Source organism: Capra hircus, chromosome 5, assembly GCF_001704415.2.
Source record: "Capra hircus breed San Clemente chromosome 5, ASM170441v1, whole genome shotgun sequence".
NCBI classification, from domain to species: domain Eukaryota; kingdom Metazoa; phylum Chordata; class Mammalia; order Artiodactyla; family Bovidae; genus Capra; species Capra hircus.
The window spans coordinates 104,678,408-104,749,346 of NC_030812.1; the positions used below are offsets into that span (position 1 = coordinate 104,678,408).

At 50.9% G+C, this 70,939-nt stretch overlaps 1 protein-coding gene and 1 long non-coding RNA gene across 2 annotated transcripts; one reads left to right on the plus strand and one right to left on the minus strand.

The window, feature by feature from the left end:
- Positions 2,434 to 30,701, minus strand: CCND2 (cyclin D2). The gene is made up of 5 exons (XM_005680985.3): positions 30,183 to 30,701; positions 28,243 to 28,458; positions 25,471 to 25,630; positions 17,181 to 17,329; positions 2,434 to 7,789 (listed from the first exon to the last, which is right to left on the minus strand). The coding sequence occupies exons 1-5, from the start codon at positions 30,375 to 30,377 to the stop codon at positions 7,640 to 7,642; spliced, it is 870 nt and encodes a 289-aa protein (XP_005681042.1). The 5' UTR covers positions 30,378 to 30,701; the 3' UTR covers positions 2,434 to 7,639.
- On the plus strand, positions 28,971 to 56,753 carry LOC108636066. Its single transcript, XR_001918114.1, has 3 exons — positions 28,971 to 29,418; positions 55,469 to 55,649; positions 56,440 to 56,753. It is a non-coding gene; the product is annotated as an uncharacterized LOC108636066 (long non-coding RNA).

The following is a 70,939-nucleotide window of genomic DNA, read 5'->3' on the forward strand; positions in this document are numbered from 1 at the left end:
CAGGCAAGAATACTGGAGTGGGTAGATATTTCCTTCTCCAGGTGCTCTTCTTGACCCAGGGATTAAACCCAGGTCTCCTGCATTGCAGGCAGACTCTTTACTGTCTGAGCCACCCGGGAAGACCAAAACATCTGGGTCTTACAGGGGGCACCCGGATTGAACCTGGGCCCCCTTCTTGGGAGTGCAGAGTCTTAGCCACTAGACCACCAGGGAAGTCCCTAGAGCAGAAACAAAAGACCTGGGATTTTGACATCTCTGCTCTACTTGCAGAAAGAACACTTGCGTCCTTTTCATGAGGGTAACACCGGTGTTCACGATGTCTGAAGTCTGAGATTTTCCAAGTGTAAGATGAAGTGGGTCTGAAAATGTGTGTGAAGGGGCCAGTGGATGGATCCCAAGCCAGCTGTGCAGAGTGAGGCTTCAGCTTCCTTCCCACCTTCAGTACCCAGAGCCCCAGAAGGGAGAAGCCGGCCCCAGCTGGACGGTATTTGGGAGGAGAGGTGCTGGAGTGTTATTAACAGACAGGGCACAAGCACTGCGGGGCACAGACTGGGGAGGGAAGGGGAGGGAGGGCTGCACTGTCGGTCGTGCAGAAGAGGATTCCAAGGATGGTTAAGAGCAGCAACCAACGAAAGAGGCCTTGGAAACTCCCGAGAGGCCCAGCGGACACCACTAGGCAGAAACCCAAGAAAAAAGTTACGTCTGCTTTCCTCCAAGAACACTGGAAGTCCACAGCAGACGGAGACAAAGGGGAACTTCTAGAGTCCTTCTAAGATGAAGCATCCTATGGAGTGGAGTTACTAGGAAATAACAGTGAAATGTCTTCATCCGGACTGTCCCTCCGTGACCACCGTTACCCTTCCTGCTTGCAACTGAGGTCAGAATTAAACTGGAAAATAGCCTAAAGTGACTTTTTTCCCCCCTTAGAGACTAGGTTATTATTTTCTGTCTCTACAGCTCTATTATTTCCTTTCATATTTTATTAACTCTCATAGAAATTCATTTTTAAATTTTCACATTACAAACTTCTATGCTGGAGTGTAACTGATTTACAAGGTTGTGTTAGTTTCAGGTATATAGCACAGTGATTTAGTTATACATTTATCTTTTTCAGATTCTCTTCCCATATAGGTTATTACAGAGTATTGAAGAGAGTTCCCTGTGCCATACAATAGGTCCTTGTTCATTGTTTGATAACATACAGACATGTATCTGTACGTTAATTCCAACCTCCTGCTTTATCCCTACCTACCACCTTTCCCCTCTGGTAACCATAGCTTTGTTTTCTAAAGCTGAGTCTGTTTCTGTTCTGTGAACGAGTTCATTTCCTTTTTAAGAATCCACGTGGAAGAGATATCACATGGTATTTGTCCTTCTCTGTCTGGTTTACTTCACTTAGTATCGTCATCTCTAGGTCCAACCATGTTGCTGCAGATGGCATTTCCTTCCTTTTCATAGGTGAGTGACATTCCATTGTATATATGCACCACGTCTTCTTTATCGATTCAGCGACTTCGAAAGAGACAAGAAACTACAGAGCAAATGAATTTTCGTAGCAACAGCAACGGGCATGACCCATCACTCTTGGGAAAGAGGCTAGTCTGAGTTTCTGAGGTCATGGAGCCACTGGCAATTTGTTTAAGTGTGGCCATTCCCACCCCTTTCCCAGGCTCTGCCTCACCACCCTTTCCTCCAAGACAGTGGTGGTGCAGTCCTCAAGGAAGGGATACAGAGAGAGAGAATCGGGAGTCAGGTAAGGGCCATGAAGAGCGGGAAGCACCCGGAAAAGATCCAGTGGTCTGGTTCTCCATGGACACGCCCCACCCAATCTAGAGATGGCTTCCCTGGTGGCTCAGTGGGTAAAGAATCCGCCTGCAATGCAGGAGACCTAGGTTCCATCCCTAGGTTGGGACGATGCCCTGGAGACAGGAATGGCTACTCACTCCAGTATTCTTGCCTGGAGAATCACATGGATGGAGGAGCCTGGCGGGCCACAGTCCATGGGGTCGCAAAGAGTCGGACACGCCTGAGCACACACACACACACACACACACACAATCTTGAGATGGCACCTCAGAAGCCAGAAGATGCTTGCTCAGACCCAGGAGTAAAGAGCTGGTAATAGTCAGGGGATAGCGTCTGAGGTCAGTCATGATAGCAGTGACTGACGCAACTCTTGAAGGTGGTCTGAGGCTCCGGTTTTTCACAAGAGGGTTGCCTGGGTGATCCTTAAGGTTTTTTTTTGTTTTTGTTTTTGTTTTTTAAAAAGGCCATCAATAGCTTGTACCCAACTGACACACCTAAATGACCCTTCAGGTTAGGATCCACATTTTACCCCAACACCAACTATGGCCAACAGAGTTCTGACCCGAGAAGGCTGTGCTCCACATTGAGGACTGCTAGTCTAAAAAATAAGTCAAAGAGCCAGAGACCTTAGGTCAAGGTGAGTTTATTGTCCAAATAGCATAATCTAATTGCATCCAGAACCATTTTCAAATCCATCTTTAAGCTAGTCAGAAAAACAGGTTATTATTTTTAAAAATCACTTAACACTGAAAAGATAGGACCTCAGAAAAGGCAGCTTGACTATACCATGCCACCATCATAGCCAATACAACATTTTTTTTCCCATTACTTCCTAAAAACCTTCCGTGTATACTGATCATGCTACTTTAGCACTTGCTCGCACGCCGACCAAATAAACACCCACACCTCTTATAGAGTACATGGTGAGAGATTAACATTAACTCGATATGGCATCACACTCGTTTAAAGCAAAAAAAAAAAAAATTATAATAATAATAAAAGAAAGTCCAAGACGAGAAACTGTAACTGAGAGAGAGAGATCTGAGGTACATGGTACAAGGGTAATGAACATAATGGAAAAAATCCAATGGCCCCGTGACACGCTGGGGATTTCAGAGGTGGTGAGCAGTAAGAAACAGAACCAACTAAGAAAGAAAAAAAGAAACATGAGGACTGTTTAAAAAAAGGATAGGCATCTGTGAAAATACACTGGCTACTGTACTGGCTACAGTCAGTAAGGCACTTTTTTCCCCCCAAAGAAGGCTGCAGGCAAAGGGATAAATGTGGCGGCAAGAGCGTGCGTGTATACGTCTGCCGGAGGCTTCCGGAAACTTAAGCCAAGAAGCGGGTCTGAGGGTCCACGCAAGTCTAGAAGCAGAGACACCGGGGTGCAGAGCAGTGGTTCTGGAGGAAAGAGATTGTTCTGGGTTGTTTAGAATCCAGAACCAGGAAAAGCCGGGTGGGATGAAGAAGCCATAAACATCCTAATGAATTTCCCGCCTCGTTTCACACCAACGGGTGACGGGAACCACGCCGAGCCCACAGCTGAGGAGCCTGCGTTCGTTCTAAAGCTACAGGGCGCGTGCTGGGTAAGGGACTTCACCGTCTCAGCACTGATTTCCCTTTTAAAGCTATTCTTGGGGTTGGACTGTCTCAAAGATAAACACGGAGGAACCCTTTTGGCTTAGAAGCCAGCTGGCTTACTCAAGATTTCCTGCCCATTCTTATCTCCCGTTCCCACTCTACCAATAATTCTCTCTTCTTGAACTAGAAAAATCAGTATATTTACATGACATAAGGTGCACATCTATTTCTTCTCCCAGCCCTGTCCCCCTGTGGCCCGTGGGGAGAACAGTCTGCTGCCCTCTTTGAGAAAAAGTCATCCAGTCCTGCCGCCATCCTCAGCGGGCAGTCCCAGGGCTCCTGGGGCCTTTGTGGGTGGATGGCAGGCTCCTCGGAAGGGAAGACCCCGATGCCTGCAGCCAAGGGCCGCCCCACCTGAGTCACACGTGCCCGACTCAGGTGAGGACAGGAGGCAGAATGGGGCCTCAGAACAGCCCACAGACCAAGGGGGACCTGGCTGGGGAACACTGGCTGCTCAGTGGGGTGGGGACAGCTCCAGAGGACAGCCTCCGTGGACAGAAGCCCCTTCTCTCGGCCTGGAAGGGGGGGTGCAGTCTGCTGAGGCACCCATCCCCTGCCCCCACCTGCAGGCTTCTCAGCTGCGATGAACAACCCACATGGAACTGACTTATGCTCAGCATATATTTTTGGCATACGAGGATTTTCACCCCCTAGGATTTGGCCAGAATACGGGAAGGAACAAAATTTGGCCGGTGAGGGGAACAATCAGTCCCCACTGATGGAGAAAAACACACAACCAAAAAAAAAGAACAAAAAAACATAAAAGAGAATAAAGTAAAGGAGAAATACAACGACTACAAGGTAGGGAAAAAAACAGAATAGGTTTGGAACCTCCTTCACGGGAGGGAAAAAAAAAACAATGCACCTGAACTCCTCTGGGACAGAAACTTCTACGGAGGAAACCAAGATCCAAGATCCGAGAAGAGGGCACAAGACAGTTCAACAATGCCTGGGGCCCGTCTTTTGTTTAAGGAAGGAGCAGGCAGGAAAGCAGAAACTACCTAGCACCCTTCCCACCTGCAACCCTGCACCTCCCATCACACTAGGCACGAAGAGGAAAAGGAGAAAAACCTAGAAGGTCCCAGGGACCCTCAGGGCTCCGGGGAAAGTAGAGGAGAGACTGCGGGGGGAGTCTGTTGGCCTGTCTCCTTCCTCGTTTCTCTCACTCGCTGCTTCTGTTTGAGCTGAGCAGCTGGTCACTGTTAGAGGGATCTGTACTTCCCTTTCTCCTTAGGTTCCAAAATTCTCAAGAACTCTAGGGCCCATGCTTTTCTCCACCACTCAGACTCCCCCCAACCCCGGGGCCCAGAAGAGTGGCCTACGCAGAATGGCCTCTTGATAAAACAGGCTGCTCAGCCTTTCTCCCCCAAACCTCAGAATTCACCACCCACTGGCCCACCAGGAATCCTGAGCATCTCAGGATCACATAACTCACCGAGTCCTGAACCCTTCTAACCCACGTCAGCGGAGCCTGACTCACCTGGGATTCCATCTCTGGACAGAAGCAGCCTGCCCACCTGCCTTCAACCATCGATCCGATACTCACCCCGACCCGTTTTCCCGATCATGCCAATTCAGCGCACGATTTAAAACCTGAAAACCATTCAGTGCCACTCAGCGAGGACCATGCCCTTGCCCCAGCATTTTGCCTGTCACAGGCCAGACAGGTGGGAGCAGTTCCCATGGCAACCTAGGAAACCCTCTGAGATGGTCCTGAAGGGGGGGCCCAAGGGGCTGCCAGGGTTCCGGAGAGAGAAACTTGCCAGAGAGAGAAACACGCCGAAAGAAGGGAAGCTTCCCAGGTGAAAGGAGAACCGGAAGCAGGTGTGCTTTAGAAAGGCCCACCAGACGAGGCTCTCTGAGCAAACGGCCTGCTGGAAATGGCTGGCACCCACGTGCAGATGCTGCGTGCCCAGCACACGGCATCACTCAGCGCTGTGTGTCAGCCTTGCAGGGGGAGGGGAAATCCCTTGGTCCAATTGCATTTTTTCCATCATGATGAGGATACCGGAGTCAGAATGGAAGCCTGATGACCTTCACCACTGAAGAGGTCCCTGGGCATGAGACCCTGGGGTTAAGCCCCTCACCTTCCATTGGGGAGAGGCTGTGGGCCCCTCCCCCCTCCGCCTTCCCTAACTGATGGGCTCCCAAGCAGAAACTGTACGGTTGTGAGGTATTAATGAGAACAAAAATGTGAACTATTTTCTTTCGTAGCTATTGATTTTGTCCAGTAAACCTGAGGTAAAGAATACTCTGTCGTTGAAGGATGTGATCAGAGAGGGAAAAAAAAAAAAAACAACCATGAATATGCAACCAGAAGAAAACACACTATGTATGGAAGAGGGCTTTTCCAGTACGAAGAACTCCTATCTCAACCAACTACTTCAGGACTTGGAAATTTAAGCAGTAAAATAATATATTATAAAAATGTTTATATAATAGCAGCACACTCGGTGAAACATTACAGCTAGGTACTGTTAATGTGGATAACGATGAATGATCTTAGCTTCTTAGCAGCGCAAAAAAAAAATAATAAAAAACTGAACATAATAAAATGAAAAATAAAGAGACCCTTCAATTTTTCTCCATCTTAAACCCTCAATACTATGAAACAAGGCAGAATCTGCGTATAAAATAATTCTTCAGAGTAGCCCTGTTCTGATCTTTTTTTTTTTACTTAAAAAGGCAAATATTTTAATAGCTTCATTACCTGTCAATTATAATTGTGCAAAAAAAAAAAAAAAGTTGGTGCTTCAACTTCTCTGCTAACTGAATGCCTCTAAGACGTGGAGAGGAAAAAAGAAGTTCAAGTACGCTGAATGCAACTTTGCAATGAAATCAACAACAAAAGAAACAAAACGGAAACGGGAACAAAATGCCACACGGATGACCCGCTGTCTGTCTTTGCACCAGCAATCATGTTTCTTTCCATGTCCAAAGGGGAAGTATAGAGGTGGGAATTAAGATCCTTGTGTGCCATCAAAATGGTTACAGATCTCTGCTTTTAGGAATGTTGTCATAGGGATTTCTGCGGAAGGGGATGTGTCTTTGAGTCCCCGGAGGGGAACCCAGAGAGTATCGGATACAGGACAGCAACCTGATTGGGGGGCAGGAGGGGAGGGGGCACAGGAGAAGGAAGGAGGCCTCTACTCTGTATGATTTGCATAAACCAATCCATCTACCCCCTCGGGAACAATTTTTCAAAGTGCTTTTCGAATGGAATGGTTTATACCAACGCTCACCTGTGGACCAGACATGCCAATCAGCACCAAAAAAAAAATCACGTTTTGTTTTTTTTTTCCTAATGAGGGATGCCAAGGTCACATTACTCTCTTGAACACCTCAGGAGAAAAAAAAAAAAAAAGTTCCAGATCCCACCCTGGGGCTCCGTCTGCCTCCATTTCCCAGAGTTTGGGGGATGGCCCATAGCTAGATTGCCCCTTTAAGATAAAAATGGGGTGGTGTCTGCAACGAACCCAGTTTAGAAGAAGAAGCAAGGTATAGAAAAACATGAAACCCAGGATCCAATCACCTGTGTCCAACGGGCAAAACAGAACATCTCTTTTAGGTAGCAGCTACGGCAGGCAGCAAGACTTGTCACTAGAGACCCAGCATCGCTTAGCAACAAACAGGTGGTTGGGAGTCAGGCGCTTCTCCACCCAAAATGGTTCGATTGCGCTGAGATCACTTGTCACTCCCTCCCCATCCTGTCCCTCCCTGATTTCTAATTCCTTCTCAAGTTCATTGCTTCACAATCCAATCCTGCCATACGTGGCATCCGCAGTTCTTCCAAATTATCCAACAGGGGTATATACGTGCTAGTTCATAACATGAAAAAGAGAGTCTCTAATTTGTTCCCATAGTGCAGGCGTACATTTTTCTCTAGCTACTCTGCAGGTTTTCCTGTAAGCATATTACTATGACTTTTAACATCATCAAACAGTAACTTGGCATATATAAGGGATTCCCTTCTGTTGTACTTCAAATAGGCACCAAATGCTTGTAATGATTTTGTTTTTATAGGACCTTTATCTCTCACTTCTAAAAGATCTTTCAATAGGATCTAGGTGGGGGCAGAATTTTTTTTTTTTTTTAAGTTTCATCCTAAAATGTAAGAGAACCAAATACAACCAGAGAGAAGGAGAGAGCGGATTGGACGCACCCCTCCCATTTGGCCCACCCCACATCCTCACAGGTCGATATCCCGAACATCCGTAGGGGTGCTGGCTTGATCCAGCTCATCCTCCGACTTGGATCCGTCGCCCTGGTCCTGACGGTACTGCTGCAGGCTGTTCAGCAGCACCACCTCAATCTGCTCCTGGCAGGCTTTGAGGCAATCCTACAAGGGAGAAGCATCGAGACCAGAGCCGTTAGCAAGGGCACCAGGACACAGCAATCAACAAAGAGAACACGCATGATTCCAGCCCGCCCGACTCCACACTCCAGCAGGTGGTGGTGGTGTAGTCACTAGGTCATTTCCGCCTCTCGCGACCCCCTGGACTCCAGCCCGCCAGGCCCCTCTGTCCATGGGATCTCCCAGGCAAGAATCCTGGAGTGGGCTGCCATGTCCTTCTCTGCTTCCAGTAGAAAGAAAGTCAACATGTAAGGAGGTGCGTCTTCCTGGTGGCCGGGGAACCACTCCAAGCAGGGTCCACAGGCCAGCAGCATCCGCACCACCCGGAAGCTAGCTAGAAATGCGATTCTCAGCCCTCTCCGAACCAGCTGCATCTCAGGATGTGCATTTCATCAGAAGCCCGGGCAGCGCTGGCCAAGGCGAGGGGCCATTTGCGGCCATGCAGCACCTGGTAACTCAAAGGCCAGCGGGATGCTTCCTGCTTGGGGCCACTGCATGGTGAGTTCGAAAAGGGGAAGGTGAGCCCTCCAGATAGTGTGACAGAACTAGACGACCTGAGGGGCAGATATAAGCTAAAGGACTAAACTACACTGAGCCTCCCAGCCACTGCAACCATACTCAGAAACAAGCAGATTCGCCTCTCCGCTTGTTTACCATTTCCTTAACTCTCATAAAAAACACAACACAGAGTGTTTACAACGTTCTGGACACTTAAGCTGTCTAATTTGGGAGAAAGCAAAAAGAAAAAACTGCAGCACTGCTTTGAGATCAGTCTATATTTGGTAGGGAAGATTCAGGGTGTGTCAGCCCCATGCAAAAGCTCGTCTAAGCTGGGCGACATTGACACAGCAGGAATTCATGGGCGTCGTCAGGGTGGGACGGCGGCTGGCACTAGCAACCGGGGTGTGAGCTGAAGTAACTGCTCACAGCAGATACTGGGTAGGCCAAAGGTTTGTTCAGCTTTTCCTGTGAAATGTTGTGGAAAAATCTGAATGGACTTTTTGGCCAACTCAGCATCTCCCGACCTCTCTACTCATCAAGACTGGTTTCCTGGCACTCTCGTAAACGTATGGAAACTATGTGAACTCCACTCTGCCTGGGTCTTTTCAGAGTTTCACGTATGTTCCCCTTGTGTTTGCTCCACCACGCAATTTTCACTGCCCAGAGGTAGCAGTCTGCCAAGCACACAAGCATTATCTCTATTTTCCAAAGATCTAAAATAAAGTTGGAACTCCCAGGAAAGTTTCCATGCCCCCACATTTTCCTTTTGTATCTCTCGGCCACCGTACACTGTTAAACCACAGCTTTTCAGGAAAATTAACATCTGGACCGAGCGCTGAGAGCAGATACGAAATACCACTCAGAATGAGTGACGAGGGACAGAGGGAGGTGGTATCTGCTGTCCCCACGACCAGACCTGTGGGCACCACTGAGTTATTCTCCTTCTCTGTCCTTGGTTTCCCCATTTGTAAAGTAAGACTCAGGAGACGCTCACAGAGGGAGGATCAGTTGAGATGTCCAAATGAAGCTCTAATCGTTCATCACAAAGCGGAAGTCTTGGAATCTGAACAAATTCCTGAGGTTTCTCTGAAATGAGGTACGAGTGAGCATTTGCTCAAGACAGGGGCACAGAGGAACGCACACCAGGGATGGAGCGTCCAGCAGGGATGCGGACTCTTTGCGAACCCATGGACTGCAGCATGCCGGGCTTCCCCGTCCTTCGCCATCTCCTGGAGTTTGCTCAAAGTCATGTCCATTGAGGTGGTGATGCCATCCAACCATCGCATCCTCTGTTGCCCCTTCCTCCTCCTGCCCTCAGTCTTTCCCAGCATCAGGGTCTTTTCCAATGAGTTCACTCTTTGCATCAGGTTAACAAGGCAAAAACTGACGACAGTCAACACTGCTCTGGCTGGTCCCCTACGAAGCTCTCCACCAACCCTGTCGACTTTCCTTCCTCCGAGACTCTGTTTCTGCGTCAACACAACTGCCACCCAACAATATGATGAACCCAGGATGCTATGACCATTTCTGCATTAGCCACACCAGCGGCTGAGATGGGTGGTCCTCTGAACATGGGGATGGGGCTCCAGAGAGCTAAGCAGCTTGATAGGGGGCCATGGACAGTCTCCCTGCGGGTCACCCAGGTGCCTGATCTTCCTGGTATTCAGGCTTCCCTCCCAGCAGCCTTAGACCCTAAAAGAAAAGTTCTGAGAAAGTCCTTCGGGGCGGGCTGGTACACTGGGCAGTCACTTCTACAGGACTTCAAGATAACACAGGCATCGAACATCACAAGTACATAACTTGCAGCCCCAAACCTTCAAGCTTTCCTGAATAAAATGAAGAAAGATATCACACAAAACACAGACTCTCCTTCCTCCAGTCAATGTAAATCATTTTTGACAGTGACCAGCTCTTCCTCTTTGATACTTCTTACTTCCAGAGAAAAGGAAGGACCGTAGCAGTTGCTGCAGAAATGAGGATGGAGCAGGAAGCAAAGGCTCTCAGGGGTCAATTTTGTCTCCCATTCCTGGGAAGCACTCTGAGGTCCAAGTCTAACCCTCCTCTGGTTCCACTGCTGACAGCATCCAAGTTTCAACTGTGGGATCTGTTGCTATTGGCGGGATGAAAACCTACCTGAGGGCAAGAGCTCATTTTGCATAAAGGATGCTGAAGTTCTCCTCTGATGGAGGCACAAAGGTAAGAAATCAGCCTCCTTCTTCCTGGAGAACAGAGCTCATGCCTTGCATTTCTTTCCTATAATTTTTTTGGCCATGCAGCATGTGGGATCTTAAGTTACCAGACTGAGGATAGAACCGGTGCTCTCCACAGTGGAAGTGCAGAGTCTTAACCACTGGACCTCCAGGGAATTCCCCCACCTTCCTTCAGCATCGCAGGAGCCCTTCCCCTCTGTGGACTTCCTACGACTGTGAATTTCCTGTGAGCTGCTGGAAAGTGAGGCTGGAGGGAGGGTGGGCTGGTGCCCCTACCCACAGCACACCGGCACCCCCACCCAGGCCTGCCCAAAGGGCTCTCGATCTCCCCAGCAGGGACCAGGGTGGAGGGTGTGACCCAGAGGGAGGTGGCGGCCAAGCCTATAGATGGGAACAAACAAACAGATGGGGGAACAAGCTGTGGAGTCTGAAGGGAACAAGAGGCGAAGCTGGGGAAGAGTGATGGCAGTGTGTCTTCAGGTGGGGTTCTTAGATGGACACACGTAAATCCTTACAGAATCTGAGAATACGGGCTCTGGGGCGGGGGGAGCTGTAACAGCCAGTGGCCCTCACTTCCCAGCTTAGAGAACCGAACTAGAGCTGGCTCATCCCCCAGTCACATGTAGTCAGACGTTAACCCTGGTCTTCAGAGGGCAAGCTTCCTATTCCAGAACCCTCTTCCCTGTGCAACTCTCTGCTCCTTCCAGGCTCTAAGGAAAGACAGACCAGAGAATCTCCAGGAAAGGCAGACACAGCCCAGGAGCGGTCTGGAAACCGCCCCACCCCAACCCCACCGCAACAGCGCCTCGGATGAAAAGATGCCCCAGGGCCCTCTGCTCCTCGGCAGCCTCCAAAAGCACCAGCCATTGTGTCGAGATGCCCCAAATTAAGCTGATTAGAAGGAGAGCCATAATGCTCGTCTGTCAGCCTGGACAGGTGGCACTCCCCAGCGCTGGGGGTCGGGCAGGCCTCCAGCCCCACGAGGCTGGGCCCCCTCCCCCCGCCTGCCCTGGCCCCCGGAGCCCTGACAGCGGCGTTTGTGATGCCGGGCTCCGTCCCCCAGGCCCCAGCTTCCTCCGCTCGCTGGCTGCAGCTCCGCGCCCTGCACCCTCTTCGGCCTCGGTGAATGGGCGGCGGAACTGTTACCATCGGCCCCCAGCGTCGCTGCATCAGGGCATTGTCACCACACACGCACTGCACTCAACGGGGGGACAAAGGGCTGAATGAGCCCCAGACCCGCGGCCAAATCAGGCACAGACAACTTAGGAAACTATCTCATTCTTCCTTTCTTCGCAGCCTGTTGGGCTTATTTCCTTGAATACCAAATGAGGCCCGCAGTGAAAATCAGGCAGGCACGCAGGGGAAGCGTCAGCTCCAACTCTGCTTCCTCTGCCGCCCCGCCCCCGCCTTCCCTTCCTCCAGCCACCCTTCAGGAGGCCCCTGACCATACAGACCCGGTCCTGTCCACGAAAGACAAGCCTGGGGAACACAGGGGTCTCCAGGAGAAGGTGTGCTTGTGAGGGCTCCGGGGACCAAGATGACATCAGTCGCGTCCAACTCTGCGTGACCCCATGGAGTGTAGAATGCAGGCCCCTCTGTCCATGGAATTTTCCAGGCAAGAATACTGGAGTGGGATAGCCACTTCCTCCTCCAGGAGAATCTTCCCGACATCTCCTGCGTCGACTGCACTGGCGGTGGGATGCTTTAACACGGAGCCACCTGGGAAGCCCAGTCTTAATCGCATCTCCCCCGGCACTGCAGCTGCAGTTTTGTAACAGCCCACTGACAACAGGATTCTAATATGCCAGGATGCCCCTAGGAGAGTGGTGTCCTGGAACTTCTCTGGGAGCTATTTAAGACTGAGACAGAGGGGCTTCCCTGGTGGTCCAGTGGAACCAGGACTTTGAGACTGAGACTTTGCGTCTCAATTGATTGAGACTTTGCCTTCCAATTCAGGGGACCTAGTCCAGGAACTAAGATCCCACATGCCTCACAGCCAAAAAACCGAAACAGAAAACAGAAGCAATGTGGTAACAGACTCATGAAGATTTTAAAACTGGGCCACATTAAAAAAGAAAATCTTAAAAAAAGAATGCAACAGACTTTTGGTATAATCTAGGTACAACAGGGTATATACAACGACAAGATGACTTGAGTCTATACCTGTTCTGTTCACTATCTTCCGATAAATTCACATCTTCAAGGCCTGTGAGCCCCATTCTACTCGCTCATTAGGGATTTAGGAAACTGGTGTCACATGACAGCGAAATGACTCGCTCTAAGAGAAAGCCAGGTAAAACTCGAGGGACCCTGACATGCTAAGTCCTCTCTGCCTTTCCAAGAGACCTGAGGAGACCAGAGCAGGGGGAAACACTTAACATCCACCTGCCAGCCCTTTGTTCCCTTCCCCTTCCTCCCCCCACCCCAGCATCATTCCCCGATGACTCTGCCAGGGGATACGGAGAGAAAGGATTGAGTCAAAGTTGGGTCTCGTTCAAGAGTCTATAGACAAGTGAACAAGGAGATAAAGGCAGGCGCCAAGCAGAGCAGGATGCCGAGGGGACGGAAGAGGAACCCTGATTCTGCCAGGGAAGTGGCCCAGTCGGTTCTCCCTTCGCAAGCAGACCCCTGGCAACGGAAGCCCCGGTGGACCGTCCCCCAACGCCAGCACGGCCTCTCTGGCTGGTGTCTGTTTTTAGCAACCCTCATGAGTGGAAGGAAAGACTACTTAAAATACACCACCCTCTGAGACTTTTATTCCCTGTAAAACCGTCAGCCTTCTCACTCAGCTTTCTCTTTGGCATGAAGCGTTCCGGTTTATTTTGGCAACCAGAGCGAGCAACAGAACACGGCTTTCTACGGCCGCGTGCGTCCCTCCTATCAAAGCTCACTGCCACCAGCCAAGGAGCCGGAGAGGTGGGTCTGGCTATCCTGGGGTAGGGGAGTCAAGGGGACCCTCTTTCCGCAGCCTGATCCTTGACAGTCCATGGGGAGAGGATACCACGAGCTGGTCCAGGATCTCCAGGTGCACAAGGCTGACACACAGCTTCAGGGACTCTGGAGTCAGAGGCCAGTGCACCCCGATTTCCTAGCTGTCTGAGCATCAGGGCCAGTGGGACACAAGGTGGTCGCAACACCTGGCTTCCCCGTGGGAGGACTCAATGCAAACCCTTGGGCCCTTCAGTGTGGTCCGAGGGTCTACAACTTTTTGTGAAGGCAAAACATTGGGTTGGCCAAAAATTTCACTCAGGTTTGTCCATATGCTCTTACAGAAAACCCTGAATGACCTTTCTTGGCCAACCCAGTATACACCACCTACCACTGACCATCTTCAACTCTTTTAAATGCAGTGTGTTAGCTTTAACTTCCTTCGCTGGGTTGTGTGACCATCATCCTCTCCAGATCTTTACATCAACAACCACTCTCCCCCGCCCCCGACCCTCTGGTCCCTGGGAACATCTATCCCACTTTCTATGCTTATAGATTCGACTACTCTAGGTAAGTGGAATCATATTTGGTCTTTTTGGTATCTGGCTTATTTCACTTTACATGTCCAAGGCACATCCACGTTGTAGCATATGTCGGAATTTCATTTCTTTTTACGGGTGAACAATAGACCATGGCGTGTACACACCGTATTTTCTTTCTCCGTCCCAAGGGCATTTTCTATCATCAAGTGATGAAACTTGATGCTCTTCCCTGAGTTTCATGTTAGGCCCAGAGAGTCCTGCCTGCGCGCTGACTGCCCGCTACGCCTCTAGCTCCTCACACCTGCTTAGTGCCCATTCGTTTGCTCTTCATCTGCTGGGAGTTTAGGTGCTTCACTGTTGATTCTGCACACACTCGCTGAGTTCCCTGAAGACAGGAAGCTCATCTTTATTTTCCACGTGTCACCCACCCCCGGACGTCTCCCACGCTTGTCTCGGGTCTGTGCCTTGCTCATTTGTGTTGCCTTGCTCACAAGGTGACAGCTTGCACCAAGGGCTCTCCAGATTTTATGACTCACAAGGTGAAACAAACAGCATTGTAAAAAAAAAAAAAAAAGCTAAAGAAAACCCAGAGCTGATGATCTCAGTTTGCAGCCTGGGATCGTGAGTGGGAGCCCTGAAAGCAGGAATCTGAAGTCTCACCCGTAGGGTGCAGGCTCCGCCTGGGACCCTTTCTCAGCTGGGACTCCATACTGCAGTCACTCGGGACTCGTCAGTGCTCTTCAAGGCTGGATGTGGGTATCAGCCCAAGTAGCGGATGCATTTGCTGTTACTTCTCCCTACTGTTTCTATTTCTTTTAACGACTATACGTTGAAATTCCCTAGAGAGGGAAATGGCAACCCACCCCAGTATTCTTGCCTAGAGAATTCTGTGGACAGAGGAGCCTAGTGGGCTACAGCCCATGGGGTCGCAGAGAGTCAAACGCGACTGAGCAACTAATATATGAATACTTAATACTGCAATTAAGTCAAATATCCTCTATTAAATATTGTTTTAAACAAGAGCCCTCCAGAGAATCCAGACTGATGGGAGAGAGGACTTGGTGCCCAAGGACGAACACACACAGCAGCTGAGGCACAGAAGACAGACACGGCCCAGGAGAGCGGGAGCCAGGCCCCGGGGATCCACGGTGAAGCTGGGCAATTCCTGAGGTCTCCATCAGCTCTCTGAAAACTTGGTCCACGCACGCTCGGGATTTCACATCAAACTGTTCCACCCCCAGACCCACCGGTGAGACTGAAGCATGTGTGCACGCCATCTCCATCAACAGCTGCCATTTTTAGAAGGAACCTTTAAGCTGGGGCTGTATTCAGTTGACCTAGTCTGAATGGCTTGGCTAAATAGTGTCTGAAAGAGGCCAGCAGTGTCTCTAGTATGAAGTGAGAGACCGGGTCGCGGGCACAGCCAGGCCCAGCTCACGAGCTCCAGTGACACCCTGGGAACAATCTCTGTCCATCTGAAGCCACTAAGGGGGTGACAGAGAGATGGGGGAGAAGGCTGGAGACCCTGTGGGGCCATCAGACCGTCACGGACATGTTTTGTTTCTGGGGGTTGAGGAGGGGCTGGTCTGACGCTGGCTGGGAGTCCTTTCGGCAAGGCAGCCTTAATCGGAGACGTTCAGAAAAGGAAGTAAGTGTATCGTTTCTATAAATCCTAATAAATTCTGTCTAAGATTTGCCTCTAGAGGATTCGAAAAGCGTTCTGCCTGGGAGGGTCTTTTTGATTTACACCTTGGAAACCATGCTTCAAAACCCTGTTTGCCATTTCTTCCTCCAGGGGTTTTCCTGACCCAGGGATCGAACCCACATCTCCTGCGTTGCAGGTGGATTCTTTTACCCACTTTGGCAGAAACCACAATTCTGTAAAGCAACTATCCTTCAATTAAAAAAAAAAAAAAAAAAAAGCGTCTTTGGAGGCAGCATCTGAAAATCAAGCCTAGGAGAACCCCTTTTGGTGCCATTTCCGTGAGATGGTAATAAAGGGCCGGGCAAAATCTAAGGAGGGGCTGGGGGAGAGGGGAAGCAAGAGAACTTCAGCCTTTGCTGAGCTGACATTTACCCCTTCTGCCCAGCATTGCCAGAGGAGGCACCGGCCTCAGGCTGGTAAACCACATTCTCCCTTGTAACTCAATATATTCCCCCAGCAGGGCGCTCAGAATCCCCCTGACCATCCAGAGGGGGTCATCACGAAGTCCCCTGCATTCTTGAGCCTCTCCATGGTAACTCGAGAGGGCCTCGGAGCTGACACCCCTCTCCCGGATTGCTTTAAGCCAAAGGCCTTTTTCAAACAAAAAGATCCCAGGAGTTGCAGCCAGGCAGGAATGCAGGGTTCCCAGGCCTGGGCGTCAGGGCCTCTGGGTTCCGGTCTCAGGCCAGTGACCCCGGCCTCTCCACCTCCCTGACCTTGTAGAATCACCCTGGCCTGGACCTTCTAAGGACTGTCATTTCCAACCAGCTGAATCAAAGCCTCCCTAGACCCTGGCTTCTCCTCTAAACCTCTTTCTTCTATGGAGCTTCAAATTCTGGCAACCAGAGTTACAGCCTCTGAACTGTCCACGGGGCACCCAGAATGGAAAAATCTATAGCTAATAATAGTTCCTTGCGTTTGCATGGCACTTAACTCTTTTTAAAGTGCTTTTTAATCCATCATCACAGTGAACTAAAGGGAAATGAGAGGCAGGCGCAAGGGCTTGAGAGGTCAGTGGAGGCGGACACCTCCTCACGGGAGTGGGGGGCCCTCCTCTCCCACGCCCTATGTTGCAGGGGGGCCCCCCGCTCCGGCCCTGCCTGCCAGCCTCAGCGTGTGTGAGCAGGCGAGAAGGCTCCATGCTGGAGGAGAAGGAGGCTGGGGATTGTACATAAATGGAAACAAGCAACAAATCAGAGCCACGGAGAAGCCCGGGCCATACAGGAAAGCAGTCAGCGGCCTCCCTCCCGCCTCGGATCTGCCTGCTAAGTTCTCCCCTCTATCTTGAGGGCACACGGGCTGCTGAAACCTGAAGAGGCAGCCTCACCTGCTGAACCCTGTATGACGTTAGAGGCCGGGGTCTCGGCAAAGAGATGCCAGCCAGCACAAAGAAACCTCTGACACATCACCATCCCACCAACTGTCTCTTTCCCCGAGCAGACAGACAGGATGCCTGGTCTCGGCCAGGAGGAGGGACAGGGGCCACCTACCACATCCGTGTTGGTGATCTTTGCCAGGAGATCCACCAGGGCGTCTCCAGTGAGCGAGCTCACGTCCTCATCCTGCTGAAGCCCACAGATGGCGGCCCCCACGCTTCCAGTTGCAATCATCGACGGCGGGTACATGGCAAACTTGAAGTCTGCGGGGACGAGAGGCGGGGAGGTCAGAAAAGGGTGGAGACGGGTGCTTCCCCGCTCGGTAGACGGATAGCACAAGTGCAGCCTGGTCCCTCGGAGGCATCAGAACCCGTGTGATTCACCACCCAAAGAGTGGAAGGCTAGGGTAGGGGCTGCTGGGGAGGGAGGACCTGCATCCCAATTCAAATCCCAGCACAGGGGATTTTCCTGGCGGTCCAGAGGCTAAGACTCTGCACTCTCAATGCTGGGGACATGGGTTCGATCCCTGGTCGGGGTACTAGACTGCACCTTACTGCAACTAAGAGTTCACGTGCCACAATGAACACCAAGTGCAGCTAAATAAATATACCAAAAAAAAAAAAAAAAAACCCCAACCAAAGCACTGAGCTGAACCCACAGAAACGGTTTGACCTATGGCTTCTCCCTCTTGCTAGCATATCAACATTGTCCATGGAGGCACTCTTATCGCTGACTCCAAGGTCTACATCGAGTCACGGGCGTCCTTAGAAACCATGCTGGGTGGCTCAACGAGGCACCCACTCCCCAGCCCTCTTGGCCGCATGCCCTGAGCACGGCAGGCCTGGCTGTCTGTCTTTCTCCTTGGCCTTCTTTTCTTAGCCTGTGCACCATCTCCACCTCCTGAGGCATGTGCATTACAACATCCCACCCAAAGCCTGCTGTGCGCAGACTTGTGCAGAGCCTCCTCTGTCCCTTGGATGGTGACGAAGCCAGCCTCTCTCCCTCCTCTCTGCTGTAGGTCTCTTCACATGGGGTCACAGCAGTGTTCCTCTGCCTAGAAACCTCATTAGCTTCCCCCACAATGCACAGGAGGAAGCCAGCTTGTGGCCCTGGGCCCACGGGGGCTTGGGGTGGGAGCAGCTGGCAGGGAAAGGTCGGGCAGGAGGAGACCCCGCCTCCTTCCCGCGCCCCCCCCCCCACCTCCCAGTGCCCAAGCCTCAGCCCAGAAGCACAGTCCACATACTGCCTATCTCTGCATCCCGCTACCTGTACACCCAACCCCTACTTCTAGCAAATTAACCAACTTCTGGAAGCCAGGGGGTGCGGATGGATGGTCCAGGGGGTGCCCAGAGGACTGTACCTCCCTTGTTTAGGGGGGGAAACGCTGAGAGACATGTCCCCCTGCCCCGCCCCACCATCCCCTGACCCCCGCATGGCTGCACCTATGAAGCAAGGGAAGCCAGGCAGGCTCTGCTGAGCAGCAGGACTCTGAACAGCTGCTCACTCTCCTCTGGGTTAATCCAGTGGAGGCAACATGAGCGCTGCAAAGCCAGGTTCAGCCCCCTGGGGGTCATGCCCTCCCTTCCACCCTGAAGTTTTTCTAACTTCCCTTGCAACTCAGTACCAGTCACCAAGTTCACTCCTGGGTCGCGACCTGCCTGTTCTGTTGCTGCTGTTGTGTGGAACAAAATAAAAGTGTCAGGAAGGAGGGCATGTGGTGGAGAGTCAACACTGTCTGCAGAAACTCTTGTATCGATTTGAGGTACACTGATGAGAGGTCCCAAGTGGTGTTATAAAATGTATTTCTTCCTTTATGGTAGGTCAAAAGTTGAAAAGCAGCAGGCTGGTTCATCTCCCAGGGGCCCCTCCAGGTCTAACCCACTTTTATTTACAAAAAAATTATAATGTAACTGCTTTACAGTGTTAAATTTCTGCTATACAATGTAGCAAATCAGCTCTATATATACATGGATCCCCTCTCCTATGGAGAGCCTCCTTCCCACCCACTCCCATCCCACCCCTCTAGGTCATCACAGAGCAGACACCCTGGCTTCCACCAGGCAGCTAAGTCACAAGACATTTCTCTCCATCCGGCAGTTATGCATGCCCTCAGGGGCTGCCCCAAGACTACACCCAGAGACACTCCCCTCTCTGCTGATAGGGGAAACGGCAGAAAGGAAAATACCTAATAAAACACCTGGTCTCCTCTTTGTCCTAGCTCCTGGTAGCTAACCTCCACACTCAACCGTGGAAACTTCCACCCAACCCATTCAGCCATTTCTGAAGACCTTAAACTTTCAGCTATGGAACTGGATGAAGAAATATTCACAATACCTACCTGGGTGAGGAAGGGGGCCAAAAAAAAAAAACAAAAAAAACACACAACTATATGAGTGTGTGCTATGATCAAGATTACAACCACCCATAAATATATAAATAGGCATAAACGTGCATGCATATAGGAAAACTAGAAGATACAAAGATATATGTAAACTTCCCCACCACTGGGTGGGGAAAACTTCTTTTAGCCAAAATTAAATATCACAAAACAATCTCCCCTGAATCTAAGTCTCTTGCTCAGAAATGCTGACGGGTTATATTCTGGTGCTGAAGGTATGATCAGGGTAAGCATCTCCCTCCACCCTCAGCTTCCTACCTGCAAAGGTAAGGTGCGTGTCACTTCCTGAGCAACCCGACCCTCAGCAGACTGAGAGGTAGTTAGCTGAGCAGGGACCCATTCGGATCATGTTCCCCCATGCCCCAGGCACCAGGGATGGTCCCCTGCCCCAAAAATATAGGACATAAAAATACAACGCAGACTGTTTCTTCTAAAGATACATCTTTAAGAAAAGAGATGCCCCCATGTGGATAGGAGCGGCCACGTGGAGCCACACAGACCTCCCCTAGAAGGTGGGAAGGGTTTGGGCCACGCAGCTCCAAGCACTGGAAGGAAGAGGCCATGGAGGCTGGTAACCCACTGCTCACCAGCTGCCTGAAGGTCTCCAGGGCCAGTCACCCGACTGCTCTGAGACTCCGTTTTCTCACCTGCAAATGAGGATATACCTACCTTCTAGGGTAGTTCTGAGGCTTCAACCAAGAGAGCAGCGCCCTGCTCAGTCAACAGTCCACATCAAGCGCCACCACCATCACCCCCACTATTCCTAACACTGGGACTTGCCGTGGGATTGGGGCAGGCAGTACCTTTTTTTGGCCACACTGCATGGTTTGTGGGATCTTAGTTCCCCCTACCAGGGCTCGAACCTGTAACCCCTTGCGTTGTGGAAACTCTTAATCTTAACCATTGGCCCCCCAGGGAAGCCCCTGGGGTGGGCAGTTCTGACTATCAGAGATTCTGTTCAGCATCTGCAGTGATTCAGGGGAAGGTGCATGGCGAGCCCAGAGAGAACGAGGAATCTGCTCTGGGCCTGGAGGCTCTTTCCCAATTGTGTGTGTGTGTGTGTGTGCACGCGTGTGTGTGTGTGTCACAGGAACTCGGCCTCATGGAGTCCCCACCACCTCCTGCTGCTCTGTCAGGGGCAGAAGCTGAGATCCCATGAGGACGTGGGGATGGGGGGACAGAAAGACGATACAAGTGTACAAGCAATGAAAGGCAAGCTGGATGGACCGTATTCATTCCCGCAAGAGGGGCACCCAGAGCCAAGGAACAGGCCCACACACCTGCAGCCCCAACCTGACCTCCACCCTCCCAGTGAAGCGGGGCAGGCAAAGGGTGCGTATTCACTGACCAGCCCTGATGGCGTTCCTACAGTTTGCTGACTTGGCCAAGTGTTAGCAAAACACAAGGTAAAATTCACCTGTTTCAGGACACTGGCTTTTACGGGTGAATCAGTAAAATCTCCAGAGGTTAAGCGGCTTTGTCTAGCGTCTGCTGCTGGGTTTGCAGGCGCCTAGACTTGTCACCCAGTGTGCTGGAGGACTCCTCAGAAGGTAAAGAGAGCCTCAAAGGGACCCCCCCGCCCTCCAGCCCCACTGAGAACACAGGGTCGTCTCTCCCATCAGAAGCAGGAGAAATGTCCAGAGGAAGGAGCCTCAGCTTTGACATCCAAGAGACAAGAACCCGTTCCATCCTCAGCCGTCCCCCCACCACCAACCCTGCTCTTGCTCTGGGACCCTGCAGAGATCCTTGCCACGTCTGTCAAGGACCTCTGGGGGGCCCCTTAACCCAGGCAAGGGCAAGAGAAGTGCTCCACGTTCATCAACTCAGGAAGATGTCACTGGAGGAAGCGTTCTGAGCTAAGCAGGTTTGCAACCACAGATTCCAGGGCCCTGGCTGGTCGCGTTATCCCTGTTGTTTAGACTACGGCGGTGGAGGCCTTGACCGGATAAGCATGACTGCTGTGCTTCTGTTCACCACTGGGGGGCGAGAGAGGCTCTCTCTGAGGTGTCAACCAAAGACGCCTTCCTCCATCTCTCCTGCAACCTGTTGTCAGTCCGTTGGGGGTTTAAAAGGCCAGGATGGGGGTGCTCACTGGCCACCGAATGATGTCACCGGCCGCCCCCAGAGCCGGCTCCCACCACGTCCTTGTGGGGGCCTCGATGCCAATTTAACTCCAGCAGCCTGGATGGGAGCAGGTGGCAGGAAGGCCCTCAGCCCGTTCCTCACAGCAAGATGGGGAGTGAGCCAGCCTTGCCAGGCTGCCTGAACCCACACAGGGAAGAAGGGAGACTCCGGGTCAACGGGCCACTCCCCCTGGGCCCCGCGACCTCGGCTCTTGGAGGACAGAAAGCGGTTTCCATTCTTCCTTCCACTTTCCAACCACCCAGGCAAACCTCCCTTCCTGGCTCAGGCACCAAGTGGTAGATCCTCTCTGGGCCATCACTCTGCGTGTATGTATGTGTGTGTGTGTGGGTGTGTGTGTGTGTATGCGTGCGCACGCGTGCTCAGTCGTGTCCGATTCTTTGCAACTCCATGGACCGCAGCCCGCCAGGCTTCTCTGTCCACGGGTAGAAACCAACGTCACACTGTAAAGCAAGTATCCTTCAATTCAAAATGAAGGGAAAAGGGATACTGGAGCGGGTTGCCACCATGTCCTGCTCCGGGGGATCTTCCCCACCAAGGGCCTGAACCCACATCTCGCCTCTGCCTGCGCTGGCAGGCAGATTCTTTACCACGGGAGCCACATGGGCCATCACTATCTGGCTATAACCTGGGGATGAACTGTCACAGAACACCTGGAGGCAAAGCCAGGAAGACAGTTGGAAGCACGGGGGGTGACACCATCACCCGGGCCCAGGCCTGGAAATCGGGGGGACACTCGTGCAGGAGAGCTGAGGCAGCACCTTGGGGTGGGGAGCACCTAGGCAAAAAGAGGAGAGGCCGGGCGCCATGGGTAGGGAGGCTAAACACCTCCTCTCCCCACCCCCCGCGCCAAGTTCAACCTCAATGCCATTGGCTCTTCTAGACGTAACTGGAATCATCTGTTGAGCATGATATCATGCGTCAAGAATCTCCCATGCCGGCGTGCAATCCTGAGTCATCCCAGTGGTCCCCTTCCCCCTTGGCAGACCTGGGGGGGCTCTGCCATCAGGACCCGCCTGCTGCCTGGCAGCTAAAGCCCACAGGAGCCAATAGTTATAAGGGCTCCCCTTGCCCCGTGGCCTCCGCCGACCAGGACCAGCCGGGGGGAGTCTCCTCCCCAGAGGCTGTTCGGGATTGAGCAGGGGAGGAAAGGGGGCACCTCTCCGTCTCACCATGCTATGCCTCGAGCCCCAGGAACACTGACACCCCCTACCCGTCCTGCCTCCCATCTCTTCCCCTTTCACACACAGGCACTCTGCGGACAGCGGGACCAAGGCCAGCTCTTTCACAAGCAGCTTTCCCCCTTAACCGGCCACAGCGCCCCAGGGTCACTACTGCCGCCTCCAGACCCGCGGGGCCTCTGCAGGGGCCTCTGAGCCCCTGGCTGCCAGAGCTCAGAGACAGAACCAGCAGGATCCACATGGGGTGGGGGTGGGGAAACAGGACCTGAGCTCCTGGGACTTCCCACCTGCTAAGTGTCCCAGATACACACGGGGCCCCAGGGTGTGGAATCTCATCTAACCGGAAGGTGTCTCCTCCAAGAAAAGCAGCCCCAGGGCTCTTGATCCATCATGGACGTAAAGCCCCGGCCAGTGGGACGCCATGTGACGCAGCCTTGCAGACACATTCAAGGGCAGATGGGCCAAGAAAAGCCTCCGGAGACAAGCTCCTTCCTTCAGGAGACACAGGAGACCCTCCCTGTGCTCTGAGCAGACCACACCTGCGGCTTACTGAGTACCTGGCAAGAAGTCTTTTTCCTCCTATCCTTCCCCACCCCCTGCCCCGCACTAGCAAGGCAGTCTTCCCAACTTCCTCCGCCTACCCTCAGACCTCTGTCCTCAGTCCCTGAATCCCAGGCTCCCTACTCTGGCCCCAAACTTGGCAGCTGCCCCAAGGATCTGGCCAAGAAGGCCAGGAGTGGGGGATGGGATCCCCAATTTTAGAGAATGGGCCTTTAGAGAATGTGGAGACCTGTTCTAGGCCTGGGGGACTCCCCCCGCCCTCCTATCCGAGTCAGAGATCATCGAGGGGCGGGCAGACGGACCCAAAGGTACATCAGTTAAGAGACAAGGTCAGAGCAGCGCTCTGGCCATCAACAGCTGGGCAACGCGGGAGCGCAGGGTCAGGGGTCAGCTGTCCGAAAGAGAAAAGGGCTGGTTGACCCCCTCCCCCCAGTGAACCGCGACCACGGAGAAGAAGGGACAGGCGGGGCCTGGGAGACAAAGTGACAAGTCAATGAGGGGCTGACCTCGAGGGCTTAGGCCAGACAGCAGAAAGGGAAGCAGCTCAGAATGGCCACGGCCTGCAAGGTAGCAGGAATCAATGGCTAAGAGTGGCCCTCGGGGCCGCAGGAAGGGCACAGACTGCATCTGGGAAGCCCGGGGAGGGGAAGCTTGCCCTGGGATCCACAGAGGGGGGGCCTGGACCCTGCATCTGAGCCAGCAAAGGGTCAGTGTGAAAGTCACTGTATCCGCCTTAGCTGGAAGAGTCAGCATCGGAGTCACGTTCATAGTACCAGGGCCCATCACCTGTACCTTGCCTGCATGACAAAGGGCCTCCTCGCCCTTCATCTCTCTTGTGACGTCTGTTTTCCTAACCACCCTGAAAGGGTTGTAGGAATGTTGCGGGTCAGTGTTTTGCAGATGAAGAAGCTAAGGTTCAGACAAAACTTAAGCGCCCGGAGGTCACCCAGTGATAAGTAGCAAAGCCTGACCTTTTGGCTGCAAACAGGGCATGAACGCTGCTGCAAACAGGGCATGGACGCTACTGCAAACAATGTATTCATCCTTGGGCTCTAATATAATATGTAACAAGATACTGAAAGAAGTCAACCCCTAGGCCCACCTTTGCAATGCGAGTGCAGACTCCTGGCAACCTTGAACCACGCCCTCTTCCCCCCCCCTCCCCCGCTGGCAGGAGAAGATCTGCCCAAACAAGTTCTTTCCCTGACACTTCTGCTTGTGAAAATATGAACTCCTGACGCTCCACCCTAGATGACTGCGGGTCCGGAGTTTCTTCCACAGCCACTACCGTTGGAGGGCGGAAGTGGGGACAATGTAGAAACTGGCCAAGGTTCAGTGTGATGAGACTGTATCAAACTGCTGCCTTTGGTGTATTAGTTAATGGCACAGGGGCCAACAAGATTATGTACCAATTGTGGCATCAACAGGATGGATGTAGTGCTTTTTAACATGAAAAGGCAGTTGCAACTTGCAGGCTGCAATCAAAACCTCAACACGTTGGGGGGTAGGGTGGGGTGGGGGGGGGCGGGTAGCAAAGCCCAGGCTTAGGAAGTGACTCCTGGCTGCAAAGCCCACAGGTCCACCCCCACCCTGCCAGAGGGAGCAGCCGGGAGGCAGTCAATGCCTGGCAACCAGTAGAAATCCTGAGGCCTCTTCCCTTCCCAGTATCAGGGCAGGCAGTATCTATCTTGACAGGGTTCCTTAACCTGTATTTGCCTCCACCCCCTAAATTTCCTCTTGGGCTTATCTCCAAGCCATCCTTTTCCCTCCAAAGATGAAAGATTTAAACACGACCAGAGAGCAGTATATATAATCTTCAAAAGAGCACTGTAGACACCATAAAGAATATTTTAACAGGCGCTATTTTTTTTTCTTCCCCTTACCACACCTGTCCTCATAAACCATTTATGAGTTTGGCAGAGAGAGAAAATATACCAGCTGAGATAAAGGAAGGAAAAAACTGCCCAGGAAGGAAACCTTGGACTCTGGAGACTACTTGGGACCCCTCCCGTAAACGCTCGAAGTTAGGGCTGTGGTCTGCCTCCCCTTGCAGCCCTCTCAAAGCCCTTCTCGGCACCCAGCCACCACCACCCCCGTCCCCCAGGGCTCCAGCGGCTCCTACCAGTGGCGCACAGAGCGATGAAGGTCTGAGCGTGCTTGCGAATCAGCGACAGCTTCTCGCTGGGCTGAGGCAGCTTGCGAAGGATGTGTTCGATGAAGTCATGGGGGGTGACAGCTGCCAGGTTCCATTTCAACTTGCCCAGCACCACCAGCTCCCACTCCTGGGGAGGGAGGGAGGCAGAGAAGAGTATAAAACCCACACAGGCTAACCCAGTGTCCCGGATGGGAGGCTTGGGATCTAGACGAGTCTTTTGAGGACGTTCATTAGGACGAGGCTAGACTGGAAGGTGGGACCATTTATCAGAGTGGTCCTAAAGTTTTGAAGTGGGTGACGGCTCTTAAGGCTTCAAATGTCAAGCTCCCCAGAAACCTGAGCACCCAGGTGGCCCCTGCCTCGATGGTCCTTTCTGCTATTTCTTCAGCCTCTCCAGCTGCACACCCCACCTCCCCACCCAACCCTGACTTCCAAAGGATGCTCTCGCCCGCCCACCCAGAAGGTTGAATTCACAGTAAAACACCGCCAAGGTCGTGGTGGCCCTTTGGTAGGAATTTATTGTATATATCAGTGATTGGATTAATGAGTCTTTTTTTTCATTCTCCTGGAAAAATGATGTACACAGAAAGAAGCTCAGATTTAGGGTTCTTGGTCTAAATTCTTGGCAGCCAATCAGCTCGTCTGCCGTCGGTGCCAAAAAGTGCCATTTTCCTCTCTGCTGCTAAGACTTTCCCCTGGACACACAACACAGAAGACCTCAGGAAATGACACCCAGACACAGCACACCCTTCCACATACAGGTTTTCGCAGTTTTCTGTTACCATGACTAAAGGACCGGAGGGTCACTGGCCGCCCCCAGCCCCCAACCCCGTTTTGCGGCTGGAGGGGATTCAGGAGAGGATTAAAGCGCTTGTTCGAGGTCATAGAGAAGAATGCAGCCCAAATCCTGGCACAAGGCTAACCCGGTGTCTGTGGGCCTCTCACCAGCAGCCCACCTACTGAAAAAACCTTGTTTCTTTTCCTCATGGAGGTACTTCGGGGGGAATTATGCTCAAGAGAAACAAGTCAAAAGGAATGCCTTAAAAAAAGTGCAGTCAGAGGGAAAACAGGTCTATCGATAGATCATCGTCAAAAGGAACGAGAGGCTGAGAGCAACCTGCCAGTCCAGCTCGCTCCCACATTCACCCGGGGAAACTGACTCTCTTCCCCCCAGCCACCGGAGCCCCATTCTGCCCACGGCACCCACCGGCTGTGTGGTCTCCGCCAATGCCCTCCCCTCCCTGGTCTTAGCTTCCTCATTGGTAAAATAGGAGGACCCCTCTAGAGCTCAACTTCTGGGATAAAGAGACTAGGAACAGACATGTGTCTGCAGAAATACAAATTAGCTTGGCAGACCCTCCAAAAACTTGGGGTGCTCTAAAAGATCTGAGCCCCCCCATCATGATGAAACAGTGATGCAAAAGGAAGATTATTTTTCCTGGTCTTCTTTGGGGAAAGCAAATAATAACTGGATCTTAATTCTACCCATTTGTTTGTCTTTACTGGCTTTATTGTCGGCCTTTGCTTTTTTCCGGAGGTTGGGGGTAAAAACACAGATAGCCTTCTGAACAATCAGGGTCTTCCAAGACGGCTTGAAATTCCAGCTCTCCTTCTCACGGGAGAATGTGAGTATAAACCACTCGACTTGTACCATTATTAAAGGAAGCAGATCTCCCAGAAGAAAGCACCTTTCTGGGCCTCTCCGACCAAACCAGAAGCAGCTGAAATCTGGCAGCTGTTCAAAGGTGAGGTCATTCATGCCCCTCTGCATTCTCGGAGATTCCTCCCCGTCCTTGCACATGTCTGCCGCTAGGTGGCAGCACAGCCTCAGGGAGGACGGCCTCTCACAAAGAACTCAGTTCAGGCAGCCAGTCCAGGCCCTCTGGACTTCGGCGAAGGCCTGGCCAGCAGGGAGGGAGGGTGGAGGGGAGGAACGGGGGGTGGGGGGGGCACTCTTCCAAAAGAGTTGGGAGTTGGGTGTGCAGATCACTGAAGGTGGGCCTCTGGGGCCACTCAGCCAATGCCACACTGTGGCTACATGGACGTCTTAAAGGTGAAGCTGCAGAGGCAAAGGGTCCTTCCTACTGGGTGGGGAAAAGGTTTGCTGACAGAAAACCAGAGCCCAGACAAGATCCCCATGTCTGTGCAGAGGTTACAGCCCCACCGAAGATGGGAATCCATGCCTCCGAATCCTCCCACAAAGGGCCAAACTTGACTCTGCTCAAAAGCCAGTGAGTTGGTGTTTAGTGAACAGCTACTATGTCCAGGTATGCCAGAGACTGAGAGATTCCCTAGAGGCTACCTTTGAACTCCTAGTTCTTAGGAGACACGTCACAACACGTCTGAATCATGTTGAGGTTGACGACTGTCTCAGAAGTCAGTGATTGAAAACTGGGAATTTAATTAAAATATTATCACTGTGTTCTATACCTCCACTACACACACACACACACACACACACACACACACACACACTCTGCAAATGAGTGTCAGCAACCCAAACCTCTGTGAAGGAAGATCTTATGCATGGGCGGAGCCTGAGTACTTTGTATATACAGTCCAGCACACAGTAGGAACACAAGGAGTCTCAATAGGAAAAGTCAGAGTTCCCCAAAGGGTGGACATTTCACAGATGGGTAATTTGGGGTCCTAAGAGTTTGTTCTGGGAGCGGTGGGTCAAGGCGGATTAGGCCAGGGCAGAGCAGAAAGGCAGGCAGGCAGGAAGGAGGCAGGCATTACCAGCAGCTCCTGAGGCTTGATGGAGTTGTCGGTGTAAATGCACAACTTCTCAGCGGTCAGCGGGATGGTCTCTTTGAGCTTGGACGCCAGGAACATGCACACGGCCCCCAGCAGCTGCAGATGGGTCTTCGGAGTTGGGACTCCGGCCAAGAAGCGGTCCAGGTAATTGATGGCGAGAGGAAAGACCTCCTCTTCGCACTTCTGCTCCTCACAGACCTACGACATGAGTGGGAAGGGGTCGGGGTAGGGGGAGACCATCATATCAGGAAAGGAGGAAGAAAGGGAAATCGCACAATCCAGGGAAATGACAAAAATGTTGAATTTGGGGGGAGGGGAGGGGAGTAGCATAAGCGATAAGAATGAAGACGAGGAAATTGGGGGCAATTTACATGGCCATCCGCGCGGGGGTCCTCCCCGGGAACTTAAAATCTCAAAGGAGAGGGGGCTTAAGGACCCCGAAGCCGAGGGCGCAGCAGCGCCGGCCCCGCCGCCCCCGTGGGCCGCTCACTACTCCGGGCGCTCGCACTCACTCACTCTCTTTTTTGGATTTCGTCATCTTTTCAAAAAATCAATAAAAATATTCTGGAGGCTCCAGGGGTCTCGTTCTTGGTCTCATTCGGATCCCCAGACCCTGCTCTATCATTTCCGACAATTGAAAAAATTGTCTGGAGGGGTCCCCGCGGCCCAGGCGCCGCATTTGGGGGGGTGGGTGGGGAGAGGTGGGGAAGCGGGGGGAGGGCGGAGGGAGCGAGCGCCGCGCAGCCTGGGCGGCCGGAGTCGGAGCAGGGGAGACGGGTTCAAAAAATAATTAAAAATCGAGGAAATATCCCAGAAAAGCCCTTTCGCCGTGAAAACCCCGCAGAGGACCCAGGCTTCCCGCAGCGGAGGTTTGAGGCGCCGGGAAGGTCTGGAGCGCGACCCCTGGGGCTTCGGATCCCGAGGGGAAACTTGCAGGGGAGAGCGCGGCGGCGGGAGTGTCCGGCCGCGGCCCACAAGGGCAGAGGCCGGGGACGGTGGCGAAGAGCTGGGGGACGCTCGAGGACGGGGAGCCGCCGGGGAGAGGCGCGGGGGGCTCCGGCCTCTCCTTCGGGGGGGCCCCGCTATCCCCCCTGCACACACCTCCTCCCCCTCCCACCCCACCCAGATCTCCGCACCCAGGAAACTGAAGGCCGAACCGTAAGTAACCTTCACGAGGGGGCGGGGTGGGTGATGGGGGAGAGAGGGCGCCATCAGAAGTGGGGGGACCGGGGTCGTGGGGTGCGAGGGGGAGCAGGCGACGCGTCCAGCCGCTCCACCCCCGAGTTTACAAAGCAACATGGCGAAACCACGGCAGGTCCGGAGCCGTGCAGACGTGGGCACACGGCAAGGGTTCGGAGCAAGGGGAAAGAAGTGCTTCTTCTGGGTTCCCCGAAAACACACGTTTCTTCAGTGTGACTTCCGGGGCTCCTGAATTCCCCGTTTCTCTTCTCCCTCCGCCCTCTCCCTCCCCCCTTAAGTGCCAACGCGGAGTCCCGACCACATGCGGGGACCCGAGGCTAGGACCCATTTGCTCTGGCCTTTGCGGGGGAAGGGGGTGCAGCTGACTTTTTAACTTCGGGGTTCACCCTCCCATTCTCTTCTTCAAGGCACCGCAAGCAGCCTCGGCTTAGCAAAAGGTCGCGACGGGGGTGGGTGCCGGTGGGAAGAGGTGGCAGCCGCATGCAGGCACACGCGCTCGGGATGCTCCCCCACCCCCCGCCCTGGGACAACCTCGCTGCTCTCCCCCTCCCCCCCGGGAATCTTGCACCCCCCGCAAGGAACCGAGAGGAAGCCACGCGTCTCGCCAAGGGCGCGGGGGTAAGCTCTGGCGCAGGAGTGGGGAGGCGGGCTCCCGAGGCTGCCCTCGCCCAGGTTCCGGGACCCGGCGCGGGGGCCGACGGAGCGCCTGCCTGCAGCCCTACCTCCAGCATCCAGGTGGCCACCATCCTGCGCATGTAGGGCTGAATGTCCTTCTGCACGCACTTGAAGTAGGAGCACTGGGGCAGGTAGCGCTCCTCGATGGTCAGCAAGTTCTGCAACACGCGGTCGTCGTGGAGCAGGTTGGCGTCCGGCACGGCCCTGCGGACCGGCTCCACCTCGCCGCACAGCAGCTCCATGGCCAGCTGGCTACTCGCTCGTGCCCCTGCGATCTCCGGACTGGAAAAGTTGGGGTTTTTTTGGGAGGGGGGAGGGGAGAGGATTCCCCGTACCTCCTTCCTTTGGCTAAATAAGGGTTTTTTTGGAGGGGTAGAGTTAAAGGCAGAGAGAGAGAGAGAGAGAGAAGCCGGGGAGGAAGAGTGGAAAGGGAAGGATGGGCGGTGGGAGAGGAGCGCCCCGGGGGCGGCTGACTCTCTCTGCCCTCCCCTTCAAACTTGTCTGCTCTCCCCAGCTCGCTCGGCTCTCTGCTCGCTGAGGCAGTGACGCAAACTGGCTGGGCAGTTACTTCTCCTCCCTCTCGCCTCACCCCCCTCTCCGGTTCCTCCTCCCCTTCCCTCCCCTCCCGGCCCTCCCCTCCTCCTTTCAGTCTCTCCCTCCTTTCCCCTCTTGTTATTAAGGAGAACAGCAGCTGGCCCGACCAAACTTCAAACGCGGTCCCCCGCGCCGCCCCCCACCCTCTCCCTTAGCTCTCCGAGGCCCTCTCCCTCCACCAAGCCAGGGGCCCAGGAGAGGGGAACCCACCAAAAAAACCACAAAACCCCACCGATCCCTACTTATTCCCTGTAATTGCAGCACATTCTGTAGGTGCATCCCGCCAAAAATACGACCCTCCGACTCTGGTTTCCTCAAACATGATCGCTACACTCCAGCCCACGAATTTAAGATCCAGGAATGACCGGTGGGTGAGCTGAAGATGAGGTGGGCTCAAACGATTGAGAAATAAGATCCCTTATATGAACCCGAAGGAGGGTGATTTTGGAAAACAGTTAACTTTGCATACCCAGAGGGAAAGGGTATGTATGGCCCTGAAATGTACGTTCTTAATCATTTTCAGCCTGTTTCCGAAACCCGATTATAGGGACCAAAATACAGCCCCCCCACTCCGCCCCATGCCACCGCCCCCACCCCCCAACGCAGATGTGTGGGGAAAGGAAGAAGGCGGAGGGGTTGGTGTCCGGAGGGAGGGGGCGCTTCTTCGACGTGGGATATTGTGACCTAGCAGCAGAAACCCTCCCGTTCTTGGGGCGCCGCAGGCGCCACTGGGAGACGCGGGGAGGCGCCCCGAGCCGCCGCAGGCCGGGGGCAGGGCTACCAGCGGTTCCGCCGCGGCCAGCGGCCACGCAGGAAAAACCCGCTTCCTCGCCCTGCATCTGCTGACAAGCCGCCCGAGGTGTCTGCGCCGAGCGTGGCCACACTGATACAGCTTTCTAGGAAATAGCCCGGGGCGGGGGGGGTGCCGGGAGGGGGGCGAGAGAGGGGGTAGATTGGGCTCCCTGTCTCTCCCCCAGCGCCAACGACACCACTCCTTCGTTTCCTCCGAGGCCCAAGATCTCCCACCCCGGGTCCCTCGCCGGCACGCTCGCGGACCCTCCGGGTTCACGCCTCCATCGCAGCCAGGGCTTTCTCCTCGAGAACTGGACTGCGGTGGAGACGCGGTCGGCTCCGACACGTGCTCCGACGCATCCTCCGGTCAAAGCAGCTTTGGGAGGGGATCCGGGGGCGTTTCCTCACCTCCTTCCTCCCGCCACCCCCCTCCCACCCTGCCCTCTGTGCTATTTCACTCCGAGGGGGAAAGGAGCGGGCCCTGCGTCCCGGGTGCTGGCCGAGCTGGCACGTGCGGCGAGCGCCGCGTGGGTCGGGGCTCTCGCGACACCCCGAGGTCAGCCCAGCACCTCCCTCGCGAAGCAAGGAGGGTCTCAGAACCGGGGCATGGAGGGCGAGCGTGGTCGGGGGGGTGCGGGATGGGTGAACCCGGCGAGCGGTTCCCTGAAAGGAGGGGGAGGTGAAAGGGAACGCGGGGAGCGCGCAGAAAACCAGAGGTGCGAGCGATTAACTCCGGCCCCGGGGCCAGCCCCTTTCCACGAGGGTGGGGCGGAAGGGGTGGGTGGGTGGGTGGGTGGGTGGAGGGGGCTATCGCTTTAAAAGGGTGAGTAAGAGTTTGGGGCGCCGTCTCCCCTCCCTCTATTTGCATAGCCAATAGCTCTGGGTCTCCTGCTACTGCGCGCTGATTGTTACCGGGCAGATTACTTTTTTTTTTTTTTTTTTTAGTAGGACGCGTTCCCCGCTACATCAAAAGGAAGCCAAGGAAGGGAGGGCGGAGGGAGAGCGGGGATGGGGCGGGCGGGGGCTAGTGAGAGGCCGGGGCGCCCGCGACCTTATCAATAGCCGCAGGAATTAGGATCCTATCGACTGTACGTAAAGAAAGGGGAGGGAAGGGGGCGGGCGAGGAGAATGTCTAATTACGGTGGAAGCCATTAGCTTTCGGGAAGAAAAAAAAAGCTCGCTGAAAAACCCAAGTTGCAAACTCAAAATGAAACAGCCCCGCGCGGCGGGTGACACCCGGGGCCCAGGAGCGTGTTCCTCGGAAAAGATCGGGTCCCTAACAATCGCCTATTGATTTCAGTCAACGTGGACTTCCCGACTCAGGCCTTGAATCACTCCGGATAAATACGTTAACTTACATTTTAAGACCCCATAAAAGACCTACTCAAACTTCAGTTCAGCCACCTTTGAGCGGATCAAAGAAAGCCTGCGGGAGTTGGGGGTGGAGTGGGCTGGGGGCAGTGGGGGCGAGAGAGGTATTTTTAAAGTATAAATCTGCCCCGACAGGCAAGGACAGAAGCCGGCCAGGGCCCCCAGCCTCTTGACATCACTTGATAACTAACGCAGCACAGTCTTTTCTCCACCTCCCTGCAGAGAAAGCATCCTGAGCTCGGGGTCCCCTGAAGAGGGGCAGCGGGGGGGGGGGGAGGGGGGATGGGGAAGAGGCGGGTGGTCGTCCTCCGGGCCTCGCCCACCCTGGGGAGAAAGCCTGGGTGGCAGGGCCTCAAGTCTCCGGAGCGAGCCGAGGGGCCCCCTCGCCCCTTCCCTCCCCCCAACCCCAAACCCGTCTGGCTTTACTGAGAAATTCCGGCGGGGAGCGGGGCCGGGGGCGGAGGGGAGGCGGTCGTGAAGGGGAGGGGCGCAGGCGGGTGCCCGTCTCCCCGCCGCCCTCTCCGTCCACCCCGATCCGCCAGTGCGGGCGCTCCCCGCGCGGCAGGCTCGCTCCTTCCAGTTTCCCGTTGACTTCCCCTTCTGATCACGGACTCTATCCGAACTGCAACCTCGCGGCGAATCCATCCCCCAGTGGTTCGGGCTCCGAGGCTCGGGGTGGGGCGTGCGAGGGTGCGGAGGTTGGCAGGAATGTCTCCGGGAGGCTTGGACTGGAAACTGAGTTTTCCCTTTTCGTCGCCACTCGGACCATGTGTTAAAATCTTAATTTTGCTTGTTAAAAAGCACACCGTCTCGCACGCGGGAAAAGGGACGTTGCCTTCTGGGCAAACCTGCGCATTTTCTTTGAGTGTAGACGTAGGTTTAGAGGGGAAAGAAAAAAAAAACCAAACTTGTGCTCTAGCTTTTAAGTCAAAACTGGTCACTGTTGGGGGCGGGGGGAAGGAGAATGTTGGCTCTTCCTTATTCCTTTTCCATGCCTCAAGGGGAAAAAAAAATTCCTACCCTTCGAGGGATCAGTGATAACCTTTAGCGAACTTCGGTTTTATTGGATTTTTATTCCCTCCCGGGCCGGCTCACCACCTCTCGCGTTGTGCAGTTTCGGTTGGAAAGTGTACAAAACCCTGTAGGTGTAGGGTGTTTATAGGCACATTTCTGCAGGAACCTGCAACGCTGAGCACACTTACGCCCCAGCTCACCTGGCGGACGCCGCCCAGCCAGGTGATCCCGCCGTCGACGGGAAGCTGCGTCCTCAGAGGGGCGCTCAGGCGGGGTGGGGGAGGGGAGGGGAGCTCGGGCTCAGGCCCTCCCCCCAGCCCTTACTGCCCCCCTAGAGCAGAGCTGTGTCGGGGTTTTCCCATTTAGGGATGGACAGGCAGTCAAAACCGAAAACCCGACGGTGGCTTGAAAGCAGATGGCCGAGGGTCCGAGCCCCGGCTCCGGGCGCCCGGGGTACCAGGGAGGAACCGGACGGGGCGCAGAAGAGCGGCTGGAGTGGGAGAGGGGGGGCAGCAACAAGTTAGAGAAATGTGCACAAGGAGAGGGACAGGTCAGGAACTGGAGCGCACGGGGACAGAGGGTGAGTGGGTGGGCATGAGCCGTCGGGAGCCCCACCCCACCGCAGGCCAGGCGCAGGGACACCAGGTGTGAGGGCGCTTCCGGGACTTGGCACGGCTGCCCCCTGCCCGCGGCGGCTCCGGGGCGCCTGGACCCTGCGGGGACAGAGCCGGGCGGGGGCTTGCGCTCTCCAGCCGCCCTGGCGAGGTCCGAGCTCGAACCCGGGCTGCGTGCCTGGGGCGGCAGCTGTGACAGGCACGGGTCTGGAACGCCTGCCGTCCGTTCGCCCACCTCACATCGTCCTCTTCTCCCTTGGAAAAAAAATAAAAAGTAAAGAGACCCGAACTTTCCCCCTCTTCCTGTCTGATTCAGCTGCTGGACACGCCTTACGCGGCCGAAAATAGCCCTGGAAATGTATTCGCTTTATTAAAAAAAGTGACTTTTCCACTAAGATTTGGGGCGGGGGGCGTCTGGCCCGCGGCGTCGGCGGGCCCGGCCTCCGGGAGGAAAGGGAACCGGCCGGCTCACTGCTTCGCCCTCCCCCACCCAGGCGCCCGGGAGGGGCCCGCTGGGCGGCGGAATCGCGCCTCCGCTGGAGGAGCCACCACGCGGCTTTTTCGCGGAATTTTGACGTCACCCACACGTGGGGGAAGGGGCTGGGAGAGCGAGAGGAAGCGGCGGGGGAGGGGGCGGGCGGCGGCGGCGGCGTGGCCGGCACCTCGCGAGGGGCGCTCCTGCCGCGCGCCCCCGGCCGCCGCGGTCGCTGGGACCCGCCGTGCGCGCCCGCCCGGAGCCGAGCGGCGACCGGCTCCCAGGCCCTCCCCCCGCCCCCGCGCCCCCGCATCTTCCACCCGGAGGAGCTGATTTTCAGCCTTTGGAAGCCGCGAGTTGCTCCTAGCTCCGGGAAAAGCTGATTTCTTGGGGTTGCGGTCCAGTTGCGCTCGTTGGCGACATCAGATTGAATATCGCGAGTGCTGGTCGCGACGCGCCGCCACCCGGCTGTCCTCCGCCTCTCCAGTGATGGAGACGTGGGTGTGCTTTCTGTTCCCCGGCAGGGAGTTCGGCACATATTTTGACACCAGGAGTTTTTCACGCGTGACTTTTCCTCCCTGCCACCCCCACCCCCGTCACCAGCCCCATCCACTCCTTCATTACCGACTGGCTGATGCCCTGAAAATGACATGTGACATCTGCGTAAAAGCAGCTTGGGACGAATTTTACTGTGTTAGGAGCAAATCCAGCTACAGCTATATACTTTTCAAAAGAGTTCACAAATCGACGGGTAAACGTATAGGGCGACTCCCCTCCCACCCGCTGGGTACCCCCATGGTGTCCGAGCTCCAGGAGAACCTCCTAGACTCCCAGAGCTAAACACAGCAGCTGCAGAGTGAGCCCAAGTACCTTCCTTTCCCCTACATTTGGGCAAAGTCTTTAATCTTTCCGTTTGGGGGGGTGATATCTGAACTGTGCCATTCCTGAAACCCAGGGTGATAATGCTGCGTTTCTGCTGAAAGTTACAAGGAGTTTGTGGGAATTTTTGGGAGAAAAATAGTCAAATGTGAACTAGCTTTTAACCTCAGTGAGGTACAGAGACTGTTGCAGGAATCAGATGTAGAAAGCTAGGGGCTTCTTAGAAAATGTGGATTGGAGGTGGAATTATTTGTTTCAAATGTAAAGGAGAAGCTTTCTGTTTGAATAAGATATGAAGTGTGGAACTGTTTCTTTTTGAAGATGTCAGACTTTGGTTATGAACCTTCTTCCTTCGTTTGAACACATTCCCTCTATTTTTAACTCATTATTTCTTTCTTTTTCGTTTAATGGTTGTTGCTGTGACCCAAGAGACTTTGTTTTGTTTCTTCTGAGGGGAAAAAAGAGTTAAAATTAATAAAAAAATTCAATACTTGCTGTTGAAGGTCAGTCTGAGTGAACTGTATTTGAGTTCCTGCTTTTTGGTGCCTGATTTGATGGGTGCTTGGTTTGTATGTACAAAGGTAGAAAAATAGAATAAATTATTGAAGAAAAAAAAAGGGAAGGAGCCAAAGAAGTGTTTAAGAAACCAAAAAAGACAAATGTCTTTTAACTTTTTCTCCTGCTTCACTTTAGACATTTAAGTTCTGGGAGGTCAGAGTAAGCATTTTGTACATTTAAATCCTTAGTGAAATATCAAAACTACCCTTACCAGAAATTTTCTTGGAGCAATGGTCATTTTTATTTGTTTTATAAACACTTCAATTTTGCCCAAGTTCAAACGTTCATTTGCCTTGAAAATGTCCACTTTTCTAGTATGATTGAATATTCTTTCGATTTCGTGGCTTTCTTTGGCTGTGTATTAGCTACAACCAAATTGAAGCAATATAAAATATTTCTAACAAATAGTGCTTATTTCATATTTTATTTTTCAATTTTTAAACACAAGGATTGTAAACATTTGTTAGTCTACTTTATAGCATAGCTGTACAACACCCTGAATTCACATTCTGCAAACTTTAAAAAAAAACACAACTAATTAATATAAACCGGAGACATAGTTTTCTTGTTGAGGTTTTAGGTTTGGGGTTTTTTTCCCTGGTAGCAAAATTCAGGAGGCAGATTGAAAATTTTTCAAAAATTATTTTCTTGGTGGTCTTTTGTTGGCATTTTTAATTTGAAATGTGGAATAGAGCATGTTTTAAGTTTTATAATCTTCAAAATGTGCACCTCTGGAGAGAGATGTTCTTTCTATTTTGGGATTGACTTGAAAGCAAGCAGTTTGCAGAAGTCTGCTGGACAATCCCAGCTAGGATGGATGTACACTCCTACTTAAGTTAGGGCATTTGTTCTCATATGAACTCAAAACAAAGTCTGTGCCTATGCATCATATAAACAACTTTGAAAAGCACAAATTCAGAGGACAGGGGTTCATGTGGAAGGTGAAATTAGAACAGAAAGTCCTAATTTATTTCTGCTGTTAGCCCTCTCCAGTCACACTTTCATTGTGATTCCATCAGCTGTAAACCAAATAATTTTTTCTTTGTGACATACAGAGGTATGTTCTTTCAAGCCCTATTTAATAATGATGATGATAATAATAAATAATAATCCACCTATCTCCTCTTCCAGTGAATGTGTGTGAGCTTGCACTTTAATTTTCTATAAAAATTGTGAGCATGTTGCAAAGAAATGCATCGCAAAGCTAGGTTTTTTTCCTGGGAAATAATAGCAAAAGCACTCGATTTTGTGCTTTTGAAAATAAAAAGTCACCAAAATTTAGTAGTCATGCTGCTTAAGAGGTGGGGGGAAAGGCACTGGATTAAAAATGAACAGGAAAAATCCTTTGCTTAATTTACAAATCCTTTCCTTCATCGTGCCCACGTATGTTTCCATTTTTGAGAGCAGCCAGGCAGTCCGTTAGGTAAATGCATCAGGACCTAAAGTCTTTTCTGGTGTCTAGGAAGATGTGCTAAAGTGAATGGTATGGTTTACAAGAAGGTTTCGGATGAAATGTCTTACATCTGGCATCTCACAGGCACCAATTATTTCAGGATAATGAAATATGATTTTAAAGAAATATTTTGAGAGAGAGGGGACTCTAGATCACACATCACATGTGGGCAGGCCATTTTGTGTGTGGGGTCTTCCTAAAATCTATTAAACACAAGAAATTTAGTTGTTTCACATAGCAGCCCATGAACTCCCTTTTGTATAATTTTGATAAACTGGTAAATAGCCTTTTTTTTTTTTACCCCCTACTTCTGAACATATATTCTTGTGATGTTTCTCTCTTTTTTAAATAAAATGGCAGACCTAATTATAAATTTCCCTAGCAGAATATAGACTAGGGCTTCAATTTACTTGCCTTTATACAAGGAGAGTTCAGATAATTACTCTTTGTAGTGTGATTACCAGCAATTTTATGTCATCTAGCAAATGATTTAAGTTAAGTCGGTAATCGAACTCCAGTGAAATCTGCTGCACTTGGGATGAAAACCATACTTTACCTTGAGAAATCGAGGTCTGACCCTCCATTGAGACACTTAAAACTTTACGTTGGCTGTCTGTGTGTTTCACTCAGTGGAGCTCTTTCAGATTTAAGAAACCTGGCTCTCTGCTATAGATTAGATGTAGTCTTGCTTAGAAACAGGGGAACGGATGATGGACCCTCATGACATTTTGGCCGGTCATAGAATATGCCTTCTGTGTCTGCGAGTCTGCAGTTGAAATTCTATATAGTATTCATCAAGGTTATTCATGCTGAGCGATCACATATGTGTTAAACTGATAACATCGCAGGTCTGTGCACAAGTACAGCAGAGCATGTCGGAGGGCACGCTTCAGATTTGTAAGATAGAATTTAAGTGGTTTTAATGAAGGGGTCAGATATGCAGAGGTTTCTATGCTTAGGAAATTGCCTTTTGTGTTTTATTGTTTCATTTATTTGATACAAACTGAGCCCTTACCAGGAGTCAAACAATGTGCTAGAAATCAGGGATGTGGAGGGTATGAAGACTGGACACTGAATGAAGGTTTTGTAAGATTTTCATGGAGAAAAAAGTATTGGATAACATAGTCCCTGTCCTTAACAAGCCCATTGTCTAGGGATCAAGCCTGGGAAAGAATTAACATCCCATACATGAACGCTTTAAGAAAGTAATAAAACCTAGAACAGCAGGCATAGAGTGAGATGCTGTGTCTTACCTACCTTATGCCACCCACCTTAAGGCAGGGGCGTGGAGATTTATATTTTCTTTAAAATTCCTTGGACTGCATAGTGTTTTAAAATTATTTTTCTGAAGTTATTCTTGAGCTGTGTTCTTAATTTGATAATACTCTGTTGGAACTTGTTGGTTGGATATATGGGTTACGTGTCTGGGGTTTGATCAGTCCTTTTAAAGCACCCAGACTCCTTTCTTGGTCCATCGGTCTGCAAGCAGCCCTTTCTTGGAGTAGCTGCTTTTCCCAGACCATCTGTTTCTCGTCTCCATGAGCCTTCCCTGAATCAGAGTATTGATTAGCTTTTCACTCCTTTGGTTAGGGAAGTTGAGGTCAAAAGTAGAGCATGTATTAATACTCATCCTGATTCATCCAGATGTTGAGAGAGCAGAGTGTAGACCTCTTATTATGAGCTCCGATGTCTCCTAAAATGCATAAAGGAAACATCTGTCCTTGGCACCATGTTGGTGAGATGGCACCAGCCTAGAAGTCAGAATTCTCATCTTCTGGTTCCAGCAGTGTGACCTGGGGATAGCTTAAGTGCTTCCATTTCTGATGTTCCTTTCTCATCTACAAAACTAGCTGGCTGGAGTAGAGGATCATGAAGTTCCCTTTCAGCCCTAAATTTCTCAAGTTCCTGTGGCTTTATCATCATCATCATCAAAATAGGAATTATATCTTACAGCGTCTTTTATGTATTTTATGTTTAACATTAAAAAAATCTTAAATTGTGAATTTGGGTGGATGTATTCTCACTCCCTAGGTATCTGGGAGATATTAACTCCTCATAGATTGAAATCTTTTATTTACTTTTTATTTCTTAAAGAAATATTTGTTTCTATTTATTTGGCTGTTCTGGGTCTTCTTTGCAGCACAAGAACTCTTAGTTTTGGCACGAGAACTCTTAGTTTCGGCATGTGGGATCTAGTTCCCTGACCAGGGATTGAACCCAGGACCCCAGCACCGAGAGTGCAGAGTCTTAGCCGCTGGACCTCCAGGGAAGTCCCTTGAAAGCTTTTAAATTCAGTACATTACATAGGCGAGCATTTGCTATGTGTTGTCAGCTGATGAAAAGACTACTTTCATTGGCCCAAGTCAACAGAAGAAGATGGTAGCCTTTAAACTTCACGGAATGTAAAAATATATGGAATATAGGAGTGTTCTGGTGCTTAAGAAAATTCCAGCACAAAATTTAAACTCACCTAGTGTGTACTCCCGCATCCCAAACACAGCCCCATCACAGCATGTGTGGACATAGAGTTTCGACTGAATCCTCACTTACAGACCCTTCTTTAGGTAGCCTGGCTAAGTGACCGCTTAGAGCCTTGTGGGCCTCTTTTCAGCAAGGCTTATTCCGAACTCGATGGAACTCCCAGGGCATCAAGTGACTCCTTTGATTTCCAGCATTGCAGTCTTTAGACTGGACATTCCTCCTTGCATCCTAACAGCTAAGAGTAAGCAAGGAGAGCTTTCTGCTCTGTCCCACTTTTCATTGCTTTGAACATGTGAGAAATGTCATTCATTGAGCAAAATCCACTTAATGTAGATTATTTACCATATAAAATTATGTATTTTTAGACTATTTCCTTCTTAAAAGTGTGGCTACTGGGGAACTTCCCTCTGGCAGTCCAGTGATTAAGATACTGTCTATCAGTGCAGGGGTGCAGGTTCAGTCCCTGGTTGGGGAGCTAAGATTCCACATGCCTTGAGTCCAAAAAAACAAAACACAAAACAGAAACAATACTGTAACAAATTCAATTAAGACTTGGTCTTAATTGAAATGGTCCACAACAACAAAAGTCTTAAAAAAAAAAAAAAAAAAAAAAAAGCCTGGCTGCTGAGAAGGAGAAATTTGTGGTCCTGATGCTGGCTAAGACTGAAGGCAAAAGGAGAAGAGGGCAGCAAAGGATGAGGTGGCTAGAAAGCATCACTGACTCAATGGACATGAATCTGAACAAACTCCAGGAGACAGTGAAGGACAGGGAAGCCTGGGTGCTGCAGTCCATAGGGTTGCAAAGAGTCAGACACGACTTAGCAACTGAGCAACAACAATAAGCAGTTACCTTTGGGAGAGTTTCTGGACGGTTCTATATCATTTTAAGATATTTTTTAATTACCTAATTAATTAATTTGGTTAACTGTGCCACAGAGCATGCAGGATCCTAATCCCCCAACCAGGGATCAAACTCATGCCCCCTGCCATGGAATTGCACAGTCTCAACCACTGGCCAGCCAGGGAAGTCCCCTGTAGTTTTTTTAAACATGGTGTATGGTGTCATGAAGAAAGCACTAGGCTTGGGGTTATGAGAGGTGAGGTCAAGTCCCCATAATATAGTGGGGTGTCTCTACCCACTGTTTACACCACTATGGGTCAGTTACTCAGTGGCTTCTGCCAACATGGTTTAATCTCAAACAAGTCAGTTCTAAACATCCTGTTACTTCATCCTCAGAGAGACATGTACTCAGAGATAATCCTCCAACCTTCATAATCTTCCAACTTGTGCAAGGGACAAAGGAGAACACATTTACACAATCATAAAAGTGGAGAGATCCTTACATATCAAATCCACTGTTTACCAAAGTGAGGTAGTTGGTACATGGAGGAGCATTTTGTATTTAAATGCTTTGAGGTTTATTTTAATGAGTAGCAGGAAAAAAAGCAACATATAGAACTCATAGTTACACAAATACTATAGTGGTATTTAAGTTTTAAAAAAGAATCCATTGTTTAAAAAATTAAGTTGAAGCACTGATATATAGACACAGTTTTTAAAAATCAGGAAAGTTGTATGCAAATTATTAAAGTTTAGGAAACACACTCCAATTCTTCCTTAGAAAACTGAGGGACAGCGTCTCACATCTGTAATCTCGCAGCCCCTCGGTGGTAGTCTGGGACTGAAATAGCACACTTCACTTCTGAAATTAAAGAAGTTAAGTTTTTGGATTAACTTTTCATTGAATGGCTTCTTTTCATTTAAACTGTATTGTTACAATTTACCCATTCTGCTTGTTTCTTCCTCAGTATTTTACTGTGACTCGCAGGTGGGTTGTGTTTTCTGAATGGCTTTAGATGCTTCTTACTGCCCATTTCTGTTTTAATGATTTTCCCTACCTTTAACTTTTGGGCCAGGTGCCTTGCTTTTTTACCAGACCACTGCTGCCTGTTACTTTTGCCTATCTAAGTAGGTTTTCCTTTTGTCCTGTCGCCCTTCCAAACTTATCTGCTTTTTTAAGGGTAGAGAAATGTCACTATTTGACTTATCTATCCGTTTTCTGAAGTAGCTTCTTTCTCAAGGGTTTGTCATTATCTGACCTGACTCAGAGCTTGCTCGGTGAACAAGCTTATCCTCAGGGTGTTTGCCCAAAACAATCAGCGGTAATTGTTTAACATTTCAACCACCTGAGGTGGTGCTACCCACTGGAGCTAACAAGAGGCTGGCTGAGAAAAGGAAAAGGAAATGCTGGAAAATGTGCTGTCCACATGGGCTTTGAGCAGTTCTGACATATTCTTGGGAATCTAGAAAGTCGCACTGCGTGTGCATGGCTTTCCATGTACACAGGCATGACCTGAGAAAGCCCTAATTACTCGCCACCAGCCGACCTTGAGCCTCTGTGCAAACAGAAAGTGAGAGTCAAGAGCTAAAAACTGTCTACTACTTGCTAAAGGCAGAATCTCCCAACACACACACCGGGTCTCTTGGTAAAGCTAAGAGACGTTGGTTCAAGGCATTTGTTGGTAGGCTTATAATGCTTAAAGATGTAATGTGCGTGACAATAATAACACAAAGGAGTGAGAGGGAATAGTGTTGTAATAGAGTAAATTTTTTTACAAACTATTGAACTTTAAGTTGGTATTTATGCATTGTTTTAATAGTAATCCCCAGGACACCTACCAAGAAAAAAAAATTTTTTTTAAGGAAGTAAAACAGGAGAATTTAAGTGGCACACTTAATAGTATTATTCAAGACAAAAGAATCTATCAATGGAAAATAGAAGAACAAAAAAGACATAATATATACAGAAAACAAATAACAAAATGACAGATGTCCATTCTAACTTAGTAATTACATTAGGCAAAAATGAACTAAACAGCTCCGTCGAAGGAAGTGGTTGGCAGAATAAAAGAAAACATGATCCAACTATCTGCCATCTGCAAGAGACACACTTTAGATGGAAAGACATAAATTTAAAGCAGAAAGATGAAAAAATATGTCTCATGCAAACACTAACCAAAAGAGAGCTAACGTGGCTATTACCAACACTAGACAAAATAGACTTTAGGACAAAAGCTGCTACTAGGGACACAAAGAACAGCTGATAGAAGGGTTAGTTCATCTGGAAGATGTAATGATTAAACACATTAGGCGGCCCTAATAAATGAGCCCGCAACTATATGAACATAATCTTGTTTTGTATTGAGCAAGAATCTGTTACCGATGTGTTTATTCTGTGTGCTTATTTCTGCCTCTGGAGCCTCACAAAGGAAGTCTAACCCCTATGTGACCAGAGAGTTCTCCAAATATCTGAAGCCAACTCTCGTGTCCCCTCCCACTTTCAATTTCTATGTGACCTTTGCCTTATACAATTTTTCCCTAGAACTCAGTCATGATCTCGTATAAAGATATCCATTGCAATGTGAAGAGCAGAACCTACTTCCATAACATTTCAGAGTTGAAAGGAAACCGAGTTTATTTTTTCCCCCAAATCTCTAATTTGATAGATGAGTCAACTGGGGCTCAGCTGGCTAGGTCACTGAGCTGGTTAATGGCAGATCGACATCCATAATCTTGGCTTCCAAACTCCTTGTCTGGCGCTTGTTCCTATATTTTCTTTCTATGATAGCTTTCCCCCACTTTGGGTACTAAGGAGGGTTGCTGGCTTTGGGTGAAAGAGACTAACCCCTCACTTTAGCGATACCTGGCATCCTTCATCTTGAATTTGCCACAGAAGAAAAAAGCTAAGAAGAATGGAAGGCACTGCACTGGGCATTAAGAGATATGGATTCTCATCTTTTTTTGGTCACTAACCGATTTCTGATCCCTTGGATAAGTCACTTCAAAACATAATGAGAAATACTATTAATATCTATTGAGCACCCACTGTTTACCAGACACCGTGCTAGGCACTTTGCCTACAAACCTCGATATGTGTTCAGATGTGTTTCTTTCTCATCTATAAGATAATCGGATTGTACCAAATGTTGTCCGTTGTCCCATCAAGGTCCAGAATTGTGTGACTCTAAGGAGCTGTCTATTAGGATATCCTTATAGTTCCTGAGGGTTCGTCTTGATCCCCTTCCTTCCTATTTCCTGCTTCCCTGATGGTTTAGACTGTAAAGAACCTGCCTGCAATGTGGGAAGACCTCAGTTCGAAGCCTGGGTTGGGAAGATCCCCTGGAGAAGGGAATGGCTACCCACTTCAGTATTCTTGCCTGGGAAATACCATGGAAAGAGGAGCCTGGTGGGCTACAGTCCATGGGATGTGAAAGAGTTGGACAAAACTGAGCAACTAACACTTTCACTTTCCTGTTTCCTAGCTGGCAGTGGTGGGGTTGCTATAGAATAATTGCTTTAGACTTGTCTCTACAGCAAGCCCATGAGTTGTGACATTGTACTTTGCCCTCCCAAGAGACTTTCCATTTTACGATTTGGCTGGACTCTTACTGGTTCCTTTCAGGGTTTCCGGGACTGTATTCTTTGCTCTCTTCTTTTTTTAAAATTTTATTTATGTATTCATTTTTGGCTGTGCTGGGTCTTTGTTGCTGGGTGTGGGCTTTCTCTAGTTGTGCTGAGCAGGGGCAACTCTAGTTGCGGTGTGTGGCCTGCTTCTGCGGTGGTTTCTCTTGTTATGGAGCAGTCTCTAGAGCACGTGGGCTTCAGTAGCTGTGAACCACCAGCTTAGCTGCCTCACAGCATGGGGAATCTTCCCAAACTAGGGATCAAACCGTGTCCCCTGCATTGGCAGGCGGATTCTCAACCACTGGACCACCAAGGACGTCCCTCTTCTCTCTTGAGCTTCTCCCCATGGGTCTTTGATTCACCTGTAGGCTCAGAGAGTCAAAAGCAAAGTGTTAGTCGCTCAGTCACCTCCGACTCTTTGCAACCTCATGGACTGTAGCCCGCCAGGCTCCTCTGCCCGTGGGATTCTCCAGGCAAGAATACTGGAGCAGGCTGCCATTCCCTTCTCCAGGGGATCTTCAGAGGAGTCAAATAATTTTTAAAAGTTCACTCAGCTTGTATATAGATGGCAGACAGCAGCTGTCTGACCCAACTGCCTCTGTTATTCCTGGTATAACAGGATTCTTATCTCTGAAAGTTCACTGGATCTGATTTTCCCGCCTTTGCTTAAGACCTAGCTCAAGCCCTCCCTTCTCTACCAACTGAGCCTAGCCAGCAGTCATTCCTCTCAGTTTACCCAACAAGTGTCTGCAGTGCCCATCAGGCACCACCCTGGGGCTTGTGTCTTGGGAGACTCTAGGGCTTAGTGGTTACAAATGTGGGGCCTGGAGTCAGAAAGCCAAAGTAGGAATCCTGGCACTGCTGCTCCTGGGCTGTGCAACCTTGCGGAAACCGCTTAACCTCTCTGGGCTGGGTTTCTGCAACTATAAACTAGAGAGGCTACTAGTACTTACCTCCTAGGGTTGTTGTGAAGATAAATGTGAATCCATTCCATCACCCGATCTAGGGGTAATCCCTGATTGGCCCAAGCCAACTGACATAATCCCGTCCTTCTTGCCGGAGAGATTGAGTTGGCCTTGGGTCCATGAGCTTGACTAGGCCAGCGCAACCTTCGGGACTGCAGTTTGACAACGTGGTCTCAGATGTGAGGTCTAGAATTGCTAGAGTCAGGTTTTTTTTTTTTTTTTTTTTTTTTTAAACTAGCAGGAAGCCAGACTGAGAACAAAACTGACAGAGGGAGCAGGGCAGAGCTGAGAAAAACCAAAAAGAGATGGAGCTAGAGGTCTGATCAAGCATCTCCTGAAGTCCCTCCGACCCCCGGAACTTTCCATTGCAACTGAAAATACCTAATCGATACTTATTTGTTGTTGTTGAGTCGCTAAGTTGTGTCGGACTCTTTGTGACCCCCACGGACTGCACCACACCAGGCTCCTCTGTCCTCCGCTGTCCCCCGGACACTCATGTCCATTGAGTCAGTTATTCTAACAGTCTCATCCTCATTATTATTGCCTTCCCATGTATATACGATGTTTTGTTATTAGATTGAGATGTCCCTGGGAGCAGAGACTAACTTGCTCAGCTCTCTGTTGCCACACCCCCTAGCATGGTTTTGTCACACATCATCTGTGCTTCATGCCACAGTCCTCACTGCCCCTGGGTATCTCTGGACTTTGAATATGTTTGAGGCAGAGAGAGAAGATGGCCAGAGTCCCAGGTAGAATGGTCCCCTGCTGGTTCTTCATCATCTTACTGTGCTAAGATAGTAGGAAAATACCTCATAGATCAGCTAAACCTTATTGAGAACAAGACATTGAACAGAGAATCATCTTTTTTTTTTTTCTCGGTTACTGATGGTTACTATTACCATGCCCTGTTTTGTACAGATGAGAAAAACAGGCTTACAGAGTTTATTCAACTTGTGCTGGACACGCAGCTTCTACATACCATAATTTAGGGACCCGCACCCAATGATTGCATTCTTATCTCTAAGTGCTCCCTCTACTTCACAGAAAATGAAACTAGCAGTCACAGACAGTGCTTTCTGGGTGTGGCTTACCAGGAAAGATGATGGACCCATGCTGAAAAATCGGCGTTGGATTGACATCAAGAGTTTAGTAAACAGACACTTCCCTGGTGGTCCAGTGGTTAAGACTCCACGCTTCCAATGTGGGGACTTGGGCTCGCTCCCTGGTTGAGGAATATCCTACATGCCGCGTGGCACACCCAAAAAGTAAAAATCAAAACAAAGCAACAATAAGCAAAACCACTAAAACCTTTAAAAAGATTAGTAAACAAAGGTACATCCACTTCAAATAAACGTTTCAGTTCAGTTCAGTCACTCAGTTGTGTTTGACTCTTTGCGACCCCATGAATTGCAGCACGCCAGGCCTCCCTGTCCATCACCAACTCCCGGAGTTCACTCAGACTCACGTCCGTCGAGTCCGTGATGCCATCCAGCCATCTCATCCTCTGTCATCCCCTTCTCCTCCTGCCTCCAATCCCTCCCAGCATCAGGGTCTTTTCCAATGAGTCAACTCTTCGTATCAGGTGACCAAAGTATTGGAGTTTCAGTTTCAGCATCAGTCCTTCCAATGAACACCCAGGACTGATCTCCTTTAGGATGGACTGGTTGGATATCCTTGCAATCCAAGGGACTCTCAAGAGTCTTCTCCAACACCACAGTTCAAAAGCATCAGTTCTTCGGTGCTCAGCCTTCTTTATAGTCCAACTCTCGCATCCATACATGACCACTGGAAAAACCATAGCCTTGAATAGATAGACTTTGTTGGCAAAGTAATGTCTCTGCTTTTGAATATGCTCTCTAGGGTGGTCATAACTTTCTTTCCAAGGAGTAAGCGTCTTTTAATTTCTTGGCTGCAGTCACCATCTGCAGTGATTTTGGAGCGCCCCAAAATAAAGTCTGACACTGTTTCCACTGTTTCCCCATAATAAATGTTTAGGTATGTATAATTCATTTTTAAATGATATCTCATTTTCCTGACATCTTTAGATAACCCAATACCTTCCCAATCACAGCAGAGAGATTTTTCTTTTTTTCTTTTTCCAAGCATTGGAATTGTGAAAACCCTAACTAGGATCACGCCAAACATACTGTCCCGCAGCTTTATTTTTTTCAGTGAACAGTTGGTATGGATCTGCTCCATTCATTGTAAGTGCAAAAGGTTTTTTAATAGTCGCTCAGTCACGTCCAACTCTGCAACACCATGGACTGAAGCCCTCCAGGCTCCTCTGTCCATGGGATTTCCAGGCAAGAGTACTGGAATGGGTTGCCATTCCCTTCTGCAGGGGGATCTTCCCAACCCAGGGATCAAACCATCGTCTCCTGCATTCACAGTTAGAATGTATCATAATTTAATCACTTCCTACAATTAATGGGCATATGGGTGACTTCCCGCACCACTTTTTTTTTGCTATTATAAATGATGTGCCATCATTGTGCTTTGTTTCTTTGTGCATTTAAGTGTCCGTAGGAGGAGAAAAGTCTTGAGACCTTAATGCTGCAACCTCAAAAGTGGTCCAAGATAGAAAACGAACATCTTGAGGTCCCTATTTTCAACAATTTCACAGTCTGTAGAGAACAACTGTGTTCACACATGACTTTCCCTTTAATATAAGAGCAAGGGAAATACTTTGGCCACCTCATGGGAAGAGTTGACTCACTGGAAAAGACTCTGATGCTGGGAGGGATTGGGGGCAGGAGGAGAAGGGGACAACCCAGGATGAGATGGCTGGATGGCATCACGGACTCGATGGGCTTGAGTTTGAGTGAACTCCGGGAGTTGGTGATGGACAGGGAGGCCTGGAGTGCTGCAATTCATGGGGTTGCAAAGAGTCGTACACAACTGAGCGACTGAACTGACTGACTGACTGAAGGGAGATAAGGATCCCCTCAGTGTTACAGGAGTACAGGAAGAAGGAGATTGAGGGGCTCTGTTGAGTGAATAGCCAGGAAGGCTGCATGGAGGAGGTGGCGCTTGAATACAGCTGCAGAGGATGGGAAGGCCCTGATGCTTGGTCTGCCCATCTTCCTATCGTGGCCTGGCAATGTGTCTTAGGCCATTTGGTTGGATGACTAATGGTGAAGATGGATGGGGAGGATGCTTTGAGCAAAGGGGACATAGCCCTGGATCTAAAGTGAGGAAGTGTCCCGTTTCTCAGAGGGCCAAGAACTGTCTGCTGTGGCCAGAGCACTCAGCACAGGCCGCCTCTGAACAGCACGGGGATAGAAAGCTGTGGCGGGGGACAGGGTGTGGGAGTGGGCTAAGAGACACCCAGGAGGCATTTTGATGAGTCTGGAAAATGATTTTTCTTTAATATGCATGCTGCAGGTCGGGCAGAAAGAGTAAGGCCAGAGCAGACAGCTATCTGATGGGATGATGGGAGCCAGACAGATGGGTCAACATTCTTTATTTTATTATTATTATTATTTTTAAACAACTGATTATTGATTTATTAAAAAGGTTTATTTACATGAGTTCCCAATCCTGAACCCCCCTCCCACCTCTCTCCACATATCATCTCTCTGGGTCATCCCAGTGCACCAGCCCCAAGCATCCTGTATCCTGTATCGAAACTAGACTTGCGATTCATTTCTTACATGATAGTATACATGTTTCATTGCCATTCTCCCAAATCATCCCACCCTCTCCCTCTCCCACAGAGTCCAAAAGTCTGTTCTATACATCTCTGTCTCTTTTGCTGTCTTGCATATAGGGTTATCATCACCATCTTTCTAAATTCCATATATATGTGTTAGTATACTGTATTGGTGTTTTTCTTTCTGGCTTACTTCACTCTGTATAATCGGCTCCAGTTTCGTCCACCTCATTAGAACGGATTCAAATGAATTCTTTTTAACGGCTGAGTAGTACTCCATTGTGTATATGTACCACAGCTTTCTTATCCATTCATCTGCTGATGGACATCTAGGTTGCTTCCATGTCCTGGCTATTATAAACAGGGCTGTGATGAACATTGGGGTACACGTGTCTCTTTCAATTCTGGTTTCCTTGGTGTGTATGCCCAGCAGTGGGATTGCTGGGTCATAAGGCAGCTCTATTTCCGGTTTTTTAAGGGATCTCCACACTGTTCTCCATAGTGGCTGTACTAGTTTGCATTCCCACTCAACGTTCTTTATACATGACCCCAAGCCCCAAGGTTTCCTGAGTCTGTTACTATGATGCCTCTCTGCTTCACTGTGTCTCTGCTTTGAATTCAAGTGAAATCACCATGTGGAAGACAAACTGCAAAGTTTTAGGGGGGAAAAAACCCCACCAACGTTTAGCTGCTGCTGGGTCTGTATCCTTAAAAATTCCCTCTGTGCTTCATGAATTTCAACATGTAGTGTACCTCTTTTGCTCCGTAAAACACGAGATGCAACTTTAATGGCCTAACCCCAAAAAGATAACCGCACAGCCATCAAACATTCAGCAGCATTCCAAATAACCTTTTGCTGCAGCCTGCCTTCTACGGGGCCGTGTGGATGTCAGACGCACAGAACCGGAGTCACGCTGACATAGCTGGCATGCCTGGACCGCAGTGGAATCTCGGGGGTACCAATCACAGGCCAGAGAGAAGCCATTGGCTAGAGGAAACAATGCCAGCGTGTTCACATCTCTACAGAAGGAGCGGTGTTGATGGTGACGGGATTGACAATTGTAGCCAGAGGGGGACCGTGACCCCGGGGCAGGATGGACACACACGTCAGCGGTGCTGGCACGAGGCAGAAGCCTTCTGGGGCTCAGGTCACGGCCCCATCCTTCTTCTCCTGATCCCCAACCGGAACAGTTAAGAAGACAGCAGATATGCCCTAAAAATACTTCCTGCCTGGAATGCTCTTCTCTCTTCAGGAGTTTGAGAAATCCAGAATGGATAATAATGAGCCAAATTCATTCAGTGCTTACATCTACCAGCCAGTGTGTTGGGCGTTTAACAAAGAATTCATTTACTTCTCCTTACTCCGTGGTTGGTAGAGTCTGCCTGAATGCAGGAGACACAAGAGACAGGTTCGATCCCTGGGTTGGAAAGGTCCCCTGGAGGAGAAAATAACAGCCCACTCCAGTATTCTTGCCTGGAAAATCCCATGGACAGAGGAGCCTGGCAGGCCACAGTCCCTGCGGTCACAAAGACTCTGATACAACTGAACAACTGAGCATGCACTCAGTGGTGAGGGGTGTGTGTGTGTGTGTGTGTGTGTGTCCAACTTTTGCAACCACATGGACTGTTGCCTCCCATGTTCTTCTGTTCATCAGATTCTCCAGGCAAAAATAACTGGAGTGGGTTGCCATCCCCTTCTCCACGGGATCTTCCCTACCCAGGGATCGAACCCTGATCTCCTGCATTGCAGGCAGATTCCTTGCCATCTGGGCCACCAGGGAAGCCTATGATGAGGTACTTTGCATAATCCCCACTTTAGGAAGGAGGGAACTGAGGCTAGGAAGGAGTAAGAAATTTACCCAAATTCCATAACCAGTAACTGGCAGAGTTGTGCACTTGAACCCAGTCTTTCAAAAGCAAAGCCCAAGCTCCTGACCCTGGCACCCAAAGCCACGTGGCAAGTCCACACATTCTGTGGCACCCATGAAAGCCACCCTCCCCGATGGAGGAGGTCTGCGTATTTATCGGGTGGAGAAAAATCCTTCAAGGGCTTCTTTTTCCTCCCCTGGGTTCCTGGGGGTCAAGCAGGCATGCTTCAATATGCTGTTGCTTGAACCCTGGTTGATTTCAGGACCCCTGGGTCAGCCTGGCAAGGGGTGCCGTGGAGGGGGCCACTTCTGGGGTGAGGGGTGAGTTACAGACATTTTACATCTCTCTTGAGTTTGATCATCACGCTTCTATCCAGACTTGATCAGCCTTTCTTTTTTTCTTCCTTTCAAGATTCTTCTTCTTGGGACTTCCCTGGCGGTCCGGTGGTTAAGACTTCACCGTCCAGTGCAGGGGTGCGAGTTTGATCCCTGGTCAGGGGGCTAAGATCCCACGTGCCTCGGGGCCAAAAAGCCAAAACATAAGACAGAAGCAATATTGTAACACATTCAACAAAGACTTTAGAAATGGTCCATATAAGAAATACTAAAGGAAAAAGGTTCTTTTTTTTTTTTTAATGCTATAAACTTTAATGTGACTTCAGTTCAGTTCAGTCGCTCAGTTGTGTCCAATTCTTTGCGACCCCATGAATTGCAGCACGCCAGGCCTCCCTGTCCATCACCAACTCCCGGAGTTCACTCAGACTCACGTCCGTCGAGTCCGTGATGCCATCCAGCCATCTCATCCTCTGTCATCCCCTTCTCCTCCTGCCCCCAATCCCTCCCAGCATCAGGGTCTTTTCCAATGAGTCAACTCTTCGTATCAGGTGACCAAAGTATTGGAGTTTCAGTTTCAGCATCAGTCCTTCCAATGAACACCCAGGAGTGATCTCCTTTAGGATGGACTGGTTGGATATCCTTGCAGTCCAAGGGACTCTCAAGAGTCTTCTCCAACACCACAGTTCAAAAGCATCAGTTCTTCGGTGCTCAGCCTTCTTTATAGTCCAACTCTCGCATCCATCCATGACCACTGGAAAAACCATAGCCTTGACTAGACGGACATGTCAATTACGGTGCTACCTCACTAACACAGACCGTTTAGCAGGCAGCATCTCCTATGGTCGTCCAACACTTTAGGGAAGTAGGTGCTATGGTTATTCCTACTGTAAGAAGATGAAGAAACTGGAGCTCAGAGAGGTTAAATGATGTCTCCAGGAGGCCTGATGCAGTCTCCCACCCTGTTAACCACCATCCCAACCAGACCCCACACTAACAGGGCCCTCACTCTGCACAAGGCACCGTTCCATGCTTCTTTTATAGTGACCCCTCCAGCTCTCACTACCGCGCCGTGTAGGGGCACTGTTATCCCCTTTTAACAGATGGGGAAACCGAGGCTCGGAATGCGCATGTCACTTGCCCAGGCTCACCCTGCTGGTGAGTGGTGGGGTGAGTGTTTCACTCCTGAGGTCTTATGATGCAATAGGAAGACATTCCTCTGTTTGGGTTTTGTTTCTCCCTGGAAATCTCCTGCGAGGGAGGGCCCAGGGTGGGATGCCAGGGTTCTGAGAATAGAGTCTCTGAGCTGAGCTGGGACAGGGTGCCAGGGACAGCCGCATCTCTGCAGCTCCAGAGATGGGGAGGGCGGAGGGGAGGGTGATGAGACAGCAGCCGCAAGACTGGGGTTGCGCCAGGGAAGGCCTCAGAGCCCACTGGTGGGTTGGCACCCCCGAGCTGGGCTGAGCGCCAAGTGTGGCTTCGAGGGGACCAGACGAACATGGTCGTTGGAAGACGAGAAAGCCAGCGGGGTGGGCTGGCATGACCTCAGCCTTCAGATCTGAGAAGGGCTGTTCTGTGGATGAGGGGATGTAGGAAGAGGCTCTCCCAAGAGCCAAGCAAGAAAAAGTAGGTTTCTGTTTGGGCAGCAGCAGTGGGATTTCAGGGAGCAAGAGAGACATCCCCGACGGTGTACAATGCCTGACCGTGACAGAGGGTGGCGGTGGGACCTCACCCAGCGAAGTGGCCTCTAGACAGAGGAGATGGGCCACCCCAAAGCGGCCTCTTCGTTGTCTCTGCCTCTAACCTTCTGAAACCCCATCCATTCTTTAAGGCCTCGGTTCCACTGCCACCTTCTCCATGGAGCCCTTCCTGACTGACCAGCACCCGCACACCCATAGAATTCACAGTTCTGTTCTGAGGGTACAAAGCCTAGGTTCTCTGAGGTCCAGGCCAGTCCACACTCCTTGAGGGCAGGGGTCCCCAGAGGGCTGAGGTTCAGACCAGGTGATAAAAGCCTCAGACACTCTGGAAGCCAGCCCAGTCAGTCCAGGGACCTGTCTCCCCATTAACCCCATTCTTATGGCAAACATACCCTCCCTAGTGTCCATCTGGCCTTGGGCATTGGAGTTCTTGCTGGTGCGATGTCTCCTGGCCATAGCAGCTTCTTACACTAATGCACCTCTCAGATGTTCGCAAGACACTTACAGAATACTTGGCATGAACCAGGCACCATTTCCAGGGATTAGCTGGTTTAATCCTCCCAACAACCCTACAAGTCTGTGTTACTATTACTGGCGCATTACATAATAGGGACTGGAGGCCCCAGTCCTCGGCAGCTAAGGACCCAGCTGGTACTGGATGGACCACAGTCTTGAAACCCCGGGCAGGTGTCAGAGTCTGGGATTTGTCTCCGTCTTGTTCTCAACAAGACATTTTCAAGGACGTTCTTGTTCCTTTGTATCTCCTGTAGCGCTTAGCAAATGTCCCTGCACAGTAGTTGCTCAAGAAACATCGGCTTACTGATTGTTCCAGGACTCTTCTAGTCTGCTTTTCCAGTGATCTGTGAGTTTGGGTGCTTTTTATTTTTTATTTTTTGGCCATGCTGTGTGATTTGTGCTCACTCTTAGCAATATAGCCTGGAGTCCTAACCACTGGACCACCAGGGAATTCCTGAGTTCAGATGCTTTTAAGAGGACAAAATAGTATTGAGTCCTTGCTGGACAAAAGCCTGGCACTTCTTGGGAGAAGTGAGAGACTTCCATTCATTTTATTCCAAGTCTTCAGGGTAACTGTGACACACACACACTATATACATGTATTTGGTCTTTGTCCCCAATTCCCAACCCATAGCTTCTTATTTCCTTGGAATTTCCCAAGCGATAGGTGTGTCTTTTGTTCTCATGAGGCCACTCTCGGGGGGAGGGGGGTCCCTAGAGAACTTCAGGATGGGGCTAGTCACCAAAGAGACCAAGGTTAGAGGGTTGGAACTCTGGGTCCCATCCCCCCTCCTCCTGATGGGGAGAAGGCTGGGGATTGAGTTCATCACCCATGGCCGATGACTTAATCAGCCACGCCTGGGAAGGCAGTGCACCCCAGCTCCATGGGGACAGAAGATTCCATGCTTGGGACCCTTCCAGACCACACCCTCTGTACATCTTCATCTGGTTGTCTGTTTAGATCCTTTCTCATATCTTTTATGTACGTGCTAAATCGCTTCAGTGGTGTCTGACTCTTTGCGACCCCATGGCTCCTCTGTCCATGGGGTTCTCCACGCGGGAATTCTGGAGTGGGTTGCCATGCCCTCCTGCAGGAGATCTTCCCCATTCAGGGATCAAACCCAAATCTCTTAAGTCTCCTCCATTGGCAGTTGGGTTCTTTACCACTAGCGCCACCTGGGAAGCCCAGTATGGTTTATTAATAAACCAGTAATAGTGTGTAAATGGTTCCTGAGTTCTGTGAGCTGTTCTAGCAATGATCAAATCCCAGGAGGAGGCTGTGAGAACCACTGAATTTATGGCCAGTTGGTCAGGAGTCCAGATGGCGCTTGAGCTGGGCACGTCTTGCTGGCTGAGCTCTTCACTTCAGGGTCTGTGCTAAGACCCTGTGGTCCCCGTCAGAACTGAATTGACTTGTCGGACCCCCAGTTGGCATCAGGAGAGTTGGTTGGCGTGGGGGTAAAGCCTGCGTATTTGGGGTCACAGTGAATGAGCGCAGTCCGTCATGGCAGAGAAAAATGAGAAGACAGCCCATGTCAGTTGACTGATGGACGCAGCCAAACCAGAACATTGTGTTAACTGCTCTCCTGTCCTCCACTTGTAGGAGGGTGAAACTGGCTCCTATGAGGATTGATGTTGGGCTTCACTCGCCTTCCAGAAGATGCCCGGCAGACTGGACTTGATCTCTACCCGCTCTGCCTACATCTCCAGTCCTGGGCAGTCAGACCTGATGCTCGGCGGTGACCTGAAATGAGAAGAAACCTCTCGCCAAGCTCACCAAGAAGGTAGTATTTGTTCCTCCGTGGTGGTTAAGCTAGGAAAGCAGACGCCTGGCTTTGAGTGCTTTGTTTTGTTTTTGTAATGAGATTTGAAACCTAAAGGATTTTTTTTTTCAGATTATCCTTAAGCTCTTAGAAATGAACTTTGGAAGAACTTCTCCAGACTCTGTAGGTGTTGGTCAATGGACCTTAACAAACAGACCGAAAAGCCAGGAAGAAATTGAGGCAGAAGGCACACCCTTCACCAAAATATTTGTTATACTGACCCAGACACTTTCCCGTGGTGATTCTTTAAACTGAGAGCTTTGCGGATACATTGTAAATGGCTTCGTTCACTTGAAAGTGAGATTCATGTGTTCCATTCAGAGAACCTGGTGAAGTGTAATTGATTTTGAAATCCTCGAAGAGCATAGCATGTTCAAGCTGAAAGGAGCATTTCAGGCTCCTGTCCCCCGTTTACAGGAGAAATGACGCAGCAGCCCGAGATATGGAGTGATGGTGGCTACACAAAGCTTTGTCCTCTGCAGGCCGTCCAGTTTCCAGCATCCGCCCGAAACTGGGTACTTTCTTTGCATCCCAGCTACCTGACTGTCCCAGTTAGGACTCTCTACATGGTCCTCAGCTGCCCTCATGGATGCTTAATCGTTGATCCCCTTCTGGAATTTTTTTTGGTATTGTTTTTATGGAAAGTTTTCAGACATAAAGGTAGAGAATACAATATAAATAACTCCCATGTGCCCTCACCCAGCTTCTACAATTATTAACATATGGCCAACCTTCTTTTATCTATACCCAGCTCCAGATTCCGCTCCTGCAATGAAGATTTTTAAAGCAAATCCAAACATCGTGTGATATCATCTGTAAACACTCCACGTGCACCCATGGAAGAACTCTGTCATGTGTACATACTTACAAATCTGGAATACAACGATTATAACTAATAAAATGAACAGTAACTCAGTTTCCAATTTTCCCCACTGTTTGCCTATCACTCTTTAGCGATGGATCTGTTAGAATAAGGATGCAGTGGGAATTTGGGTCCCAGTACTCCTTCAAAGTTCTTGCATGAGGTTGTTTGTTGAACGAGAGGAAATAAGTTACATAATAAAGACATGCACTCTGTCCTAAGTCGCTTTAGTCTTGTCTGACCCTGTTGACTATAGCCTGCCAGGTTCCTCTGTTTGTGAGATTCTCCAGGCAAGAATACTGGAGTGGGTTGCTATGCCCTCCTGCAGGGGATCTCCCCATCCTAGGGATCAAACCCACGTCTCTTATATCTCCTACATTGACAGGCGGGTTCTTTACCACTATCGCCACCTGGGAAGCCCTGAATAAAGATACTTTGTCATAATGATAGATCACAGTTACCTATGCCTTTAATGGCAGCCCACGCCAGTGTTCTTGCCTGGAGAATCCCAAGGACAGGGGAGTCTGGTGGGCTGCCGTCTATGGGGTCACACAGAGTTGGACACGACTGAAGCGACTTAGCAGCAGCAGCAGCAAGCTTCTCTGACCCCTGACCTTCGTGTCAGATGGAATAGATGGGTATCATTTGCCTCTTGCAGAGATAACCAAGGCCTGGAGATGCTTCAGGATCCAATTAGTGGTCAAGCTTAGACTACCTGTTTCATGATGACAACAAAGCCTTGTGATTACCTCCATCTCGTTAAAATTTGAGCCTCTACTTTTAAAAGGGGAGGCTCAAGAGATTCTCACCCTCTTTGAAACACATTTTATGGAGAAGCTCCTGGAACCTTCACAGCAACCCTGTGATGTAAGGGCCTTCATTATCGTTCCACTGGAGAATCCCAGGCACAGAGAGGTTGAGACATTTCCTCAAGGTCACACAGCACCATCATTTAAACCTACCTCTGTCATTAACTAGTATGGGCTTCCCTGGTGGTTCAGATGGTAAAGAATCTGCCTGCAACTGCAGGGGACCCAGATATGATCCCTGAATCGGGAAGATCTCCTGGAGAAAGGAATCACTACCCACTCCAGTATTCTTGCCTAGAGAATTACATGGACAGTCCATGGGGTCACAAAGAGTCAGACACAACTGAGTGACTAACACTTACTTTATTTTTAGTTGATTACAAGGCAACTGCAATTTTCAGTATTGAAAAGGCAACTCAATGAACTTTATCATTTTTCCCTTTTATTTTTTAAAAAATAAAAAAAAATATTGATTGATTGGCTGTGTTGAGATCTGTGTTGCACCTTGAAGACCTTTCTTTGTGGCACGTAGGCCCAGGAGTCACAGCCTGCAGGCCCCATTGCCCCGCGGCATGTGGGATCTTAGTTCCCAGTCCAGGGATTGAACCTGCGTCCTCTGCATTGCAAGGTGGAGTCTTAACCACTGGACCACCAGGAAAGTCCCTTTTTCCCTTTTAGAATGTGGCTTTGATTTATGAAATAAAGTGCCATTTAATGTGATGTTGACTGTTCAGACATTTCATCAACGCAGATATGATTTTTCCTTTATCCAAGTTTTATGCGACTCCCGACTCAATCATCAAGAGCTGAAAATAAATCCTAGACTGGGGACCTGTCTGCCCCCACCTTCTGCAGCCATTGGTAACGTTGCAGAGTCTCTGCCATGGCCAGGCCCGATTACTCTGTCCTGGGCCTTCAGGAGCAATCAAAGCCCTTTTTAGAAAATATTTCCTGGTCGTCTGTGGCCTTGGATGGACAGAGTTTTCCACTAGGCCTTTTTTTTTTTTTTTTTCCCAGCCACACTGGCCCTTAAGAAGATGTTACTCAAGACTCCACACCTACTTCAAACATTTTTAGGGGCCTTGGCTGGGGCTTCGGGTGCGGCTGCCAGGAACCCGACAGGGGGTGGAGCCCCGACTTGGGGCCTAGCCTCTGTCTCGGGACTCAGCGCCCGGGGGCCCACTGTCGCTGGGGGGACTTTCTCCCGGGGCCCCCACGCAGCTTATTCTGGTCAGGCAGCTGCCCTGGCTGCTTCTCCCGTGTTTCTGTCCCTGGTAGGATAAACCCCTCCTGCCCTTCCCCCTTTTTTAAGGGCTTTCTCCCCAAGTCTGTCTGTCAGGGAACAGCTGTGCTCTGATATTAGAATGTTTTCTGTGCTCACCGCGTGCCTAGGAACAAAAGGGTTTTAAGAACCCTGATAAATGAACAAGGTCCTTGGGAAGATGAAATGTTACCAGCATTGCGAACAATTACAATCCTTGTGCATCTCGGAGGCTTTGGCCTCTGCAAAGCTGAGGGCCAGCCGGGCATTTGGTGGTGGAGCCTTGGAGACTGGGAGTTTTTTTTCAGCCCCGTCTGGACCCGACATGGGAAAGTTGCTCAGAAGGTGGCCTTTTCACTGGCATCAAAGCCCCCAGCTGCTTTCTCACCGCCGCTTGTCCGGGGCTGAGGCCCTACTGGGTGTGGAGCGGGGCAGATTCCAGGTATTCTGTGAGCACCGAGGCCACAACTGGGCTTTCTGGTTTCTGAGATCTTCCAGGTGGAGGTGTTGGGTTCCTTTCCTGCCCTGAAGCGCACCCAGCATCCCTGGTTACACGCTGCCCACCTGTAGGTACCAGGCTGAGCCCTGGGCAGTGGCCTGTTCCATCAGCAGAGCAGCTGGTGACATCTGAGTCCCCGCCTTTGGCTTTCCAATGTGGAAAGTGAACCTTGGGGAAGTTAAAGGATTGACCCAAGGTCCCAGCAAGCAAGGGGCTTTTAAACACATATTTGGGGGATCCCAGAAAGGACAGGGAAGCCTGGCGTGCTGCAGTCCATGGGATCGCAAAGAATCAGACACGGCTTAGGCACTGAACAACAAAAGAGCCTTGGCTTCTTTGATAAAAGCGGCATCGCCGGGTGTCTGGCCAGGGCGGCTAGACGGGGAGGGGTTCCTAGGCTGTTCTGCGGTCTCACTTCCACAGAGGACTCCTCACTGGATCCTCTCCTTTCTTTCTTTTAAATTTAATTTTTCAAAGAAATGTTTGGCTGTACTGAGTCCTTGCTGCTTTGCACAGGTTTTTCCCTAGCTGTGGCAAGCGAGTGCCGTTCCTCACTGCAGGCTTCTCATTGCAATAGCTTCTCCTGTTGCAGAGCAGGGCTCTAGGGCACATGGGCTTCAGCAGTTGGGGTGCACAGGCTCCGTTGCCCTGTGGCATGTGGGATCTTCCGGCCCAGGGATCGAACCCACGTCCCCTGCAGTGGCAGGCGGATTCTTAACCACTGGACCATCAGGGAAGCCCCTCTCCTCTCTTTAAACCTTTCTCTTCACCCCACCTGCCTCCATCCACAGCCCTGAAGGATGTATTCTGGTCCTTAACGCACCCTTTCAAGGTTATCTGACCCCAGTCTACTTGCTTAGGTTCATTTGCTCCCTAGTCCACGGCCCACCCCAGACACTCACTCCCCAGCCCAGGCTTCTTCCTGGTACCGCCCCACGTGGGAACAGAAAGGTCAAGGCATGAAGTAAAATGACAGATGGAGAGAAAAGCCGCTCCCAGCCTTTGAGCCCCATGAAATCCTTCATTATGGGATTTCCCTTGTCCAGGCTGCAAGGAGAAGCCCGAAGGCTCACGGCAAGAATCTGTAACTCATAAGGGCACCGTCCACATAGGCGCTGCTCATCACAGTGGGGCATCTGATAAGTGGCCCCATGGGTGGGGGCCAGCGAGGTGATGGACTAGGGGGAGGAGAGGGGAGAAGAAAGAAAAGAGGGAAACCATCAGCCTCCTGATTTCACTTCCTAACTGTTGGCATCCCGCCTGCTCTCTCTTCCACTGAGATTCGAAGGTCTTTTAAAACTGCAGCAGGAGGGATTTAGGCTAGACTCTAAGTAGAACCTGAGACCGGAGAATTGATCAAGGCACTCCCTTTTCTGGAAACATGCAAGACCAGGGTGCAGATTCACCACTGGTGGAATTTAGAACTGCGCTGGACCTGGTGACTTCAGTTCTGTGGATTCAGGAATGCGCCTGCTGCCTTGGAGGGGTCTCTTCTCAAGCCAGTTGGGGTCAAGTTAACAAGCACACGCGCGAAACTGCCAAGAGGTGGACGCGTCGCAGGAGCAAGCCCTCGCAACTGCTGTCTCCAGGCCCACAAGGGCACATCTCTTCCTCCTCTGCCCTCTTCCTCCCCCAGTTCTCTTAATTTCCTTTACCCTCTGAAGCTTCCTGTTCCTCCTATGGAAAAACACAGGCAAAGCATCTTTCTTTGGGGGTTTATCACATTGATCAGGAGATTTGCCCAGGACACACAGCACGTATTTCCAGCAAGTGGGGGAGGTGAGGGTGGGTCCTGGTGCCCAGACGTGGTAAGGTTGCCCAAGAGGAAATGAATTATTGTCTCCCCACTGCCCTACCAGCTCCCTACATGGGGCACCTCCAAGGTCTTTTCTGCAAAAGGGAAGCTGTGAAAAATGCAAAGACATTTTTTCTGTGACTTCTGGGAGTACACTGTGTCACCCAGAGAGGGTATGGGGCTAACGACATGGCCTGGGGAGGACTCCAGGGGTTCCCTGCCAGTGACCCTAACGTGGGACCTTGGGCAAGTCATTTCACCCTCTTTGGTCTCAGCTTCTCCTCTGACCAAACAGCATCAGTCTTAATTATTCTGGGAACCAATGGGGACCATGTGGAATAAAATTTTAGAAAGTTCTTTGAAACGTGGAAGTGGACCCTTTAAGGGTGATGGCTTGCTACTTGGGATTTCGGGGAGGAGGAAGAGGAACCAGCAGTAGGCCACCCACCCCTCGGGCCAGGATCTGCCAGGCCTCAGTCCAGGCAGTGACCATGCCCGCCAGAAGTCGTGGGAGGAAAGGGGGTCCCGAAGCCAGCAGCCTTTGGAACCGCGGCCGCAGACACCGCCCACCTCCCTCCTTGCCGGGGCTGCTCCAAACCCCAGGAAAGTCAGAGTTTCTGTGGCAACTTAAGCCGTGCCTGCTGGACCAGACTGGGCTGGAGGTGGGGCTTCGCTCTGCCAAATGGTGGGCTTGGAGGGGGAGCGACAGCTGGAGGGTAGAGAGCTGTGTGGGGGTGTGGGGGCGGGCTGGAGCCCTTCCCCTGCCAGCCCTGCCAGGCCCAGGCACTGCTGCCTGCTCTCAGCACAACCCACGTGGGTGGGGGGACCCCAGGTGGGGGCAGGGTGGGGCTGCGGGAGCCTGAGTAGGGGATGGCAGAGCGATCTGGGAACTCCCCAGGTGTGCCTGCCTGCGGAGACCAAAGGGGCGGTGGAGTCCAGCCTGGCTGTCCTGATGACTTCTTCCTCCAGTGGGAGATGCTTCTCGCTTGGCTAGAGTCCCGCGAAAGTGGACTCGCCTGCTGCTCCCGGTGTCTAAAGACCGCCCCCCTCCAGACACACCCCCCACACTCCCACTCCGGCCTCCCCAGCGCACATTCCCCCACGGCGCCACTGTCTGGGGGTCACTCAGGGGAGAGGATTTCCCAGTTTGCCTGGTGGACACAAGCACGCTCTCTCTCTCTCCCCTCCACCCCCCCGCCTGAGCCCCCATCCATGCAGGAACCTCCCTGTGTCCCAATGACACGCGTCACAGGGCAGGTCAGTGACGTGGAGGCCACAGAAATGTCTGCCCGAGGTGTGACCACCGCCACTCAGGACTCTGGGCTTCCATGGCCAGCCGTCCAGACACAACTTTATCCTCCTAGACACTGGGGAACAGCGTTTAGATCCTGGCTCCTGACATCAACTGGCCTCTCATAATTTAAATGACACATACCGTGGTTTTTAAGGCTTCCCTGGTGGCTCAAATGGTGAAGAATCTGCCTGCAATGTAGGAGACCCGAGTTTGATCCCTGGGTAGGGAAGATCCCCTGGAGAAAGGAATGGCAACCCACTCCAGTATTCTTGCCTGGGAAATCCCATGGACAGAGGAGCCTGGTGGGCTACAGTCCATGGAGTCACACAGAGTCGGACATGACTGAGCAACTATTTTCACAGAACAAGATAGTTTTATATTTTATTTTTCATTTTACTTTATTTTTAAGATAGTTTCAAAAACCCAGATAGATGGTAGCATCTACTTGGAGCCATTGAGCCAAGGTCATTGGCTTCACAGGCCCAAGGAGTCCCCAGTACTTGTTTCAATTCCTCCACTGGACATTCCCACCCCAGCCCCACTCAGGATCATGGCAGGGGGAGGATGGCTTTGCTTCTCTGAGCCTCAGGTTATTCACCTGGAAAAGAGGGAGGTGGGCCGGTTTTCCATGACAAGAGGAAGAATGATGCTAGGTCCATTGTGGTTGCTATGTACCCTGCATTTTTTTCCTTTAATACACACACACACACACACACACACACACACACACACACACACACTCAGACGTATAATTTTTGTCGATGAAGTCTTCGCCTTAAATGCCTCTTGCCCATCACTCATCTTAAGTTTCACAAATTATCCATTTTTCCTCCAAGACCCTCTCATCTGTTGACTTGCACCTTTCAATGGCATCGCTGCCCCCTGCCTCACCCACAGAGGATGAGATGGTTGGATGGCATCACCGACTCAAGGACATGAGTTTGAACAAACTCCAGGAGACAGTGGAGGACAGGGAAGCCTGGCGTGCCGCAGTCCCTGGGAGAGCAGAGTCGGGCACGACTGAGCGACGGAACGGCAGCAACCCCTGCCATTAGCGGTTCAGCCCTTCTGGTGTTCTCCTGGAGGATTCTCATCTCCACCGTGGTGGCCTTCACCCATATAGATCTTTCTGAGGCCTTTTTCTCCTCCTTTGTGTGATACAAAGGACACTACAGCTGCCCCGTGCCCAGGCTACTAAGTAGGTGCCACTGCCAAACGATGCGTGATAATTATTGGGGGTGGTTGTCCTGTTCTCCTGCCTTTCTACAGATGAGGAAACTAAGGCTCGGAGAGGTGAAGGTTCTTGCTTGTGCAACTGGTCACAGATGGAGACGTGGGCGGGAGCCACGTCTTACTGGTGTCTTGCCCACGGCCTCTCCCTGCCCCCATTTGGTCACCCAGGCACTGTGGAGGCACTGTGATATTTATAGCCTCTGGTTTCTTCCAAGATGTTCCTTGGGGCCAGTGAGATACCTGCCTTCCCAGGAAACGCCTGTTCATGCTCCACGTTCTTGCTTAGGCATTTTCTCTTCTCCTCTGTGAAATCTCCCCAGACCACCTTTCACAGTTGGAGGTATTATCCCCCTGCCCACGATTAACACTGTTCCTTTCAACCCTCTGTCATTCCATCCATTTCATCACACCGTCATCATTTAACATTTTTTGGCTGCCCCACGTGGCATGTGAGATCTCAATTCCCTGACCAGGGGCCAAACCACAAGCCTTACATTGGAAGCGAGGTGTCCTAACCACTGGACCACCAGGGAAGTCCCACACAGCCCTCACTGAATCTCCTGTCTGCCTCCTCTCTGCCTCTGTGAGCCTTTGAGGATGGGGACCAGGTTTTGCTGGTCACTGGACCCCTAACCCCAGTGAGTACGTGCATGCACACGTACTAAAGGTTTCCAAGTGCTTTACATGGATTATCTTACTGAACTTATGCAATGACCTTGGTGGATATCGTTTCCTCCCTTTTACAGATGATGGAAACTGAGAATGAGGGAGCTGCAGTAGCTGCTGAAGTTTAATCATTTTAATTTACGGATGCAGGGGTACTGGGAGACTATCCTGAAGCTGAGTTTCAAAATACATTGTTTTCACTTTATACCTCGTGTGTTTGGGTGTGTGATAGAGTCTGCCTGACAACGCAGGAGACATAAGAGACGCAGGTTCGAGTCTTGGGTGGGGAAGATTCCCTGGAGGAGGAAAAGGCAACCCACTCCAGTACTCCTGCCTGGGAAATCCCATGGACGGAGGAGCCTGGCAGGCTACAGTCCATGGGGTCGCAAAATAATCAGACGTGACTTAGCAACTGAGCACACAAACGCCTTTGGCAATTGTGAGGACTAAAGCCTCCCCTTGGTGCCACCTCCAGACGAACTGAGTCCTGTGGCTGGAAAGTAGCAGGGTCAGGATCTGGTGGGAGCCAGAGACCCTCAGGATGGGTGCTGGGGGCCGTTAGTCGGGTGTTACTAGGCGATGAGGCGTTAGCATGTAGTTTACACGAAGAAACCCAAATGAATCAGTAGTTTTCTAGCTTATAGGTTAATAGGAGAAATAAGTCATTAAAATGTACATAATGACACACACACAAAGGACACACCCAGCAGGTGCATAAAAATAGCAGCTGAGCAGAAATCAGAGCGTGGAGCAAAGTTGCTGTTGGGTGAGGGGAGCCGGGCGAGTGGGTTGGTTTCTGGGTAAAAGGGCGTATGAGTCAAAGTTTTAAAGAGAAGGAGGAGGAGACGGGCTGTCCCGCTAGGCGGGCCCTACCTCCCTGTGGGTTCCGGCTTCCTCACACAGAGCGGGACTCAGGCAGTGGTCTCAAGACCCCTCCCAGTGTTGTTAATTTATGACTCTGGGTTGGTTTTCAAAGCGGAGAAGATAATGCGCACACACAGCACTCAGACTCTCCGGCGATTCCTGTGATTTTTAAAAGATTTCTTGGAGAACAACCGCTCAGACTTGCTCGTGGCCAGCTCTCCATGAGGAGCCAGTTTCCCTCCAGCCCTGTCCAGACGGTGCGTGGCTTTTAATATTCAATAGATTCGGGAAAGTCAGCTGCAGGAAAAGAACCACCAGTGCTCCCAAACCGGACAGAATGGGTCTAAGATCCCTCACATGTGTGCTGTGATCGGTGGTGTCCAACTCTGCGACCCCATGGACCGTAGCCCCGCCCCAGGCTCATGTGTTCATGGGATTTCCCAGGCAAGAATACTGGAGTGGGTTGCCACTTCCTTCTCCAGGGAGTCTTCCAAATTCAGGGATCGAACCCTCATTTCCTGCTTGGCAAGTGGATTCTTTCCCACTGAGCCTTGGGGAAGCTTGACATCCTTCATGATTTTATGTCACTGGAGCCGTTCTTCCTTAGGATGGCGGAGATCCTGCAGGACTTTGATGAGGGGTGATGGGCGGAAACCTGTGTGGTCCACAGGCATGAGCTTGGCCCTTCTCAGGAAAGCAGGGAGCACTTAATTCCATGCTACTTCCTTGCTCTTGGCTGAGTGTTGCATGGGATGCTGGGCAGTCTGGGGGCTTCCCAGAAGCCCACGCGCCCCGCCCACCTTTGACGGGTAAGAGGGAGATGAATTGGATGATTCTGGTTCCAAGCCCAAGGGTCATGGCTGCACTGGGGCGAAGGTCGCCAGCACTCAGGAGTCCAGAGGAGGAGCAGCAGCCTCGGGCCTTCCGTAGGAGGATCCCAGCAGGGCCTGTGGTTGGGGGAGGCAGAGAGGAAATGGGGGAGGGGTGCCATGAAGGATAGACACTGGAAAAGGTTGCTGCTGGGGACCAGCTGTGCTGCGCCTCTGGGCTCCGTGACTTTCTGGGGGCCACTTGGTGCTTCTCTGGAGAAATTCTGAGGAGGGATGAGGTAGACAGTGGGGAGGTGGTGCCCCAAGCCCTGTCTGACAGAACTGCTCCCAAAACCAGAATCCTCCTGGCCTGCTGCAGGGAGACCCTTCCACAGTAGAAGCAGTTATAAACATTGATCAGACATATCCTCTGTTTGTACCGGTGGACAAAGGATACGTATAAGGAATGAAAGTGTTAGTCACTCAGTCGTGCCTGACTCTTTGCAACCCCATGGACTGTAGCCGGCCAGGCCCTTCTGTCCGTTTGGAATTCTCCAGGCAAGAATAGTGGAGTGGGTATCCCCTTCTTTCTCCAGGGGATCTTCCCACCCCAGGGATTGAGCCTGCGTCTCCTGCATTGCAGCCAGAGTCTTTACTATCTGAGCCAACCAGGGAAGCCCCGTATAAGGAATGGCAAATATTAAATGTGACTGAGCCATGGATGTCTGGGGAGCTGGGTGAGTAGAGTCAGGATTAGAGTGAGAGTGCAGAAGTTGGTAACAGAGAGACAGAAGGCTCCAGAAAAATGATGGAGGACCTACTTGACCCTAACGACTTTGGATTTTTATCCTCCAGGCACTGTGGCCCCATTGAGTGTTAAGGGTTTGAGCACTGCTGTCTGTCCCCAAGTGCACCTTCCCTTCTCCAAGGAGGCTGCCTAGAGCCAGGGCTGAGCCTGGTTGAAGCTAACCAGCCCGGGTGTTCAATGGCCTTGTGGCCACAGCTGCCTCTGTGAGCCACAAGTGCTCTTTAGCCCAGGTGAACCAGCAGAGGAATGGTGTGGGTGTACTTGGGGTGGAGGAGCAAGGTGGCTGGCAGAACCAAAATGCAGCCACATCAAGGTCCAGAAGCAATTTGGTAGCTTGGTACCATGAAAGGAATAGCAGGACCCAAGGCTCAGGGTCCCCAGGCCTTTCCTGGTTCTACAATAAATGACTGTAAGCGCGTTTGGATGGACAAATTGTCTGATACACGGACTGCGCACCAGGCCCTGAGCTGGACATGGAAATGCAGAGGGAAGGGACCCAGTCCCACCTCCAGGGATGCGCACAGATGATGGCGTTGTTTCGGCGCTGCATCGGTCATCCTTACGTCCCTACCTATCTGTGATCTTGGTTTGTACCCGTTTCTACACCCCAGGCCTATGTGATGGCCAGGGCGCTCAGCCGCTGGGCACAAGTCCACGGGCTCGTGTCTGTCCAGATGGAGGGGACCCCAGGGGCTCTGCTTCTGGACCTCCTCCGGAAAGTCACGGAAAACCTGGGGATCAGAATGTGGACAGAAGCCAGCAGTGAGTGGGTGAGTACCGTATGTCGTGGGTGCATTCTGTATACACGCGCCAGAAAGGGCTTGATTTCCCCAGACAGCTCTTATCTCATGGCCTGAAGAGGGGAGTAGGGGGTCTTGCTACAATTTTCCTCTCCAAGATAGTTGCTGTCCTCCAAATATTGGGCTGGTTAAAACTTGTTATTCTGTAAGCTGTTATAGGAAACCAGAACAAACATTTTGGCCAGCCCAGTACATGGACTCCCAAGGGTCAAGGAAAACCCTGCTGTTTTAACAGGGAACCAGTACACAGGGGCTTCCCGCAAGGTGCAGCGGTAAAGAACTGACTGCCAGTGCAAGAGACGCGGGTTCGATCCCTGGGTTGGGGAGATCCCCAGAGGAGGAAGTGGCAACCCGCTGCAGTATTCTTGCCTGGGCAATCCCATGGACAGAGGAGCCTGGGGCAGGGGGGTGGGGGGAGCCAGAGCCCATGAGGTCACAAAGAGTTGAACACAACTGAAGAAACTAAGCACAGCACAACACAGCACGGGACACAGAGTTCAGCAGAAGAGACAGAACCCTGGGCTCAAAAGAGTGCAGACAGGCTCTTAGAGCAGGAAAGTACCCAGGACCCGGGCCTGGAGTCCACCCCCCACTGCCCTGACTCAGACCAGCTCTGTGTCACTTGCCCGGCCATGCTCCTCCTGCGAACCAGGTTCTCCCTCACTGCCACCCCCTCTGCTTCTGCTCCTGCCTCCCCGGGGGTCTGCACCGGGGCTGCTCTCCACCCTGGAAAAGCCACACCCTTCTCTCTAGCAGTCTCTGACCTCCCCAGCTAAACGCAGCTTCCAAGATGCTTTCTGGACTGATCCTTGGTGCTGCCAGTCACTCCATTTCTGCATATCTGCTCAGCATTCACACTCTTGACCTCCCTTCACCTGGTGTCCCCTCTTCGCTTCATTTCTGAGCTATCTGATGAGCAAGGGGACCTCCTAAACCAACGGTCACAACTAGGGCTACCAGACACAGGGGGTATGCCAGAGGCATGGGGTTAGGAAGAAAAATGATAAGCTTCTATTTATTTCAAAAAACATCATTGTGGTCTGTGGCAGTCCAGTGGTTAGGACTCTGAACTTCCACTGCGTGGGGTGTGGGTTCAATCCCTGGTCAGGGAACTAAGTTGCTGAATGCCACACATGGTGTGACCAAAAACCCCAACAAAAGAAAACACAATAAAGCAGGAGCTTTAAAATAATCATAATGAAATCAGTATTAGTTCATAAATTACACTACTATGGAAGATGTTAACAACAAGGGAGAAGTTGTTTAATCACTGAGTCTTATCCAGTTCTTTGCAACCCCATGGACTGCAGCACGCTGGTTTTCCCTGTCCTTCACTATTTCCCAGAATTTGCTCAAACTCATGTCCATTGAGTCAGTGATGCCATCCAACCATCTCATGCTTTGTTGTCTCCTTTTCCTCCCGCCTTCAATCTTTCCTAGCATCAGAGTCTTTTCCAATGAGTTGGCTCTTCACATCAGGTGGCCAAAGTATTGGAACTATATAGAAGTAGGTAGATACACTGGTTCCAAATAGGGAAAGGAGTACGTCAAGGCTGTATATTGTCACCCTGCTTGTTCAACTTACATGCAGAGTACATCATGCGAAATGCCAAGCTGGATGAAGCACCAGCTAGAATCAAGATTGCTGGGAGAAATGTCAATCACCTCAGATATACAGTTGACATCCCCTTATGGCAGAAAGCGAAGAGGAACTTAAGAGCCTCTTAGGAAGACAAAAGAGTAGAGTGAAAAAGCTGGCTTAAAACTCAACAAATCAAAAAGTAAGATCATGGCATCCAGTCCCATCTCTTCATGGCAAATAGATGGGGAAGCAGCAGAAACAGTGACAGACTTTATTTTCTTGGGCTCCAAAATCACTGTAGATGGTGACTGCAACCACGAAATTAAAAGATGGTTGCTCCTTGGAAGAAAAGCTAGGACAAACCTAGACAGCATATTAAAAAGTGGAGACATTACTTTGCCAACAAAGGCCCGTCTAGTAAAAGCTATGGTTTTTCCAGTGGTCATGTATGGATGTGAGAGTTGGACTATAAAGAAAGCTGAGCGCTGAGGAATGGATGCTTTTGAACTGTGGTGTTGGAGAAGACTCTTGAGAGTCCCTTGGACTGCAAGGAGATCCAACCAGTCCATCCTAAAGGAAATCAGTCCTGAATGTTCATTGGAGGGACTGATGCTGAAGCGAAAACTTCAATCCTTTGGCCACCTGATGCAAAGAACTGACTCATTGGAAAAGACCCTGATGGTGGGAAAGGTTGAAGGCAGGAAGCGAAGGGGACGACAGAGGATGAGATGGTTGGATGGCATCACCAACTTGATGGACATGAGTTTGAGCAAGCTCTGGGTGTTAGTGATGCACAGGGAAGCCTGGTGTGCTGTGGTCAATGGAGTCGCAAAGAGTCAGACACGTCTGAATGAATGAACTGAGTACTTAGATTGAGGCCGCTGCTCAATTTTCTAAATTAATCTTAATTGGAGTATAGTCACTTCAGAACTTTGTGTTAGTTTAACCACTGCTCAATTCTAAAAACTGGTCAGGGTGTGCAATCAAAACTGTTCGGGTCACCATCTAAGATGCTAGCGAGGCCGAAGTGTGCATCTCTGGCCCCGGCTTCTGGGACCCTGCCCATGACTTTGTTCCAAGGTCCAGTCAGGTCTGGTAAACACGGTATAAGTTACTGCTGGTTAGTTTCAGATCCCAAAGCCCCCTGTCCTTTGGGTCTTCATACCAGCTCCCCTTGTGCGCTGGAAGCCAAGCTGCTTCTTAGGAAGATCCTTCCAGTCCACGAGGCTGAGGGAGTGAGGAGGAGGGGTGGGGAAGGACAAGGACAGCGTCTGAAAGAGGTGGGCAGACAGAGAAAGAAACAATGTCAGATAAAGGCAGAGGGCGATAAGGAGAAAGAGAGAGCCTAGGCTTTGGGCCTGGAGCCCAGGAGAGGGCAGCCGAGGAGGAGAGAGGTGGCCCCAAAGGAAATGGACTTTTATCTGGGGACCGGTGAGGTCACCTACCCTCCAGAGGTGGGAAGGCGAGTGGTGTACATGCTGCTTTGCCAAGGTTGTCTGCCCTGGAGGTCATCTGAGAAGGCAAGAGGGAGGGGCGACTTTGAAGGTGAGCAGAGGGGATGGGTCACCCACATTCTGCTCACACTTGGGGCAGACTGTGTGTAGGTCCTGCGTTTACTTGTGCAGGACAATTACCTTCTGGGTCTGTGCTTTTGTCTCCCAGGAGACCACAGATGCCCCCAGACACATCCCCCTCGAGCTTTTGAAGAACAAAGTTTCAAGACAGGTGAAATGGGGGTACCTAAGCACCTGGGATAACTTTCACATGGGAAAACTGGGGAGGACTTCCTGGAGGGCTTCCCGGAGGAGGTGGCAGCCTTGAAGGACAGGAAGAGAAACTTTAACAAGTAGAGATGAGATGAGGAGGAAGGACACCAGGGTAGAGGGAACCCTGTGATCAAAGACAGGAAGCATGGAAGGAGGAAGGAAGAAAGTGGGAGGGAGGAGGAACCTGGGGAGCTGCCGACACT

Coding starts and splice junctions, on each gene's coding strand:
- CCND2 (XM_005680985.3), bottom strand. CDS start 30,377: ATGGAGCTGCTGTGCGGCGAGGTGGAGCCGGTCCGCAGGGCCGTGCCG. Junction 25,631..28,242: donor TCAAGCCTCAGGAGCTGCTG/GTAATGCCTGCC, acceptor CTCCCTCCCCAG/GAGTGGGAGCTGGTGGTGCT. Junction 17,330..25,470: donor CATCGCTCTGTGCGCCACTG/GTAGGAGCCGCT, acceptor TCGTCCCCGCAG/ACTTCAAGTTTGCCATGTAC.